The sequence below is a fragment of the Semicossyphus pulcher genome, unplaced genomic scaffold (genome assembly GCF_022749685.1).
Source record: "Semicossyphus pulcher isolate SPU_LCO1_2020_fin unplaced genomic scaffold, fSemPul1.0.p SCAF_20, whole genome shotgun sequence".
Classification (NCBI taxonomy): domain Eukaryota; kingdom Metazoa; phylum Chordata; class Actinopteri; order Labriformes; family Labridae; genus Semicossyphus; species Semicossyphus pulcher.
In genome coordinates this window covers 18,433,673-18,505,761 of record NW_027211694.1, presented here as the reverse complement: position 1 = coordinate 18,505,761, position 72,089 = coordinate 18,433,673, and the positions used below count along the sequence as shown (strand labels likewise).

At 41.2% G+C, this 72,089-nt stretch overlaps 1 protein-coding gene across 1 annotated transcript; it reads right to left on the bottom strand.

Moving 5' to 3' along the window:
- Window positions 1-11,805: 11,805 nt before the first annotated feature.
- ntf3 (neurotrophin 3) lies at window positions 11,806-50,412 on the bottom strand. Its single transcript, XM_069671287.1, has 2 exons — window positions 50,291-50,412; window positions 11,806-12,899 (listed from the first exon to the last, which is right to left on the bottom strand). Exons 1-2 carry the CDS (start codon window positions 50,306-50,308, stop codon window positions 12,033-12,035), a joined length of 885 nt encoding a protein of 294 aa, XP_069527388.1. The 5' UTR covers window positions 50,309-50,412; the 3' UTR covers window positions 11,806-12,032.
- Window positions 50,413-72,089: the final 21,677 nt, after the last annotated feature.

Below are 72,089 nucleotides of genomic sequence, written 5' to 3'. Positions count from 1 at the left end.
ATCTGAGATGAAAAGGGAGTCAGTGCTTTGGCTTTTATAGATACTATGAAAACAGGAGGGATAGCTCTTAAATTCCCATTTGCACCGTAAATAAGGGCTTTTATGTTGGTCTCCCTTGATGTATCAGCCTGTGTTTATCCTGCATTACTGCTGTCGGACAGTCCCCTACATAGTGTTACACACAGGCATTTCAAACTTTACTCATTTAGATATTAAGTTCCTTTAAAAACTCCTTTTTTACTACTCTGCAAACATGTAAGTATAATATCAGCCATGAGGAAGTTTTTAAATACAAAGTGCCATCACTCTCAGTCATGAGACTACAGATATGTTTTAGTTTATACTGACAACTAGCTGAAATTAAACTGACATTGAACAGTGACATTCTATACGTTGTACTGGTATTTTAATGTTCCCAAGAAGAATTGGCTCAACCTACAATTGTCAGCAAAATAATACTTACAAACAGCCGTAGAGCTATTTAGAAACGATGTGTTATTGACCAGGTGTCGTGTAAAAGAGATAACACATTCCTAGCTCTGTAGCGACACTAAGAATCTACAGCTATGGTGTTGTCTCGTGACTTTTCACCTGTGTTGTGACCAAGTCATCTTTGCTCAAGTCCCAAGTAAGTCTTGGTCCAAGTCTTGAGGAAGTCTCCAGTCATTTTTTGCTGGGCAAGTCAAGTCACAGGTTATGTCACTTTTCTTTCCGCTGACAAGTGAGCAGACAAAGTCAGCTAACATCAGCCCTCACACTTACCGTTTCAAATGAGTGCAAGTCCATGTCGAGTCTCAAGTAATTTATTTTTTGTCAAGTCGCAAGTCATCAAAACAGTGACTCGAGTCCACATCTCTGCTTTTCACCACTCTTAAATGTCTATAATGTGTGAACTCTGACTTGTTTTAATTTTATGTATTCTTTTATCCCTTCCTGCACTGATAAGCTTCACTTGGAGTTACTAAAGTTTAATTAACTTCAGTTATAAAAAAAAAAATGGCAAACAATTCTTAAAAGATGAAGTTCAACAAAAACAGAAAAGGGTCGGCTTTACTTAACAACAAACACACAGACAAACATCCTTAACTAAAATAGAAGTCTTTCACATTAATTATACTGTCAGGAAATCTAAAAGGCTCAGGGGGGGATGAGAGGGTTGACGAGGGGAATGCACAAAGACCCTTTTGATTGTTTTTTTACATTTGGCACATTAATCTGATTTTGGTGGCCTTAGCAACATGTTTGACTGGATGAAGCAGTAGACCTTCATTGTTTGCAGTCAGATTGGGTGGGTGTGACTGATTGCCTTTTTTTGGAACAAAACCGTGGTGGGTTAACTTTAAAGCTGCGGGGTGTAATGAAATGTTCATTAAAGATTTAGGAAGATTGTATTATAATCTTAGAGAACTACTGCTTTAATTTGGCATTTATTTGACTGAGAATTGAAAGTAGTTTGAAGAATACGTGTGTTTTCTTCAGTTGTGCTCAGACACAACATGTAGTAAATTATATAAGGAGCACAATTTAAAACTGCACTAAAACAGAAAGAAGTTCCTGTTGAGTTCTGAGGACAGCGGTATCGCAACTGTTAGAGAAACACACACTCTTTACATAGGATAGTTCGTGCATTGTAAGCTAGCTAGCTAACGTAAATTTGCACGAGCAATGCTCAGATAGTTAGCTTTATGTCTTGTTTTATGATGCGTTTCTTTGCTTTTGTTGTTCTGTGTAAAGCACTTTGAATTGTCTTGTTGCTGAAATGTGCTATATAAATAAACGTGCCTTGCTTTGCTTATGTTGAGTTCAAACTCATCTATAAGTATTGAATCTTCTTTGGTACATCAAAATCATTTTAATTTGTTGAAGTTCACCTGCTGAATTAGCTATAATTAGTAAGAAGTTGCATTAGCGAACATAGGTGCGTCATAAGTACCTCGATAGTGTTTTAACAACCTTCCATTTTTCCCCATATAATCTGCACAGCATGCAACAGCCTCCATCCGTTGACCTTATATGTAGATTTTTGCCATATAGGAAGAATAGATCTGAGAGAAAGGAACCTCTTTCCAAGTGCAGATAGAACAAATTGGCTCCATTTTCAGACTACACAAACTCGCTGTCGACAAAGCTCAAGCACTCCATTTACACACCATCCACATCCACCCATCTAAAACCATAGTTTAAAAGGATAGTTTGGTTTGTTTTAAGTGGAGTTGTATGAGATCCTTATCAATAGTAAGTGTATGACATAGAGTGGATGCCGGTCAGCACGGCCCTGGTTTTGAGAAACTGACCGGAGTGCCGGCACGGAAGCTAGGCTATATGCCGCTGCTGATGGGGTCAATTTCACACGTAATTTATCCTCCAGGGATCAGCTGATGGGACTCCACACAGCGGTTGCCGGTGAGAGACCTGAAATCCCCAAGGAGATGAGGAGGAAATACTGGGCGTATACTGGCGATGGCTAAGAAACTTTGTAGGCTCTGTGAACTGTCCGTTTGTGTAACCACAGTATTAACCAGCACTGGAACATGGTGCCGCTGTTAACGCGAATACACTCACTTAAAATCCACCTCGCGTAATGGAGCCTTGATCATCCCGCCAACATTATTTGTAACTTCAGCAGCTCTTGAACTTGAAATTTCAGCATAAAGGTGGATTTCATTAAAGAGGCATCAGGGGCTGCTTGCTTGTGTTTCCCTTTTGTCCAATAGGAAATCATTATAGAGGAACTGGCACTCCCTATCGACTGTTTGCGCTCAGCCTTACAAAGAGTAATGACTTTCCCCTTCTCTTTCTCACACACACATACATACGTAGACCCACTGGGTGGTCAATGCTGTGTCAAACTCCAGATGTTCACACTGAAGGCCAGCTCAGAGACGGCCTCGCAACTCTGAGTGTTTCACGTGTCAATCATCTCAGTTAAAAAGCACCTTCTCATTTCCTCCATTTCCTCTTTTCTTATCCCCGGATGAGTGCGTGTTTCCAACATAAGGGTGACAATGAGAGGCCTGTGTACACGGCAATTACATGCCGCCATGTGGGCTTCTCTCAACCGCTGCCAGTGTCAACACTGAATGTTCTGTTGCATAAAAATTCCTAAAGCGTTTGAACAATACGTTTTCGTTCTGATCAAGCATTTGGCAATGCGTCTGTTTTTCTTTAGCCTTCAAATGTCAAGGACCTCTGCACGCACTAACCCTGTGTGACATAGTGATGGAGACGTAGCATACTGGGTAATTATTGGATACACTCCAGCTTCAGAGACATGGTTCAAGTTTTTTGACCTGGTAAACAATCACGTGTAATAGCTTGAGGTTTCTGGCTGTGGGACAGCATGAGATATTGATCACAGGCTAATTTTAGTTTAAATAGGTCAAATGAATTCTCTAAAATACAGGAGAAAGTCAATCAGTGGCATTTTGTTTTGCTGCAGCTATAGCTTTGTAAATGTAATTTGATCATTTAATTGTTGACTCTAATAAATTATAATATGTTCTTGTCTTCAGCCTTCCAATGACCTTAATTCAAATTTAATAAACGCAGCATATCGGTTGACTTATCTGGCCATTAATATCCAATTGAAGATGGCTCAGCATACATAGATTTAAAGATTTACTCCAGCACATGCCTATTTTGGGTAATATTGTAAGTTGGCCTCCCTGAGGACCATATTAGGACTTCTGTCTTGAGTTTAAATACATGGCATTAGTAGATCCCTCAAAGCCGTTTTGTGGAATGTATGATGTTAAACGAAGCACTTGCTCTGGGTACGACCCAGGCCTCTAAAGCGCTGGCTAATCCTCGGAAAGTCAGAGTTTTGGCATGAGAGCAGAGCAAAATATATGTCTGACGGGGCTCCCACGCACTGAAAATCCTCAAATGTTTATAGGCTTCAGAACCACAAGTGTTTGGATATGAATGAATGATCTCTTTTATTATTTCACCCAAATTATTTAATCGTCTAAGCTGTCATGTCTGTCATGCTCGTGGCTGGTTTTACCCTGCAACAGAGCCTATGCAGGACCATTATGATGGTGTGCTTCAATGGGGAATATTCTCCATCAACAAGAGGCTGGGGAATGTGAAAGTAAAAGTACAATAAAGTTTTTCAAGAACAATAATAAAAGATTTCCATTGTGGGGGACCAGGGTATAAATAAAAGTTTGAGACTTTATTTTATGGATGCAGTAAAATGTGATGTTTAGCAGGAACTGCTAACCTTCTTCGATGACAAATTAACAAGCTTTTTTGGTCAGAACCTGATGATGGTTCTAGATTGAAATGTCAGGTGATAAAAAAAACTTTTACAGTTCATCCTCTGGGACCATAAACATCTGTGTCAAATTTCACAACAGCCCCATCCAATAGTTCTTGAAAGATTTCAATAAAGGACAACCTTATGGCACTAAAGGGAAGACTTGGGACATCAGTACGCTTCATTTGTAGGGAGACATGAATGTCAAATTTCATAGCAATCCATGGAGTTGTTGTCGAGACATTTAACTCTGAAAACAAAATATCAGCCTCATGGTGGGGTAACAGGAAATGTCAGGGGATCTTCAACCTGAGTAGGATCCATTCTCTCTGGAAAATGAATGTCAAGATATCCATCCAGTATTTGTTGAGTATTTTCAGTACTTACTGACTGTCAAGCAGACATTACCGTTCTTAAGCCACGGTTCTAGCATGGCTAAAAACTAGAGCGTCAAACAAGAACAAAAACTAAAATATAAGTTCAGTTGAAATAGCCCTCCATGGAAGTTTTCATTCATATCCAAATTCTGGAGAGGAAAACAGCTTAGCTCTTCCTTTTCTCCCTCATTGATCCATACGTTTTTGTGTCTCAAACTAATCAGACCGTAACCATATCTGTTTCAGACCCGAAAACTCTTACAACAGTGACTTTTAATGATTTTGGAAGGCATCTTAAAATTCAGTCAGATCAGAGAACAGAATGGAGGGCAGTTGCAAACCTTTTGGAAAGTTCGTGAGGCCAGTGCAAGAACAAGATGTTCAGTTGTTAATAAATGGCCATGCTCTGGTCAGAAATAAAACCTTGTCCACTCCTCTTATCCATGTTGTGATCCTGCCATCTGTAAACACCCCTGACCTGTGACCTTTGGGCTTTCAGCAGGCTCTAGGACTGTATGGAAACTCCCAAATAGCTTACCATGCCTTGGTTAAAGACAGGGATCTCACGCACTGCTCAGCACGAACAGCCCGGTCTAGGATACAGGAAACAATTCCCTGTAAATCCCTCTACAAGTATCAGCATCGGATTGAAAAGAAAAACCCCTTGAAGTTCAGCAAGCCCTTTTTACGCCTACGCTTGTCAAGTCACTGTTGTCCAACGCTAAAAGAATCCCGTCATAATCCTTGTCTTGCTTGTTAAGCATGCAACAGGGATATAAGTTAAAATCCTAACACAGGAGCCAAGCAGCTATGCTACCTGTAGATATATTTGTAATAGGTGGAGGATACGTACAAAAGCACAGAATTTACTTGCAATAGAGCTTTTCCTTTTGGAGGTCTGGTAACAGCTGGCAGGCATTGGAAAGGTAGGCCTCTAAATTCAAGAAAATGTTGACAGTTTATCTGTTTTCAGTTATAGAGCAGCATTTAGAAAGCTAGTCTGGGGTGTTCATTTGAACTTTTACCATTAAATGATCCACATTGTATCATAGAACTGTCCATCACATGTTACACTGAGGTTTGAGAGTGGTTATCTGTGGTTACAAGTGATATTCTTTCATAATCATCCTTTCTGCTCTTTTAATCACCTTTCTCATGCTCCCCTACTTCTACTGTCTAGAGCTATGCGTGGTAAGATGCCGGTTAGATTGGTTAGCCATGGCTGCACTTTTATCTCTAGCTGTAAGAGAAGGAAGGAAAGAGCCACCTAAATATTTGGTAGGTTCAAATCCTTTGGCAGCTACCCCACCCTCCGAAAGCATTGGACCACGTGGATGGTTTAAATTTTTTGCGAGGGTAACTATATTAGTACATCTTAATAATCTGTGTGCTACAGGACAACTTTTAGGATGCACAGACCTGATTACTGCTGCTCAGACCAACTCTGAGATCGCCAGGCTGCCTAAGGGTTAGATCTCTTTTATTCGCTGAAATTTGCCCTTTACAATCAGTTTTAAGCACTTAAAATATTAGCACACATTCAGTCAGCACATTGAAGGCGTTGCTGATCTGCTCTCCTCTGCAGCCTTGACAAGTGGTAAGCCCCTCTTAGAATGGGAGATTACCGCCTCAAATCCCAGCTCTGCATGTATGTACATCTCCTTAAGTCAGCTTTACCCCTCTGTAAAACCCCTGGGTCATTAGAGACAGCACATTCTGCTGCACCGTCATATTGCTTCCCTAACTTTAAAAAAAAAAATCAAACGCCCCTGTAGGTAGTGCACGAATAGGATTCAAAAGAGGTACGTGTCTGATCACACCTCTCTGTGGGAGGGCACAATGGAGTGAAACCATCGCTTCCCTGAGGCAACGAGGTTAACAGGAGGCAGAGATGACGGATGGATAATTGTGGGAGGTCTAATTGATGTTGTCACATTTGGTGACAAGCCTAAGGGAGAGATAATCAGCAGTGGATGACCTCAGGAGTTGAGCTGGGCTTGTTGCAAGGCTCCCCAACTTCACTGCCAAGCATTTTGCCTTTGATCATTGGAGTAAGTCTGTTGGCAACAAAACAGCAAAGTAAGATAGGAGATATTTTGTAAGAAATAAAACTGTTGCGCCATTTATCTTTTACAGAAACTGCTGAGGCCAATTTCAGCTTTCTGTGTTTATAGATATTAACTCATGCTACTTTTGCGGTTCACGTGGGATCACATTTTCTATTCTGGAGTATATTTTTCATCCGTACTTGTTGAGTTGTATGCAACACCTTTGGAAAACCGGTGGAAAAGGATACTGCTCCAGTTAAGTCGGGTCACAAATCTACTTTTGAGTTTATCAGCATTTAAAAGAAAGCTTCCCTTTTTTTCAGCACCCTAAAGACATCTGTAGTTTGAAACTAAGAAAATCCAGTTGCACTTTCCCTGCACACTTCGAAAAAGTCATATTATCCTCGATATTGAGAAAAAAAGTCCTACTTTCCACCATTTCAAAAGTTATTTGAAATGTTGCAGCACTTATCATGGTCTAGTTTTCTTAACTCGGCACCCAGTGCAATCAAAAGAAGACCTTAAAACTCTTATTCAGTGCTCCCAGTATGTTTTAATGGGTATATATGGAAAAAACAGTGCTTTCAGAATGACTGAAACCATTGCCTGAGTTTGGTTCACATCCAGCTGTAGCAGTTTGTCTCCTATGTATTCACACAGTTCAGTGTCACACTAACCAAATGCCCGGACCAGACACTTGTAGAACTTAATAATAGTTGCATAAGAGCTGTATACAGACTGTACAGCATCTGTAATTTATAGCACAGAAATTCACAGTCCAACTGGGTGTATGTGCCCTGAAGTAATGCAGTCAAAGGGGAAATCCACCATTAGATGTACAGTGTGTTGTGACTCTGTTAAGGGCTTCTTTGTCATTACTCTATTTTTTTATTTACTTGCATACGTACATGTTGTAGCTTATCGCTGAATAAAGCTTTGGTGGATCAGCAGATTGTTTTGCAGTAATGACTTTTTTTCCTTAAAAGCCAAAGATTCGTTGACAAGAATCAAAAGCATTCCAAGCAAATACTTAAGATAATTGTTTGCAGTATGCTCTCTTCAATCCATCGGCTGTGTTCTTTAAGGGATTGTTCCTTCCACAAAAACTGTAGTTGCAAGCTTTGTCCCTGAGAGTCGGGCCATTCTAAACAACACATGGGAATGTGTTCTTAGAAGTGTTGCGTTCACCGACACTGAAGATGACTCATACTTCATGGTAACCCAGGACAAGCGTTGCTGTCACGCAAGCAGTTATTTATCACTCCTAAACTGAAAGCCTTTACATACCTTTACACGTAACACATGCATCTCTGTGCTCTGAAGTGACCTCTGAGGAATTTGATAATGACTGATTCATATCTTTGTCAATCACACAGCTTCTGGTCTATCTCACTGCACATTAGGGGATTTGCTTAATTTGATTTTTCAGTATTTCTTTTCTGTCTCTGCTCTGCTGTCTGTCTCATTAAATCTATCATTCTGTCATTGTTGATATCTTGCTTTTCTCTCGCATGGTTGCACAATTTTATCACCCATTTGAAGACTTTTATGAAGCCTGCATGAATCACATTTGTTTCAAAGCACTGCAAAGTTTCCTGATGTTTTGAAACCAATTTTTTTTTTTAGGAAGAATGTGTTCTTTTTTGTGTCAAGCTTGATTGTGATCTATTAAACACTGGAACCAATATCAGATTGGCTAGTAAGAGTGCCATGGTGATAACCATCACTGGAGACTTCCTCCTGCATCTGTGTTGCACATAGTGGGAGCCATTGTAGAAGTTCCTTTAGAGGCTCACTGTAGATAATTGATTTTTTTCTCCATCTAGTTCTCTATTTTCTGCAGTGTTAGTGTAATAATGCGAGCCATCTGGGAGTTTGAGCTGCAGGACTTTTTGACTCTAAAAGATCATTGTTATAGGCCCTATTATCCCCTATTTACACAGATACTTCATCACTAGTTATTCATTATACTGTAGACCCCATGTCTTTTGACGACTGACCCCATTTGATAGAGATTTGGTGCCATGTTGTATCACTGTGTGCTGAAACTGGCAAGATAACTGAGCTGTAAATCATCTAATCAGATAGCTGAATAAATTACTATTGATCAGACTGTGATCAACCACTAACCATTAATGCTTCTCTCTCCGGCTGATCGGTGCCTGAATGCAACACAAGGACCGACCTGACAATATTTGGGGGAATTTTAGAATTTATTATTGTGCATTTAAGAAACTTTTAAAGCTGGTTATAGTCTTTATGCTTGTCATTATCGGGGTACGGGGACTAACTGTGACTAAGACCTTCTCACATTCTTTTTGGCCCTTTCTGTTGCACTCCCAAGCCCATTTGTTTCCACCGAAGTTTTTGAGAATGTATCACAAATACTTAAAGAGTATTTTTTGTATTTTTAAATCGGCGCTCCTGTAGATTGCTTCAGCTGGCAGCTGCAAGATGGGCTGTAGTGGCTGCAACATACAGCAGTCCTCCAGGGTAAATTAAACTGATCAAAGTAAGTCAACTAAAAGTGCTTTTTTGCCACTTCTATGCACAGATTGTTACTCTGAGTATCAACATTATAGGAAGGATCAATACAGACCTTGTTGGCCACTGTAAAATAGCTCTATAAAAAGCAAACATCCTCCATTGACAAATGCATAACATAACCCTACAGAACATGGGAGTTCCAGGACTACAGCAGCTCCCATTAGTTATCCGTGTTTTTGTTTTGGATCCAAGTACAACGTCAAAGAAACAAAAGTCACTACAATGAAAGCCAAGCAGTCGCGACAGTGGTACACCAGCGTCTCCATCTGAGTGGTTTAAAAACTGTTTTCATGTCTTTAATTTGGTGGCTTCGAAAAGAGCAATGTAACCGGTATTTAAAAATATATCTTACCTTATCATAAAAGGTCTATACCTGCAGCAATCCTTTTCATATTGTTGTAAGACACTTCAAATAACAACCTCAGCCTGTCATTTAAAGACTTTTAGTGGGTGTGATTTGATTGGGCATATTTACCTGAAATGATTACTAGGAAGTCAGGATGCACGATATTATCGGCACGTTATCGGTATCTGCCGATATTTGCATAAAAATGAACTATCGGATATCGGCCAACACGCCGATATCTGCCGATATAATTAACCGATAAAATATGCACTGCATCCTTGATTAAATGCCCGACCTCAGCGCAATTTCCCAGGCGCGAAGAAGACCTGCGCGGCGCAGCGTGAAGACGTCATGTGTGTCTACCTGCAGCATGAGAGAGTTAGAAGCCAAAATGTCCGTGGTGTGGAAGTTTTTCAAAGTGTCCGAAATAGATAGCAAAGCTGCTATTTGCAATGACTGCTCAGCTTCGGTGATGCGAGGAGGAGCCAAGGCAAAGTCTTTCAACACTACAAACTTGATAAACCATCTCAAGACCCGTCACCCCGACCGTTGTGACAAATGTGATAAGAGTATCACCATTATACTGTACGCTAATTCCAATACAGAAGAGAGTTGATGATCTCTGCAATTAGGTGTGCGGGAAAAAAATATCGGTATCGGTAATCGGCTAAATGACTTGTAAAATATCGGCATATCGGATATCGGCAAAAAATCTAATATCGTGCATCCCTACTAGGAAGCCATCACATACAGGCCATCTTGCGGCTGCCAACTGAAGCAATCTACTGGAGCAATCCCAAAACTTTGTGAACCCATTCAACATTTAGACACTAAAATCCTCCTTTTATATACTACAGCTGGACATTGTTATTTACAGGAGTAAATAGTGCATTTTTTAGGGTCAATCTTCAGCTGCAGTATGGTTAAATATTTACTGGTGATGCATGTGGTATCAACTCAATAAACTACAGTCCCCATAGTAATGAGATCAAAGTAACACATCATGCAGTTCCGTAGTGCAGCTTGGGAATCTGTTGTGAATAGTTGTTTTTGTTTTGTTTTGGAGCTCTTTGGCACAGATACGATATATCAGGCTGCACACACGACACTATAAGTAAAATCAATTCATTGTTTGATTCAGTCTTTTCTTTGGACTCCTTGAGAATAAGAATAATTTGTATATAACCGGACTTTAACTGAACTTTACCTTAACTATTAATCTAACTTAGCTGATGACATAGGGAAATCCCACAGCTTAACTGAGTTTAAACTTCAGTAATGGGGGGTTCAGTCTTTGTTTTTGTAAAAGTTCAAACGCTCCAGTGTACATAGCAAATGCACAAAGCCTTGTTTACATTCTGTACTCCATCTTGGAATTGATAACCACCAATGCAAAGACAGCAGCAGCTGTTTTTTATGGAAGACTGTGCTTCTGAAAAACATTGGTTAATGAAATGTGTCCAACTTTAAGAAATATAAGTTTTTATTGATAGGAAGAAACCATAACAGCTCATGATAACAGTTGAGAGTAAAACCTGGTCCGAGGAAACCAAACAGTTTGATTTTCTTGAGTCTCTGTCAGTCAGTGCGAGCAGATTCTACAAGAATTATTTGTATTATCATTTTGTAAAACGTGTCTCCCAGAGGAATGAATGAGTTTTTTGGTGTATTAAAACACAACAGTATGGAAACACAGTGTAAAGTATATATTTGGTCATGAATCACAAATGTGTGTTTTGGTCATAAGATGCCTTATACCTTTTGTCTCATTGAGGGGTAATGCTAGCAATTTGGACCACATGTTGGTCCATGGGACAGGACAGGTCCCTGCAACTTTGTCACTCTCTCGGTTCAATAGATTCACCCCCTCAAACATTTGCGGCAACTGCTGCGTGTGAGTTACCAAGTCCTATGTCTCTGCTCTGCAGCCACATCGGTCAAGGCACATGTAAAGTCTTACTGTGAAGCACCTTTGCAGCCCAGCTCTGTATTATAGTCTCAAAACGAGTCCATAGATTGTTTCATTCCTTTTTTATAGACATTTTTTCCTTTAGAAGAAGACTTCTTTCAATAAATAACACAAATATATTCATACGTCATATATAGATAGATAAACATGTATAAACTACATGCATTTCATATAATTTAAATAATTTATATGTACAGTCCCCCCCCCCACACACTCACTCACTCCCTCCCCCCCCAACCCCTCAACAAGTTCTTCCATTAACAGCAGCGCTGCACCGGCCTGTAGATTTGCAGCACATAAATGTGAAATATGATTTTAATGGACCCATGATTTCTTCAGTAGAAGTATCATTTTATAGCAGAATGTTGATCTTAGCCACCATGACACATAATCCTTTGGTGGGAGCACTGTCAACAGGAAATAAATCCTAAACAGGAAATAGAATCCAAACAGGTAGTCCTCAGCAGGGCATGTATTGTTTTGTTTACGTCCTATGACGTTTTCTTGACAAAGCACAGACACAAGAAGTGTCTATGCGTATCCACCTCCAGCCCACTGAATTTCGAACCTGCGTTAGCGCTCGAACGAATGTTTGTGTTGTCTTGCACTGCGAGTTCCAGTTCTTGTCGTCAATGCCCCTGCAGCCTCCTTTGAAAGGCCTTGGGGTCCGACAACGTGTCTCATAAAAGTACTGTTTGATGTCCTGTGTGGCACTGGTTTTAATTTTGGCCAGAACAGTGACAGGGTCCCCCCTTGTGTCCACTGCTTGGGTTTTGTCTGTCACCCACTGGCTCTCGCTGTCGCACACCGAATATTCCCCCCGGTAGCTCTTGTGCTCAGCATATCGCTTCTTTCGTGTCTTGTTTCCCACGGCCCCGCCGTCCACGAAATCGTCCGCGAGGTACAGCGGTGGGGGCTGCAGAGGCAGCCGGTCGCTAAGCAGCACCCGAGGTGAGTTGTACCGCTTGTGCTGCCTGAGAAGGTCCGAGTTCAACAACATCCCCTGCTGGTCCACCAAACCTTCACTGCTCCCGCCACTGCGAACCCCCGCCCCCCATTGATCCACATCACCCTGCTCCTCTAAAGGAAAGTTCTCACTGAGGAGAGGAGGCAGCATGTCCTGGGGCTCAGCGTGCTGGTTCTTCCCCTGTTGGCTCTGGTTCCCCCCAGTCCTCCCCCTCGTCAGGTCGGCCTGAAGCAGCTGGATGATCAGGGAGTTTAAGGGGTCAGGACTCGGCTGCTGCTGTTGCCCCTGGTGACTGCTGTCCATGGTGGTTGCCTGGATACCATAGAGGTACACGAGGACCATCACATACAGCAGGATGGACATCACTAGATTCACCTGTAAGATCTGGAGAGACAGAAAAGAGAAACTTTTAAGACGTGTGCTTAACCGAGGTTGTTCTTTCTTACAGACATCAGAATGTATTTTCTTTTGTCATAACAATTGGGACAAACAAGTTACATAAACACCATGACATCACCCATTGGTTTTTCAGGCACCCGTTTTGAATCCCCAAGGTCCCCATTTTGGCTGTCGCTCTCCACTTCCCCAAGTGGCTTGAGTTGTTGTGTCCTATCCTGGTTGAGAGGCCACCGTGGTAGCAACTTGTAAAAAAAAACCGGTAGCCACGGCCTAAAGCATGCCCTGCTTTATCGTCTAGTTTACAATTTGTTGCACCATAATTTAAGAAAATTAATATCATACTGTTTAGAATTAAACTTTAAACGTGATAGACATAATCATTGGAAGAATTTTTCCTGAGGTAATAATTCAACTGGGAATTTGGGCCCTCTTTCTATCTGGTGTCGTATAATCTGTTCTCTTTGGCAATCAGTGGAGTCGCCCCCTGCTGTCCATTAGAAAGAATGCAGGCTTTGGGCACATCCGCACCGGCTTAACTTTTGAAACCAGTCCACTTCATATACAGTCTATACTGTAATGTGCGACTCTCCAAGAATGTAAGCAATTGGAGCTACAGCAGTGGCAATAACACACAGCTCATAAGGTACTTTTAAAGCATTAGTGCCCAATTGGTGCAAATTTGCACCAAAAATCACACACCTCCACAATGTCATAACTCAGTGAAATCTGAACAGACATGATAAACATATTTCTCAAATATATGTCTATAAATCCACTTGAAAATCAAAGGAAAAATGTGCTCCTTACAGCTTCTGAACTTCCCTGAGGGGGATTTATTAAATTTTCTCTTGGGAAAGGAGTGTGTAAGTCTTTGAGGCTTTATGGGAACCTCTGCCTTGACCTCTGCAACCACACTGTAAATAACAGCAGCAGCATTTTGTGTGTGCCTGTGTGTGTGCGTATGTGTATGTGTGGCTTGGTAGGAATCAACAGTGATGGGAACTAACGTGCTGCTGCATGTACATCATACCATGTGAACCATAAAACACTTGGAGTAATACGTGGAAACGCTTGGCATTCACATTTAAAATATGCAGAATGAAACCTGGCTCGAACCCACAAATAAGGTATGTGTGTTTGTGATGCTATTAGAATCTCTTTTGAACAGCTTTAGTTACGTTGAGGTGTAAACACAAACTAGTAAACTATTAATTAACTATTATTAATTAAATTAATTTTAGAAAAATATGTAGTTTACTTGTTTTTGTTATGGGAAGGTTACAAGAGGTAACGCCCTGCTTCTTTCTGAACAAGGCATAACAACTTCTCAAACCAGGCCCTTCCAGAAGCGTCCGTCATGCTACGGTTTACTTTTTGGCTTGGTTTATGTTGGGAGCTTCTGTGCTGTCGCTAGTAACATTTACTGTCACATATTAAAACACGCCCAATAATCTGCTCAAGCCTGACATTTTTTCTGTTTGTTTTGCTGCGCATGTTCACTTCCAGAAAAACCCTGCGGTGATCAGTAGGAGTAGCGTCAAGTCGTTTTCTAATGTTGATGTGTGTGATTAGCAGATGTTTCAGAGCCACATGCTCATTCCCAATCAGCACGGGTCTGGATGTGCGGGTGGTGTAAGCCTCAAGGAAGTATTATAACCGTGGAGTAGTTCTCAGAAACAAAGACCGTCTTCCTTTTTTTCTTTTTTTAAACTTTCTTTCCTCCAGAAAAGCTAAACGGCTAAGTCTCATTTACAAAGTTCCACATATTAGCAGCCTCTTTCTGCAGCCTCAGTCTTCAAATGTTGGCTATGACCAGTCTAATTCAATAAGCTTTGTTGGCATGAATGTAACTGTTACAATATTGCCAAAGCATCATGTAATTATACAAATATTGTTTGAATATATAGATATAGAAATAATGATAATTTAACTAATGTTGTGAGAGAGGATTGTTTTTCATTTATTCCCTTTAAACGGCTTTTCACATTCAGTTTGGGGCTTCCTCCCACCTGTAATTAATGGTATATCAGCCACTAGGGGGCAGCAGACTTACTGTAAACACTGACATATTATCAACTTTACATACATGACAGACGTGTTGGATAGTTTTCGTATTTGCACAACCAGCAGACACAGAGCAACATTTGGAATAGTTTTTCCGGCCTCCTCACTCCTCACATGAGAAGTATCTTTCTCTTGAGCTGCTAAATGTGACTCTATATTCACAAGCTTGGTGCTAACTTTGTTTACTGTTTGGTTATGCAATTAGTGTACAGTAAAAGTTTCTTGAAAAACGGATGCAAATCATTACCTAACGTCTTGGCACTAACAGTATTTTCTTTAATAATGGATGACAAAGTCAAAGAACAAACTTTCCTCCAGTGCCACCCAGGGTAATCATAGTATTTGCACAGATAAGCAGGTGGTGATGTGCATTTGAAGTTTCAGGCAAGCTGTTATTGAAGTTGCAATCCAACGCACACACACACGTTCTCTGGACGTCTTTCAGTGAGAAGAGGGAAATTAAAGGTGATGGATAATGGACAAACAGATGGCTGCGGACAAAAACAGGTGAGTTCCCATCAGCGATGTTACAGCTGGATGATTACTGTCAGATGAAGGGACGGGGGGGGACGCCGGAGCAATGTCACCTTACAATCGATGGCTCAGGAAACCAACAAACACACATGCACACACAGTTTGTTTTATTTCCCTAAAAAAGGCACAAACACACACACACTTTAAAACTTGCAAGGACTGTCAGTTTTACAGTCCTGCTCTTGCAGAATTATCACAGTAAGGGCAACTGGCAGCAAACATCAGCCCATGATCACATCCGCTAAAACTCTAATTGGTAATCATGAAGATCCATCCTTACTTATTGTTATTATCAGAGAAGAGTACTTAACCTCTGTCAAACCCTTAATTGACATGCAATTTCATGTATTATTACCTGAAACCGCTGGCAGGGGTCGGTGTCAGACAAAAGCGATTTACTGCACGCTGCCTTTGTTTACATTTTTTAAGGCAGAAATTAAAAGTGAGTGATGCATATGACTGTTAAAGAAAGCAGGATGAGATGACTTGTTAAAAATCACCACTTAAGCATGTACAGGACAAAATCAGCAAAGAGATAAGAGATATGTCCCCACAGGGGGCGCAAAAATGTAACCAAACAAATGCAGGATCTTCCCTTTTTATCACATCTGGTTCATTCGGTTTAAAATATCTTAAACACATCACTTAAACACAGCTCGTTATGAAACCATCTCAGTTTAATACTGATGCCTCTATATTGTATGACTGACAGAAACAAACCACAAAAACAGCAAGACTCTTTTTCCCCGTCACCACTGTTATATTCCAACTTAACGATTTATGGCAAAATTGCCTTTTTTGACGTCTACAAAGGTCCAAAGTGAGAAGTATTTTAGACAGGACTCCTTCGGCTTCCTTTTAAAAGGAAGCCTCACTTGGACTCCTTATTAAAGGAAGCCTCAGGAGGTTTTTCTTCAAAGGAAACCGCATGTACAAGACTGGATCAGCTCAGTCTCAAAAAGCAGATAATTAACTGAAGAACTGGAAAGAGAAAGCGTCGTCATATTACAGTTAATAATCTCACATAGCCACAAATAAATACATTACCTACTCGCTATGCATCCTGCAAACAGCTGTTTTAAAAAGAAAAATGGTATGAAAAAGAAGTTGCTTCTGCCTTTCACTCCCTTCCAAAATACATGCATGGGCGGGTCAGATCAGAACCTTTATGACACCATGCAATCTGCTTTTGTCCACAGGGGGCGCTGACACAAAATAAAAGAGACCTCACAGCTGTTAACAAATGTGATTTGTCCTCCTTCATGCAATTTATCCCTTTGTTCCAACCTCTTATCCATTTTGTCCGACAGTGCTTCAGAATTCCATTCGGAAACATTTTGTTCACCAAAATGCTGGGTGCCGTGTTGTGACGGGGACTATGCTGGTCCTCCTTCTAAATGGGCAGGACTGTGCGAGAAAAACCTGAATCATGACACTCTGGGATTGTATCACCAACATACATGTTTTAACCCAACTTTCTTTGTCTTTGTCATCTTTGAATCAGGCACCCGGCCTGTGAAACTTCTAGCATCTAGTCAGACAAATTAATTTTCCCTCCCGCTGCCATAATCATTGCCATAAAGGCCTCACTGTAGTTTATGATGCTGATAAATGAAGCACAGCAGGTGAGCCATAACTTTCTCAGTGGGGAGCCTGATAATGAGACTGCGTGTGTGTGCCCTGCATGCTGTCCGATGTTTCTATATTTACTATAGGAGCAAACGTACACTGAGGACACTAATGTCCTCACGTCAGCAAGAAGTTACATTGGGACATGGACTTGAGTTCCGGGTCAGCTCTTGATTAGATGTTGGTTAGGGAATAAATTAAGTCTTTGAAAGTTGCAGTGTGTGTGTGAGAGAGATGAAGGGGGAAAGAACTAACCTGACAGATGTTTACACTCTCGAAAGATAAAATGCAATAAATGATAAAGATTGGCAGCCACAGATTGTCAGGATATTATCAAAGGCATGAGGGTGAATTCATTCATAGACTCAGTCTGTACTTTAATCTGTCAGAATGTGAACACAGAGCTGATAGTAAATGATAAACTGTCCATTTGCTTGTTTCTACATCTATCAGTCTGCCCAGGTTGGCACGATCCACAAAGCAGCTGAAAATGTCCCTTTTTTTTTTTCGTAAAATGAAATATGAAACAGCCTGAACGGTCAGCATGAGAGAAACACATGAGCGCGGCACTGATATTAACAGACTGAAAATAAGATGGCAAAAGTAACAGCAAGTTAGACTAAATATTAATTCCTTCCTCACTACTGTTTGAAAGCAATTGAGTATAAAGAGGTCAACTCTGGGTAGCACCTCTTCTGTGGGCCTGTCTGACTCCATTAAGACAAGCAAATCACACCAGCTCACATCAAAGCAGAAGTAAGAACAGAATACAATAAAAAAGAGACGACGGAGTGTTAAGCATTATATTAACTGAGATAGGTAAGAACAGTATGTTGGATTGGACATGTTTGGTGCAGTAAAACAGCTTTTTTAGGAACTATTTTAATAACTGGTCTGACAGTCTACTTCATGGGCCCAACAAGTCTCAGGAGCAGATATTTTAAAAAGCATGTCCTACAGACATAGGTCCATTAGGGTTTGGGTCAATCATGTCAGATTTTCAAGGCCTCAATGTCTTTTCTTAAAGTGATAGAATAACTTTTCTTCATAACATACATTTTTCATGTTAGGTATCACAGGCTGCATCTGAAAATATTGGTAACATTCCAAAACTGTCAGCCTGACAAGTATTAAATGACTTTAATTAAATTTGTCCTTGAACCCATTTTCAGGTCATCTGTGTTGGTCATGCGCTGTGATCTCGACACATTGTAGACGGAATGAAAAGACAATTTTTTTTGTCAGATTCTGACGAGCTGCTCCTCCTCCCAAGACGTAGTCTCCGCCCCCTGTGATAACAGCAGATAAAGTTACACTTTTGCTTGAGACATGAAGAAACAATTTAAACAATAAAGCTGCTAGTGTTAAACTGACAATCTCAAAGATTTCAGTTTTTTTCTTGTGGGCATGTTTTTGAAAGACTAAGCAAAAGTGTGCGCTGTTATTCCCATTTGCTTGATTCAACATGTCTTTCTTAATGATGGTAGGCCTTTCAAAAGAGGTAGAACACTTGATGTTTGTGTTTGAGCCACCTGCTGTATTAACTAGTTCAATCAAGCATACCCCAACTCTTACTCTGTGCAATTGTTGACCCTGTTGTCAGATAAAACTGGTATTGCAAGAGGCTACAACTTACAAATGTCCAATTTTCTAGACATAATAAAAGCTGTTTTTTTCTGGCTTACGGTCAAAGTAAGTTCAAGATCTTCTTGTGGATTTTAAATGCTCTTTTAGCCTCTATTCTATTTTTCAATTCACATAGGACTGTGTATACTTTTAGCTGGATACTTCCACTGAATCTGATTCAAAGCGTGTTTATTGCCCTGCAGCGTAAACGCTCTATGTACATACTGTGAAAGAGTAAAGGAGCAGGTTTGGGCAAGAAGGAACATCTGATGCCTCTGGGAACTGTCTGATGACCTGTAGTTGAATGTGAGGAATCTACTCAGATTCTGTGAAGTTGTGTTGGTGACACGACCAGCCTGTGTGTTTGAGGGTTAGGTTACTACCAGCATCTCTTCAGGAAGTGTACATACATTTTTCCTTATCTAACTTCTTCCCTCAAAGAGAACCAGATTCCACACAGCAGTGAGAGTCTTAAGAAAGTTACCCCCGGCCTCTGACTTAAACGGATAATTGCTCCAGAAAAATAGGTTTTTCATGTGACATTCAGATGGTACTGAAGCCTGAAAATAGGCACATAACTGGATGAAGCTGGAATGCAGGTTTTGGGGCTTAGTTGCCAAGCACCACCACAATGTCCCATGTGAGTTCCTTTATTTTACCACCAATAAATACTTCCCTGCCTGTTTCCTGGCATTTTCCATTGACATTTTCCACATCTGCAGTAAAAGTCTTGTCATATTTTTGCAGTCCATGCCTCCTAGCACAGAAGTTCCCTGCCCAAGGATGTGAGGCTTTCTGAATAAGTAACATCTTTAAAATCACTTTAAAGCCTTTTATTATACCATCCCCTCGTGCTATTGCCAACAGGTCTGTTATTATCAGGCATTTTCTGGTGGGAACATGTTGAAAGGTTAATTTCCTTTATTTATTTGCTGCAATCTTGAATTATTTGTTTTTGATTTTGATCACTAACATTATTTTTAAAAGAGGCCCCGTGCCTAAAATGCTAAAAGAATTATAATTATCCTGTGGCAGACTGCAACAAACACGTGGCAGCTCCACTTTGTATGATTTGGCACCATTCTACAGAAATCTATTAATAAGGCTGGTTTGTGAAGTATTTCAATAATCTCCTAACAGACTTTTAATACACCTCAACAAAAGGTAAAACAACCAAAAAAATAGTATTCCTACACACATTTCAGCCACACTTTAATAGACACCATCACTTAAAGAGGGGGACATTTTTAGACGGATACATAATGTTACAATGTTGGATGTCCAGACTAAACGTGGGTGAAGTTTCAAAACTGTAGGTAAAATATGTTGGAGTAATCCCCAGGCTTCTCAGCTCAGTCTGCAGGCTACTGTGAACGCCAGGTTTCACACAGTGTTTTCTACACGCTGCACTTTGTGAAGTCACAAAGTGCAGCCTCAGCAGACTTTAAGACTTTAAGACAGACTTAGACCCCCCTTTAAGTCTAATGGAACATGCAGTCCACATGTACAGTATGTTCAGCTTCGAGTCCTTCCACACACGTATACGCATATAATATATACAAATCAAGTACGTTTATTACCAGAGCCACTGACAATGTTTTATTTTCCAACCTGCTCTCTGGGCAGTTTGTGAAATAGTCAAGAAATGATAAGATATGGGATAGTGAACATAGTGAACATAGTGAACATAGTGAACACGAAATTCAAACAAATATAATTCAACTGGAAGTATATTCTGGCTTGCAACATAAGAGCCTAAGACTGTCAGCTTACATAGTATTTGAAGCCAAAAAGCCAACTAAAAAAACAAAAGTCAAAACTGCACATTGTGGGTTATTAACGGGTGCTGACACTTGCAGAGACGGCCATGCAGCCAGGCAGCAAGATGAGTAGAAGACAGACGAGGAGGAGCGATGAGGAAATAGGAATATGAGCTAACCAAACAAGTTCACAAATGTTTGTGGAAACGCACAAGAACATGGAGGTATTCAAACTGTTCAGTGAAAAACTAAAGGAGAACGCAATAGATCAAACTGTGGAACAATGTCGATTAAAAGTAAAAAAAAAAAACAAGACAACAAAACATTAAAGTCCGTGATCGTGTTTAGTGTGATTGAGGAGTGTGCTCTCCTTCTTTGTTTACTTCAGGGAGTTTTCCCACGTGCAAATTCTGACCAATCAGAGAGCAGTTTCCTCACGAATTAAAACTTTCGGCTGCCGTGTGAACACAAACCAAACTCCAGGCAAAATGCAACATTGTAACATTTAATTCAGATCAAACAAACGGACTTTAGGTGTGAACCCGGCCTTAACTTCCTGTTCTTACAGAGTCACAGGTGTAATGTGTTTTTGACTGGAACGAGCATATATCTTTGTTAAACCTTACCAAGTGAGTATGGCGCCTGAACCTAACCAAACTGTGACCATTTTTTTAGATTTACACAACAAAACTTCTCTGATGTGTTATTTAGGCCCAAACCATGATCTTATCCCATAGCCTACAGTGTTGACTCTGTTTTTGGAACAGCAGAGCCGTGAAGGCTGCCAGGCAGATCAAGGCTGTAATGTTGAGGGCACTGAATCAATTTCAATCCAATGTTTTCAAATTTGTGCCAATGAACACAAAAAAAAGGGAAGGGATTCATGCGTCTATGTACATTTTTCTTACTTTTAGATATTTGTTACTATTTCAGGAACTGTCATGAGACTGGGTTTCTTTTTCACTATTGTTTCTCTTTGCATCACATGTCCATCTTAAAATCTGCATGACAAGTTGACTGCCGATAAGTGAGCCTGACAGACCAAACAGAATGTTTAAAAAGCCGACGGCTCCATGGCAGGAAAAAGCAACTTCAAAGACATCAAAGAGTAAAACACAACATACAGAACAAGAACATCTTAAATGTCTCCACTTGCTTATATTCGACAACAGATACGGTTTTATTTTTTACTCTGAGCGAGGTTACTTCAAACAATATCGACAGATATAATTATCGTGATGATGTATCTCATTCGTCCACTACCCAGAGCTCCTGACCATAGATGTGTTTGAACGTACGCTGACTGCTGAATTCAAAGATTAGCCGTAAGACTCTGCTTGGTCTCCAACATTACAGTCCAGATAAGGCTGCATAACAACAATCCACTTTACCGTCACTCAAACGCTGGGTAATCCTTTACTTGGAGAATCACACTCGGAACTGTTGAACATGATCTTAAAAATTACTCAACAAAAAGCAGAGACGCAGACCTGAGGAAGTGTTCACTTATATTTATGCAATGACAGCACATGAACCACCAAATGACTAAGGAGGAAGTGTTTGATCCACCTAAATGAACTGTCATCGACACACAGCACAGAGATTTGAGGACAGGTCTGGGCCTGATGAGGCGAGACGAATTTATCTAAAAAAAAACCCGACCAACTTTCCTTTAATCAGATGAGAGTTTTTAATGTGAAAGTCTCCCGCAAGCACATGAGGCTACTGGTACAGGAGATCATTAGGGCCAAAAGAAAAGATTATGAGAGGAGGAAAAATACAGATTTTTAGATTTTTATACAATTCCAGTTAATTATTGAGGGAAAAAAAGCCTTTTTTCTGTTTTACATAAATTCTGACATTTTAACTTTACTCTCCACATTTTAACCTTATAGTGAAACTGAAAATAAATAGAACTTCTCTCGTCTCTCCACTCTTCTTTCTAAGGCTTGGCCCTAATACACTTCTCTAGTTTTGTACATCAGAAGTTTTTGCTTTTGAACACTTTCACCTGTAATTTGAGCACACGGCTACAACAAATTACAACAAATGATCACATGTGATGAACATTAAGTGTTATTTATTTAAGGTATAATAAGTAGGATTTTCCTACAAAAATAAAACATTACAAATATAATATAAATCATCACTTACGGGCCTCTATACATGTGTGTTGGTGAGTGGGTGCAGACCCTTGTGAGACCCTTCCTGTTATTGTTCCCAGAGCCAATCACAGTGTAAAGGCGAGTGTGGGTGTGGTTCAAATAAGCAACTGGGCCCCATTTAGACCGGCAAACATGGCGAAAGAGCGATGCAGAGTTGGCCTTCTGTCTGTTGGACAGATTGGTGCCTCAAACTGGACAGGACAAGTTAACCGGTGGTTAGCATTCTAGCGCAAAGGTAACCATGATGCTGTCAGTGTTCGCTCGGCAGGGTGGGCGTGTTCTCGCATAAGAGAGTGAGAGTGAGCTTCTGGTTATGAAGAGCCCAGGAGGAGGGGCCCAGTTTGAATGTGTTGTTGACAAAATGCAGGGAAAAATCCTTCTTATTATACCTTTTTAATTTCTCACTCATTCCAACAGGTCCATTAGGTGACTGTACTGTTCTTTACTCGGTCTGAAAGGGTTTAGATGAATGCTTTATTGCCAGTCTCAGCATTCTACAGTCTGTACATCTACAGTGCGTACAATAAATAAAAAAATATATGATAACCATGTGAAACATGGCAGTTTTGGAATGGGAACTAACAGATACACATTAACAAAATAAAGCCCTGCTTTATGACAGGCCTTTTCCACTTAATGGAAATAGTATTTAATGCCATTACAAAGATCTGATTTACTTCTCTCAATTATAGGATGAGATCTTACTTGGAAAAAAGAAGCCAAAGTTAAACCCCTGCTGTCAGGTGTTACTTCAAGCTCAAACATTATCCTGAAAAAGAACTAAAACTGCCGTAAAAACCAGTACATGTCCAAAACGTTAGTGAAGCCAGGGCAGAGAGTTTTCTGACTGAACTTTACATGTTTGTAGATAAAACATGAGTGAAGTCAGTTTCACTTAGATATAAGGGTACTTATTCCAAAGCTGCAAGCAGGGTGATAGTTAGCTTTTACACACAACTGACTTATGAGGGAAGCAACAGGGATAAACGGCCATTACTCGGTGTCATTTCAGCACTGACCTGCACCATAAACAGAGAGGAGAAAACTGCACCCTTCCTTTCATCACAAGACCAAATGCTTTCCAGGTCAAATGGAAATTGTCACACACAGCATTATGAAAACAAAGCCTTGTTGCCAAAACAGAAGCAAATATGTTCATGCAGAAAATTCAATTATACTTTTACAATATCAAAAGAGTCAGCAACGTTTGCCTCACCCACTTTGCTCCCTCCAGTTCTTCAGCTTTGGAGGCTCAAGAGCCATTAGATCAGTGTCCAGCCTTCATCCTCTCATCATCTCACACTCCTATCTGCTCATATTTATCCTCACTACTCTCTCTCTTGCCGCTTGTGCCGTCATACTTCTCTTAAGCCCTGGTAGAGGATTATGTAATTCATAAACTAGTCCAACAACCTCCTAACTTCATAGAATTTGTTAAATCTTCTGTCTATGATATGCAACTTTTCTTTACATTCAAAATAGAATTCTGCAGAAGTGAAACACAATCTCCAATTTTTACACAAATCATTTATTGTCCTAAAATAGCATTTCAAATTCAAACAGAGCTTACACAGTGTGTGAGTTCCTCCTCCATCAATTTGTCCCTCTTCATGTCCCGAATACTCCTGCTAACCATTGCCAAGATCCTCGTCTCACATCCGCTTCACGCTCACTGAAGCTGTTAATCTGCACCAAGCTCGTGTTGAAACGTAGAGCTGCTGCATATGGAAACATGTAAAAGTACAACATGTAGGCACAAATGTCAACATAAGGCAGATCTGTTAGAAGGAAGAGCTACCCTGAGGTTACAGATAAGTGTCTATTGCGTTCAGTCTGTTGGAGCCGCAGGTAGAAGCCGCGGGATTGATGCAGATAATCAGGGATTGATGCGGATAATCAGTCTGCCCGTGGAGGCATCTTAGCTAGAGCAGACCGAGTCCTCCCTGCACCAACGCATTGGACAGCTGCTCTGACTGTTCTATGATAGATGGCTAAAGGACTTACTCACATATGTGACGTTTGTTTTTTTGTATGCACACGATAGTCACTGCACCACAATATGACATTGTGTCGTGGAGATCTATTCACAACTAGGTAACTAGGGTGTATGCCCCCAAGCACCTGCATTTAAACTAGCAAAGTCAATCAGACTTCATGGTGAGTTAAATCAATTCAAGCCTTGCTTCCAAATTTGAATGTGCTGCAGCAACAGTGCACAAACAGCAGCTTGAACTTACTTTGATTCTCTTTTGATGCTTGAATATGAAACGTTTCCCTCTTTTTAATGTCAGAAAACTAATTTTGAACGACTTTTTTAAATGGAAGAATTTCTCAAAGATGTTATGTGTTAAGCCTGATATATACTTGTGCATTTAATGTGCGCCCACGGACCACACGCCCTAGCCTATGCCAAAGCCTGACACAAATTTTCCCCGAAATGTCAAATTCCTTCCTAAATTAAATGCAGCAGCTGTAATTGATCTGCTTGGTCGATTCGCACCAAAACTCTGGAGAAAAAAAGTGCTAGTTTGCGGCAAACTACAGCCTGTTGGTTTCCCTATGACGCTGTCATTTGAATGGTGATTGAAATTCTTTATATGTGTGTGCATATTTCCTGCTTTGCATTTATACTGGAATATTGAACTAGAAGTAGACGGTAGACCACTTGAGTTCCATGAGAATCGTAAAATATAATATTTTATAATAAAATTTAATATTTTTTTAACGTATCACGTTTTCCTTAACTTATGTAGTTTTGTATGCCTAGAACAGACAAAACAGATCGCGTCAAGTTAACTCTAAAATCAAGAAAGTCATTGTTATTGGTGCATGTGACTGAGAAGCAAAAGGGATGCGACAAAGCCTCATTAATTTACGACCTGGGATGAGAACTCCTTTGCACCGCTTTGCGTGACAATGGCAAAAATGATGTACCCAGCATCCCTCAAGACTTTCTGCTTGAAAATCTTTGTCTCTCGGCCTGGAGACATCACAATCATTTTGTCACACTTACCAAATAGATCATAGTATTGTTAATTCACAATGCAGCACAAGCAAAAGAAAAAGTGCGTGTTGGTGCATGTGCTCCTGTGTTCACCTGTGCAAATGTCAGTGGAGCCTGTGGCAATGTAAGTCAGATCATGTTGGAGTTTGTTCCGTCTGTGTTTGAGTGTGTCTCACAAGGAATGTTAACCTAAAGAGGGGCCTCAGACATGCTTTCTTTTGTCACAGAGAAAACATGCATGTGTTGGTCATGCATGTCTTTGTGACCAAGTGCATCCCTCTAAATCTAAGTCAGGTGTTTATCAGAGCAGCAGGTGTGTGTGCACACTTCTCAATGAGCCTCAAAAAACTCCTGTCTGGGTGTGTATCTTGCTCAATAAGTGCCAAGACTTTGAGTGTCTTCTTTTGTTTGTGAGCGTGTCAGTGATTGTTCATTTCTGTGTGCCTGGTGGATCATTATGAACACAGACGTCAAAGAACTGCAGCGTGTTCAACACCAACCTAAATGCCTCATGGCAAACAGACATTTCATATTTCTACAATCAGATCATCACGTAACTAATTAACTGACATGGAAATACCAGCAACATCATGCACCAGAACTCCAAGGTTTATATTAGTAAGGAGGTGTGATGAATCCTACTTTATAAACTTAAAATATTCAAATATAAGAATTGTGGTACTCTTCTACTCTTCAAAGTAGTACATGTTTTTATTTTTGTTTTAGTGATTAATCACACTGGCCTGGCTCCGAACACAACTATGGCACATGGGAAAAACAGCTTTGTGCAGCCCTCATAATGATGTTTGAGGTGTCCGAGTCAGAAGCCATGCCAACCGGAAACATTATTCTTAAATGATCACCACATGGTGAGTTCCAAAATGCTTCGCTATTCATACATCATAATTAGCCGTTAGCATGCACACGTAACATTTTATTTAATTCATAGCTATAAATAAGCTAATGTTATAATGGAGATAAACTCAACACCTGCTGCCTGAAATATATAACTCTACACTTTTTCATCTGAAAACAGTCAACTGCAGTCAACATTCAACACCCGTGGTTTTGAAGAATCCCTCTTGACGAAGCTAACGCTGTAAACTGTTTGCTGCGTAAACAGCTAAATAACAGCCATGTGGCTTTTTCCTATGATTGGTTCTTGGAAGTTATTGCGTAATTTTGATAATGAATAGCCGAGCACAACTACGCCCAATACAAAGTCAAGATCCGAGTCAACTTTACAGAAAAATAAAGGAATACTAACATAATGATTTATTCTTACAGATGCTGACTGATATGTGATTTGAGTTTCCAGTATCTTAAAAAAAGAAGCAATTATCTCAGCCTTGATCCTGTGTATGTCTGCTGCATGAAAGAGATTACAGTACAGATGTAATGTAACCACACTGGGGTGTGGTGGTGATAACATGCCCACAATTGACTTAATTATTGAAAACACACCCCTCCACTCCATTATGGTGAATTTCACGAATAGGAAGATCGCTGTTTACCGGCAGCAGAGTTGCGTGTTAGAGCAGGACAGACACCAGCCCGTCCGTATGATTAACATGAAGTAATGGTAGAAACAGCTTGGTCGATGTCTGGCAGCAAGGGAGCAGAAAGGAAGCCAACAAGTCAAGATATGCCAACATGCGGAAAAGAAGGGAAAGGAAAAATTTATAGCAGCATTTAAACCCCTTTTAGTTAATTGTTTGGTTTTACAGTCTACAAACTCATCAACTTCAGGCAGACGTTTCAGCAGAAAAGCTCTTACAAACCTGCTCTACACTACGTGCTCAGCACCAAACAGCAGACAGATACAGTAGATGACTACACACACACACACACACTAAACTTTTTCATCCCTCAGATCAATAGTGATGATGCATTTATAAAATAAGTATATAAACCCGAAGTTTCCACTCTAAAATCATCAGGGCAATATGTAAAATATTAATAGCCTTGTTACACTTAAAAGAGCCAACTCTTGCATTCGGCCAGCTTATGTTAGCTTGCAAGTTAGCTAACTCTGACTCACAAATCAGTTTGGTATTTTCACCAAAGTACTTAGTACCAGTTTAAAGTTTCATTTACATCAGCCACAAACAGGTTCATTTATCACGGACTTTTGCCCCACGTCATAATGCAGTTAATGGCATGATTCTAACAATTTTAAACATCAAAGTCACTCAGCAACAACTTATTGTTGGTTAAAAAATGGGTAATATACTCTAATATTACCTATTTCTGTCCGTTGTCTTCAAGTGGAGACCAAATCAAGACTTAAAAAGGAGTATTGTATTAAAATTAGAATCAAGATTTTAGTGCTATGTCTCAAAAGATACAAACAACATGTCTATGCAGACAAATACAACTCATTTCCAATGGGTTTTAAAACTATTCAAATCTGAATTTGCCAATGAACCCAGGACAGTTGAACAAAGAAGGTAAGAAGGTAAAAAAAGAGGCTAAGGGCGGAATAAAAGTGGCAGAAGATTTAGTTTGTTTAAGAAGTTGGGATGAAAATGATGTTGACCAGCAAATCACTGTCTAACCTCTAAACTGATCGTAAGTGGGACGCCAGCCTAGTAATCTACTGGCAGTAATGCTTAATAAGGCGAGCCAACTGCTGTCAAACGCAGCCGCTGGTAAGGAAAAAGCTGTTTCTGCTTGCTTGGAATTTAGATTGTTGTCTAACAGACTAAAATACTGTCTCACATGTGAATAAAAAAGCAGCATAACGGTAGAAATTATGAACAGTGGAACCTACGTTGTTTATCCTGGCACCAAATTAGTATCACGTGATATAATCATCCTCAGACAAACAGACCTGACATTTACTTAATCTCCTAAACAGCAGTGTTTCAACAAGCAAACAATTGTGACTTTAAACAATAGCTGCACCTTGGAAATGTGATTTAGGAGTAGGGATGTATCTAATTGAACCTTGCCTTCCATGTGCAATGATACTTGGGACAACAAATGGATCCTTCAGTAGCTTCTGATATATGTGTTCTGACTATGCAAGAACACATCAGGTCTTGTTCTGATCCTTGGTCTAAGGCCAAGTGATTAAAGCCCTTTTTGGCTGCCGTGCTAAAAATGTAAGGACACCTGCTCTAACCTAATTAGAGATTCACCGTTGCATGTTGCGCAGGAGGAAAGCAGTTCTGTCGTGCCAAACCACCAGCCAACAAAAATCTCTATTGGTTGAGTCATCTCTACCTCACAGTAGTCAGTGTAAGAGCAGAGCAGCAGAACGTACAACGTAATGCTGCAGCTAATGGCGCAAAGATCTCCTTAATCCCTGCAGTGAAAACAAACATTGAATGCTACTTGAATTGAACCAGCACAACTCGAGTCTTAAGTTGACAACAAGCTTGTTGTTACTGAATGGTTGCAGGTGGATGCCATTGGCACTCAGCTGTGCTACTGACTCAGTTACACAACAGACGCTTTTAGCAATCTGATTAGTCAAACTAGTTCCCATTAAAGGACGGCTATATGTGTTTCACGGTGGGTCTGCCAAATCCTGGGTTAACTTTTAGAAAGTACTGTGTGCGTTTTGTTCTGTGCACGCTGTCCCGACGTGACATGTCCCTACATGACCCAACATCTTCTATGTATCAAATTTTACAACTTACACAAAAAAGAAAACGTAAGTTACAAACATAAAACTTTTAATACTACATCCTCAGTGGAGTAAAATACGAAAAAAATTTAATTGGTTTTTCATGAAATAATGCTGACAGCCTTAATGTTTAAGGATGTAGAGGTGGTGTACATTGCTAGTGTGTTACATGTGTGTAAAAAATGCACAAATCAAATGAAACTTCACTGACCCATGTCAGATTTGCCACGCAAAACATTTTTTAAAAATGCTTCTGACTGCCTTAGTGCCCGATCGGACAGAACGCGTTTTAGTAGCTGGGGGCGGCTTTTTTGTCACTGTTTTCAATGAGAGGGACGCTTTTTGCGCCTCGCGTTGTTCCACTCTATGCGCCTCATGTTTTTGAGGAAGCGCTCAAGTGCCTCGAGTTGAAAAAACTTCAACTCAAAGCAGAAAAGCGCCCGATGTCATGGGCGTTTTTTCTGATTGTCTAATCGGATGAAAGGTGAGGTGTAGGCTTCAACAAAAATGCAGTGCCTTTTTTTTTTTTTTTTTTTGCTTTGTCCGATAGGACCGTTACTGTGATTTTTTTTCTTCCACAAATCTGCTGCAAAATTGAAACTGTAAAAACACTTTCCATTTGCACCCAAACACTTTCTTTGTTAAATGTGTTTCACAGATTTCAAACTGCCTTAAACATCTTTTTAATTCCTGCCCTTTAGTTTTTTTGCGTCAATGATACACAGGCCTACACAAATTAACCAACTGCCATACATCACTTTGTAAATATACTGAGCAAGTAATCATTTGAGGTGTCTGAGCAGCAAAAATGGCTGAGAATGAAAAAAGGAAAGTACCATAACCAGAATCACACTTGACGTTTGATAAAACTCTGTTTAGGTTAATTACATTGCATTAAAAAGTTTATTTACAATTTAATGTAAAATGTATATTTTTAAACAATTGTAAAAATAACACAGAGGACACAGACATGGAAGCAGAAACAGGTGTTACCAGTAGTAACATAGAAAAGGAGTTTCATGGTGCCCTGAACACAACTGGACCAAAAAAAAAGTCTGGACCACCCGCTGTGTCCGGCCAGTTGCCCTGAAACACTGTAATCTAGTGTAGTCCAAAGTCAGGGAAGCTTTTGGTGCAAAAATTAAGTGTGACAAGAGTGATAACTAAATATTGGTCTTTGATATTATTGAATTAAGTGCTGTAAGCCAAACCATAATTTATGATCCACCAGCTAAACTCAAAATCAACATCAGATTGTGATGATCTAAAATAAAAAAATACACCACTGAGCCCATTAACAAGTCCTTTTTTCTCCTTGTGGCTCCGAGCAGAAACCTGCTGGCTCAGGAAACCACAACAACATCAATTTGAGACGGTGGCAATGGATGTCTGCGTTGCAGTTACTGTGGAGACCCCAGTGATGATGCAGTCAGGGCGCTTAGCGATGGGCTTAGCGTGCAGTGTGCCAAACAGGCAAATCCTCCACAGGGATTTTCACTCTGCAATGTCTGAGCCCTAATACTGTCCAATTGAATCCAGATGTTACAGCGCAGAGAGAAAATGACAGAGATCCAGACTGTGGCTTAGATTCCACCCATGTATTTGTACTGCAAATTATAATTCAATAGCACAAAATACTGAACAAAATTATCAAAACTTAAGAAAGAGATTAGGTAGCCCTCACACATAAAATAAACAGAACTTGATCCAAACTGAATATGCTTGGAATAAATGCTAAATGGCTCCATACACAACCATTTACAAGTGGCGTCTGTGGTCCTGAAAAGTGCAAACTGGTAGAAGGCCAAAGTGTGTTAATGCAGCTTAGGAAAGCCAAACTGATGAAATGAAAAAGGAAAAATGTGCAAGTGCTCTTCATGCAAAAACCCACTAACATTAAATTATTGAGAGGTTCATTAAAACATTCCTAATTCTTAGCGTGGCTACGACAAAAGGAAGTTGATTGAAACTGATCTATCTAGATTTTTTAAATCCTAAACTCCCGACCATCTGGTCTGTTTCGGGAGGGGGAGTGAGGAGCATCAGGAGAACTTTCATTCCATTTTAAAACATATGGAAATTAATCATCAGAAAGCACATACAATTTTGAGATTTAGTTTTAATTTGTGGGAGTGCTTTGATGTGGAAAAAAAGAGTAGGAAGGTCATTGTAGGATCCTGGGAATAGAAATGAGTGGAATTTATTTGATATGACGGTTAAACGTAAAACAGTCATTTTGGAAAACATATCATCCTACAGCAGGGAAATTAAGGGAACACTTAAATCAATCATCAGATCTTGATGAACGTCTAATTCAAGTGGAAAATCTTTACTGATGTACATTGTACAATTTGTTGAGAATAAAATGATGCAACAACAGTCTGGTAAAAAAAATGAAATCACAGGCTGATTCAACTTGCATGAATGTCATCATGGCAACTCATGATGTGACTCAGTAGTGTCTATGGCCCCCACGTGCCCGTATGCACTCCCGACAACGTCTGGGCATGCTCCTGATGAGTCGGCGGATGGTGTCCTGGGGGATCTCCTCCCAGACCTGGATCAGGGCATCAGTGAGCTCCTGGAGAGTCTGTGGCGGTACTTGGCGGCGTCTCATGCACCAATACATAATGTCCCATAGGTGCTCAATTGGATTTAGGTCAGGGGAATGAGAGGGCCAGTCAATGTCATCAATGCCTTCATCATCCAGGAATTTCCTACACACTCTGGCCACATGAGGCCGGGCATTGTTCTGTACCAGGAGGAACCCAGGGCCCACTGCACCACCATAAGGTCTAACAATTGCTTGGAGGATTTCATCCCGGTACCTAACAGCAGTCAGGGTACCATTGGCTATGACATGGAGGTCTGTGTGGCCCTCCAAGGAAATGCTTCCCCAGACCATCACTGACCCACCGCCAAGTCGGTCATGTTGGATAATATTACAGGCAGCATAACGCTCACCACGGCATCTCCAGACTCTTTTACGTCTGTCATGTGCTCAGTGTGAACCTGCTCTCATCTGTGAAGAGAACGGGGCGCCAGTGGCGGACCTGCCAATTCTGGTGTTCTCTGGCGAAGGCTAATCGAGCTGCATGGTGCTGGGCTGTGAGCACAGGTCCCATGAGAGGACGTCGGGCCCTCATGCCACCCTCATGGAGTCTGTTTCTGACAGTTTGGTCGGAAAAACATGCCAGCCAGTAGCCTGCTGGAGGTCATTTTGTAGGGCTCTGGCAGTGCTCCTCCTGTTCCTCCTCGCACAAAGTGGCAAATATCGCTCCTGCTGCTGGGTTGATGCCCTTCTACGGCGCTGTCCAGCTCTCCTTGTGTAACAACAGGTCTCCTGGTACCTCCAACATGCTCTTGAGACTGTGCTGGGAGACGCAGCAAACCGTCTTGCGACCGCACGTATGGATGTGCCATCCTGGAGGAGCTGGACTACCTGTGCAAACTGATTGGGCTGCAGGTACCGCTTCATGCTACCAGTAGTGACAAGGACACTAACAGAACACAAAACTAAAGAAGAATCAGTCAGGAAGTATCAGGAGAGAGCAACTGTCTGTGGCCACCACATGCAAAACCATTCCCTTTTTGGGGGTTGTCTTGCTTTTGCCTCTCCATTGCACCTGTTGTCTCTTTAATTTGCACCACAGCAGGTGAAATTGATTCACAATCACTTGTGCTTCCTAAATGGACAGATTAATATCTCTGAAGTTTAACTGACTTGGTGTTATACTGTTACGATTAAGTGTTCTCTTAATTTTTTTGAGCAGTGTAGTTAAACGTTGAACACTCCTATCGAGAGTTGAATTAGGAGGTTTATACAACTTTCATGTCTGTGATGTTAACAAGAAGTTATCCACAGGAGCTAATTAGCGTAGCTTAATATTTTTGTTTGATTTGCATTCAAAATGTCTCAAATAATTTTACAAAGGGTTGTGTGCCTTGTGTGCTTTTCTTTTTCAAAGCACAGTCACTTCCAGGTTCCTCTGCTAATTGGCGGGCGACCTCACCGAGGTTACAAGACTGTAGCTAGACATTATTGCTCCCAGCTAAGAAAAATCTCTTGTAAAAACACAACACAACAATTAAACACTTGTTTAACATTTTAACCAAACAGGTTATGACATTTATTGAACATTAGAGGTGGTGGTTCTGTTAAACTGGCAGGGCAATATTTCCCTCTGCTTTCAGTCTTTTGCTAAGCTAGCTAACAAGCTGCCGTCATTAGCTTTAAATTTAGCATAAAGATGTTAAAGAGGTTTTGATCATCTTATCTGACTGAGCAAGAAAGCAAAAAAATGTTTTTTTGTCCAATTCTCTATGTGGGATATTTTAAGCCATTTCACTTTTACATTTTCCAAATTAGTACAACGTTCCACTTCCTTTGGGCATTGAAGTGACAACATATTTAACACTTTCATTTCAGCTAAGAAAATAAATTAGAGCTGCATTTTGTGATTAAGGCTGTTAGCAGGTAGCTTATCCTCTGTGTTTTCCTCACCTCCCACCTCAATCTCTTTTCACCCCCGGGGTGTTAAGGTAAGTAAAGGGAAGGGCAGAATTCCAATCATAACAGTGAATTATCTTCTGAGTGTCTCCTGCCAGGTGAGTCATCTGCTTTGACTGTGATTATCCCTTGAGAAAGCTAATTTGTGCCAGAGTGTGGTTCCACAAGAAAGCATCTTTGGTGTGGCATGTGTTTGTGTGTGCGTTTAAAAGACTAAAAGAATAAAGATGTTAAAAGTGCTTGTTCTCTTTGTGAATGAACCTGGTAAAGAAAAAGAAAGGTTAGCAAGCATGTAAAGGTCAAAGTGTTGTGTTTGGCTGGTATGTCGGTACATGTACATACCTATGTACCTACATATGTACATACCTTCAGGTATGCATTCCTTCACCTGACAGAGAAAAACAAATGAGAACACACACCTCGCAGCGAGTCTGACTCCATAGACCAGGGAGAGGAGAAAAAGATAATAACATTTTGATCACTATTCCCAGTGCAGACATCTAATTACACAGCCATAAATCCATAATACTGCAAAGGCAACCAGTGAGAGCCAAAGTGATTGGTCATAGTGAGGCACAACTTTTTCGAATTAGTGTCTGTACTTGTGCCTACAAGAAATGTTTCAGTCATTAGTATGACCATGTGTCATTTCCGAATTTAAGTTTGAGTAATAGTAAAATTCCTATTTGTCTTGCAAGCCAAAGGTCCTACCCAGGCAACGGACTTCAGAGCTGGTTACTATCTGTCAGGTCTATCTATCAGCTAAAACACACAATAAAGCATGACCACCAAGCACAGATTGTTTCCAAAATATTACAGACAAGTATTAAGCCAACTTGATTCGTCATGCATGAAAGACCACCCAGCAAATCACTCTTTAATCTGTGACCTTATCAACCCGTGTAAAAAGATGTGGCTCTAAATGGCAATGATTTGTAACTGAGAAATTTAACCCTTTACACTTGAACCTTAACATCAGTAAAGTGCACACCTGCTGGTCAGCGAAGGGGGATAATAGCTTCAGTCCACCATAGAGGTTACTTAGACGCTCTTTGTGGAGTTTAAGCTCAGGTACTGCTATGGAGCAATGTTTTTTTCAAGTGTGTCAATTATTTTCTTGTTTATGCTTTGGAAATGTTAAATGAGCAAGGAAACCTATCCAACGTGTTTTTATTGCCTGAAGGATACACACAGAGTGTTTTGGTGAGTATTACGGGATGTAATCACAAAACTCCACAGGGCACCATTAATGCTGTTTAGAGGACTTTGGAATCCGCTCTTGTGAAACCAATTGGCTCTTTCTTTGAAAAGAAGAGTAACCATAACACACCCAAGAAATCCGAGCCAAGTGGAGATATGATTGTCTTTGCTGCAGGTTGACAGATGCAATTTTACATTTAAAGTGACAGACCGATTTTAAACTATAATGATCTACATTGATAATAAATGTAGCCATATGCCAAAAGCTGCAGTTCCTCAAACAACAACTTGAGGCTTGCAAAAGCGAATCAACCCCCACTGACTAATACCTAGTTTTGTTTCGTTGGTGCGTTTCCCCATTCATGACACTTTATGGGGCAGGAAAGTGAGCATGTTGTGTGATGTGGGTGTTGTTAGCTGCCTGCTAGGTGTTACCTCAGCTGGTTGTTGGTGCCTTTAGGAGGATGTTTGTGCAAGACAAATCCGAATGCTTGCTATGTGTTTGATTGTATTAACAGAGTGTAAAGGAAGACTGCTCTTTTTTTTGATGAGTTGAATTCCACCATCATCTTGTCTGTGCATACCATACGTGGCTTTTTAGCCAACTTGTTAACTATCCGATTAGCCAGCTAATGAATTAGCTTTTGGCTTAACTTTCTAACTACACCATGTCACCGAAATGTGGTCCCTGCTGGCTCAAAGAAACCAAGGTGGTTGACGGTCAAAATGCCAAACTCGAGGCTTCAAAATGGCAAGCCACAAATTGACAGATGACGTCACAGTGACCACTTCTTCTTTTTTAGACAATTGATGGTATGCTTCAAGCACTCAAAACCAGATCCTACATTGCCCATAATGCACCTCATTAGTGACCCCTGCTTGGACCGTCTCAGCCATTCATATTCATGCCGCTTAAAATTTTTGTTTCAGACTTGGAAATGTTTAGCAACAGCCCCTGAAGACATGACACAAGTGTTTTTATTGTTTAATTAGTTCCGTATGACGATTAGGTCATTCATAATGTAGTTAAGTCTGAATTTAATATCCTTAAAAGGGGCAGTATTGATGCACAAGTGTGTTGCCACATTCCACTGAGTGGCCTAAGAATGCAGGAAACATCATACTGAGTGCGGTGCCACTGAAACATGTTTGTTTATATGTGTCCTGACACTTCACACAGAGAAATGGTCCGATAAGCGAAACCAGCTGCTGTGGTGTTTGGGTGGCAAAGCGAACTCAACTCCCAACCCTCAGTGGCACATGTTTGTCCCTCCCCCTGTCCACTGAATAAACAAATGCAGTAGCGCGGTAGTCCTCGTGTGAAAGAGAGAGGAAGAATGAGAACAAGAAAGCCTCCTTCTTACACAACAGGCAAGACGGAACCAAGAGGACCAGCTGCTGTGTTACGTTTATTCAAGGAGTAGAATGTAGTATTACAGTGTTTTCATATTGTATCTTACTAGGTCCACTCTGACTGGGCTTCCACACTCATACTGAGCTGAAGTTTTGCCCTCTTAAAATCAGGTTTTCTCCGCCACTTGTTTTATCTCAAGCACTTTGAAGCTTGTTTGTTCAAAGCACTCATTTTTGTACTACTTTGTATTATCACTTAATCCACAACTTTTCCACAGGTTGGACACGGAGCCTCAGAAGAAGAATGCAGGGAACAAAACAGAACACATTAGAATGATGTGTTATCAGCCCAGGTGGTGTTAGAGAGACAGAGCAGTATAGGTTTCTAATAACCAACCCAAATCAGCCACAGAGATCAAGGAAGCTAATCCTGCGTCAACCCTAATAGAATCACAGACAAGAATAGACTGCGGTACTCACCAGTGGCTTTGACCTTACATCATTGTGCGAGCAACTACCCTGCAGCCCCAGAACTCCAAGAGCTCTAAAAAGTTCCTGACAAACCTTGTACTGTTATATTTTATGTTTCAGCATATTACAGAGAAGAGTAGGCTGGAGCATGTATAGTAGGAGAATTCACAGATCGGCAAAGCGCAAAATCATTTAATACAGAAAGTCTATAAAGAGTGTCTAAGCACCTATGCACCTAACACATTTTCGCTGAACTGGCCCTTTATGGCTGAAGCAGGAGTGTTTCTCAGACCAAAATAAAACATTATAGGCCTTATTCAAGAGTGAATGGGATTGTTAAGCCATTGGTTCTGATTTGTATCAGGTGAATGGGCCTTGGTGGACCTTCTTGTAAGATTTGTTTAATTTAAGGTTCTGAGCTTGGTTCTCATTTATTACTGGATCTGGAAGTCCTTTCTTTCCCAATATAGAGATTAAATACATTATGTTTCATACACCGAAGGAGCAATTTTAGGTCCAGTCTTGCCCAAGGACACTACGACACATAGACTGTAGCAGTAGGGGATCGAACCGCAAATCTTCTGATTGAGAGACGACCAACTCTACCATTGAGACGCATTTTACTCATTCCCTTTAAACTTTTGACACCGTCATTCGTTTTTACACGCCAAGTAGGAGATCCTGTAACTAACATTAAATCACCCTCAGGATATTTAACATTAGATTTGGATCAAATGAGTTGTCAACACAATGTGTCACATGCCGTGCTCGTGATTAACCTTCCCCAGACTGATACAAGAATGAACTGCACCAAATTTCTACGAGCGTGACGACGACATTCAATCGTTGAGCTTCCAGAAAAAAATCATTACGAACGTAATAAATCTCATAATGAAATCTGTTTTATTCTCTCGGGCAAAATGTGTCATCTGACTGAGGTCTTAATTAAATATTTTTCTTGTCTGTGTTTCTCATGGTTAAAGACAGAAGGCCACAAATATCCAGACCGGTGAGCGGATAACTGGTTTTTCTAAGTGTGTGCCAAAAAAATGTGTTGAGGCTCGAAGCTGGCTAACTTGACCTGAAGCTTAAGGTGGCTATGGTTGGCTAACGTGAGCAGACTTAAGATACTACATAAGAGATGTGACAGAATCAGACTTTTTCTAAACTTAAAGCCATGTGTCATATTTTAACCATTCGGTTTTACCCTGTAATTTTCACTTGGGTCCACATGGCCACTGTTAACCTAAAGTTAGGCTTCCTTAAAGAAAACCAGAAGTTCTCAACAATACATACTTTTTGTTCTACTGCTTAGGCTGCTTGTTCTAAAAACACTTTACTCTCTAACTCTGGCACTTAGGATACAAGCATCCTTAATCCAACTTATATGTTACAAGTCTGTGCACATGTACAGTATGTGTCTCTATATTGGGACAAAGTTTGTATAGTTGGCCATAACTTTACTAGTAGCACCTATTTCATACAGTACAGAACACAATGTGTGCGCAAATGTTGAGCCTTGACACCTGCTATAAATCAGATTAATTCCTGTTTGCCCGGAATAGACTTCGCTGTTGTTTTTGGCTCTTGTTAAAAAAAGCTTCTCTACACAGAAGGTGCAGCAGCAAGTAAGCACTTTATCTTTAGATACCTGGCTATCATACCTTTAATCTCTAAATCCGGGAGACAAATCCTGACCTGAAACATATCCTACAATCAATCAATACCTGAGAGGGTGCATAACTCTTTAAAGACTGACATGTTTCGATTCTGTGCTGGTGATTATTGACACAGAATACATTGCTTTTGCCAAGCAACAGATATCTGCCTCCTGAGAGAAACTCTCTGGCTGTTTGATCTCTGACAGCAGTGAGCATCAAATGCTGGATGATTAATAACCTCCTTTCTGCTGTTTGGCTCAAGTTTGGTCGGCTACTTTTGGTTTGGCAAAAACTTTATAGGGAAATTCAAACCACCGATCAGAAAGATCTCTAGAATTTCATGGTTTCTCCTCTCGTCATCTCTTAACCTGTGACTGGTAACACATTAAGGTAAATGCAGGTGCAATTTGAGACCTTTGTGAATCTCAAGGTCCGATTCACAACACAAATTGCACAAATGATATTCAGATGCAAACACAACCATCAAGTTTTGAGATCCGTGCAGTTTGCTCTTGTTTTGTGTCTGATTGTGAAGAAGAGCTGTCTGCATCTCCACTCTCTGCTGCGCGGAGGTGTTTACTAGTTTCACTGTCTGCAACTGTCTGAACTCTGAGCTCAAGACTGTCTCCACATGTGGACAAAGTGTGCCTGTGTGTCTGGGTTGAGCCTCACCCAGCCCCGGACTGATTGTTCTCCCGATTTATAATAACAAATTAACAGAATGAATTTACAGACACACTTGTTGGTCACACAAAATGTGGCATTGTCGTCATGATCACTGGAAACTGAGTGTGACAGCCATTATCATACTGCGCCACAGTGACCACCAGCTCTCTCTAACTGCGCGGTGCTGTTAGTGCTGAAGTTTGTGAATTAGCCAAATTTGCCACAAGTGTTTGCATAATGACTCATTTGAGTACGTGCCAACAGCACCCGAGCACAGAGTTGACTTTGGCCTTAACTCTTTTATTCCTGCTCATATTTTAAAAAGATGATGTTTCAAGATGTGCTGTAGTTTTCCGAAAATTACCAATGCAAAAAGTTACTACCTGACAGTGTAGTTGGTATGTTAAAACACACCATTGAAGTGTCTCATAATAATTTTGTCACGTATAAAACATGGCAACATTCTCCATCTAAACCATCACTTGGGCACTTTTAGAATAAAATATAAACATGGTACGACTTGGAAGAATAATTGCATCATTAGGTTAAAGAAATCTGCCCTATTGTAACAGCAGCACTTCTTATAATACATTACAACACAACCATTCAGGCCTGAGTGAGGACATATCCAACAAGTTATTGTCTTATAATTTGTTCCTCTTGCCTCTCTTCTGCGCCAACTCTGCTCATCCAAGCTGCCAAACGACAAATGAACAGTGTAACAAATCTGCTCAGTTGACTTTAGATTGTCTTAGTTGATTTATTTTTAAATGAATGGTTCAGTTACACGAAGCCATTGTGCCGTGACTTGGATAGAAGCGCAGCTCTCAGTCACATGCAGGCCACTGTAAACAGTCGAGGAGAGCTGCCTGCACCAACTAGGTTGTTTCATCATGCTTTTTGGCACGGCTCTTAGAACGGTTATCCGAGGTTCATTACTTTTGCCTAGAGACACAGGTCAGGAGGGGATGCGTACCGAGTTGCTGCTAACATCAGCACAGATTGTTTCTCTAAATGACTAAAGACCAACACTCGCTGACTGAAATCCTTCATCCAGTTAAAAGATATAAACCAGTTAAAAACAACCTAGATCTAAAAAGTGATGGTGATGTAACTAAACAGAAGGACGACATTGAGTTCACATTGATTGTCTCTATTGTGTGTCTCTATAGTTTGCAGTTGGAAATGGGCACAAACATTGATGTTCAAGCCAAGAACGACCATGAACTCTGTTCTAACAAATGTTGTAACATTTATTTCAGCGGTGTGATCGGCTACTAGATCTGTCTCTCAAGAGGAAAAGTTCAGTTTATCTTTATAATCTTAATAATCAGTATTATGATTCTGTATGGAGATCCTTAATTCTTCATTCACGTTCAAATGCACGCTCTGTGCGAGTGAGAGGAAATCACAACCGGAAAGGAAGGAAGACGGTGAGGATCTCTTGTTGTGGATACACAAATCCTTCTAAAAACAGACAGATGTTACTTTTCGTCACGCAAGTAATTTACAACATGTGAGTAACGTAAAATATTCCAATGATTGTAGCACACGTGACATTCGTACGTAACTTTCCTGGCATTAGCACTCAACCCAAACCACCATCTTTCTTCCCAATGTAACCAATTGGTTTTGCTGCCTTAACCTAATCAAACTGCGAGCGTTTCACAATCGTTAACATGTGTATGAAGGCTTTCTTCTCCATCCAGGCACACGTTGCTTGGGTATTATTTTTGCTGTGCCAACACAAGATTTTAACACATTAAACATGCAACCACCATGAAATGCCGCCTCACGAGGTTGTGGTCATTTCACTGTTATGGTGAGATCAGGCTGACCAAAAAACACTTCCAGGTGCAGACAAAATAAATCGATTCTCAGCAGCCATGTTTGGGAATGGATTACCAAATAATATACACTCAGAATTAAGTAATCCCATTGAATGCATTTGTTATGTTCACATGCCACAGACAATGTTAAAATGCCTTTACTCTCTCTACTGTGTCCTGCGATCACATTATTTATCACATTAAATACAAAGTGCACGTACTTGTCAGAAAAAGTCCTTACAGGTGCGATCATGGTAAGAAAAATATTGGTAAGATTGCACCTGGCAACTCTTGCATTGCTTGGAATATTATCAGACCATCTTTCATGTAAAGTGGGACGAACTTACCCCGATTATGATCCTGTTAAAAGTTGTCTTGGCATGTAAAGTCCTGCACAACGTCTCTGGTTTCTCTTTAATTGAGGCAACAGCAGTGCTATAATTTATGTTTAACGTATCAGGCATGGAAAAGCACTGACACGCATTGAAAAAAGCTGTACTACTCCGGCTGTCACGTTACAGTCTTTGTTTATAATTGACCTTGCGTGGCAAGTCACTGCTGTTTACCGTATTCATACATTTGAATGAATGCAGCTATTTGAATTTGCCGTTCGGGCTTCATTTGCTTTTGCATGATGTTAATGGCTCTGTTTACTGTTCCATCTGCGTGTCATGCAATGTACTTCGAGTACATTATAAATAATCAGTCCCATCTTATCTCATGCTTATTACATGTAAACGAACTAAGCACCACTGTGCTCCCACTCGCACTGGCATGAAGTCGTGCTATTTAAGACTGAAACAGTTTATGTTTTTCCATCTTATATTTCCTTCCATATGACTCTTTTCAGTCAAGGGCTGAAATGAGAGAAATCAATAATTAAGCTAACTGTACTTTAAAAATCGCCTCCATTTTTGCATCTTTACTCAGTTCATCCTGCACTTAGGCTTTAGGCAAAGCATGCCTTAATGGTAGACAATACCAACAAAAAAGTGTGGAAAAAATCAGGTTTCAGGCTTATATTGTGCTTCCAAAAAAATACATCTTTTTAACAAAGATAAAGGAGCTTATAAAATCACCTCCAGGCCATTTTCTACGGCACAGAGGAAAGGACAAAATTAAGACTATTGAGAGGCCAAAGGAGGCTCGATCCTTACCGAAGCCAGCTACTCATCTGGCCGATGATAAGCTAGCACTGGCCTCCTTCGGCCTCAATAGTCTTAATCTTGTCCTTCTCCCTGCGCCATAATTTTCAGAGGAAAGGACATTATCTGTAAGACTAACTTCTCTATTTTGGCTCATTTACAGATTAGGCGTTCTATCAGCCATCATTTCCAAACCAGAACATCAAGACTCCAAACTCCCAATGTCTTTTTTTTTTTTTTTTTTTTGTTACATCCCACTGCCAACATTTATTAAAAAAATCTCATTTTCTACAATTAAGATTTAACTGCAGGGAAAAAAACTCCAGTACACTACATAACAACACCTATCCACCTCGCTGACCTCGAAACTACGGCTGCCCCCTGGAAGTCGATGATTGGAATCATCAGTCAAGTAACAACGCGAATCCCTGGATCTTTGCTCTTTAAGCTGCAGAATTGTGGGAAACACAGGAGCAACAACATGGCAGGCTGAAAACTTGTCTTGAAATGACCCTTCGGTGTTCATCCACAGCTACCTCATTCTCTCAAAATTACAATTAGCCAAAATTCAAATGTTGAGACTTTTTTAAGTTAAAAAAATCTGCATCTTGGGGCGCTGGTTACGCTCAGTCGGTAGAGCATGCGCCCCATATGCAAAGGCACCCACCTATCGGCCCTTTTCTGCACGTCATTCCCCAATCCCCATATTGCCTGTCTCTCTTCAGCTGCCCTATCTGATAAGGGCAAAATCTCTCCTTTGCTATCCTGCAGGTTCTTGGGAACTGCAAGCTGACGGTAACTTTAGCTCAGCCTCTTTCTGCGTTCTTTGGTTTTTGCAGCATGAGGAAGAAGATGCCTGGAAATGTGTTCATGTCTAGTCAGTCATGGTTTTTTTTCAGAGGTAAAAATGTAACTCACACAAGCTGATGTTGGAAACTTATAGTATACTTATACTACAAAATTCTTATTCAGTCACAGTCCTGCTCATAGTAGAGCTAAACTTTAGAGATGGGTACCACATGGGGAGAAGAACTAATATTTATTTCCATATGTTTATTTGATTTTGAACGTGGACCCGAGAAATACTTCGCTATGATGCACAACACTCCTGTCAAGAATTCTTGTGCATCAAAAAACACAAATTTACAGAACATGAATTAAGTAGAAGCAGCAGCCACCGCACTGGAGAGAAACAATGAAAGTATTTAGAGTATGAAATCAGTTCAATGGAAAATATGGACGCAATGTGCCCTCACAATAAGAAGCAGGCTTCGTGGTGTTTCAGGGATTCATACATAAAATCACTGAGATACCCATCCTTCATCCCCCAGCATGCTCTGCGCTTTGGTTTTCAGATCCACCAACCGCCACACAGACGCACTGCAGAGCACACGTTTGACATCAGTCCTGGCTCTCATATCTGTGACGGATCACACATTACACGTTACAAATGCATGCAGTGCTTCAGTGTGCCTGATTATAAACACTGATAAATTTGAGTTTGATAACTTGTCTTGAGCAGATTTCAGGCTCTACAACGTGACAATCACACTCTGTGTGCCAAAGCAGCCAAACTGAAGCATCAAGTGTTCCTACATAGTTTGAGAAACTTCTCACACTTAACCAAAACAAATCATAAATAACCAATTGGTTATCTGAAAAGGGCATTTTCACAAAATGTTTTTCCTTAGCTTGTGAAAAGTTGACATCATTTTCCTAGGATGGCCACAATGATTTTAGGGGACAGTTTTCAACCACTACCCTCACTTCCTCAAGGGTCTATAGAGTAGGCTATAGCGATTTTGGCCTAAGGGAAGAGATTAAAGTCCGGATTAGTCTCATGTCAGGGTTAGAGTTTAACCAAAAGAGGGGACAAGTAGGGATTGGGTTCGTGTGCGGTTAGTGGTTCAGACTGAGCGGCAGGTTTCACCCTCAGGCCGTCTGAACATCTGCGGGCTCAGATATCAAAGGTGGACACATCGGTCCACACAGGTGTCACCCATAGGGAGCTATTCTTTAAGGAGAAAATGAAGATGGCCACAGGTAGTTTCAGCTGAACCATACTGAGACACACCGGAGCTGTAGCTTTCATTTCAGGAAACTACTACAAGCTGACTGTTACCTAATATGAATCCATCACTGTAAACATTCCTGCTGTACATTCTGTTCCTGTATCGACGATATCAAAACATGTGCTTTAAATTTATAGCCCCTATCACTGCTGTGAAGTCCATTTACAAAAAGCCTGTTTTTTCAAGCTTTTTCTTTAAGTTATGTAAGAGCAGTGAAAGATGTCTGGCCAAAGCATTGTCTACATACCATGTATCAGAAAGAGCCACAATGGCCTTTTAGTTTGGGAAGCATTGCAGATTCAGTGCACAAGTTTTATCCTTTACAGACTTAGAAATAATAAACTTTATAGCCCCTCTTAAGCGAGACATAAAGTGAATAATAAAGATGAAAATAGAAAATACACACTGAATAATAATTCTGACAAACAAAAGTTACGTATAAAATGACACAGAATGCAACAAAACCTCAAAAGAAGAGCAGCAGAGTGTAAATGCCAAGTCACGTACAAAAGGCCTTAGAACTTAATCCGACATAATCAATGACTATAATCTGGAAGCACATTTGAAGAGACCGACTCACCCACCACATCTAATGAATATATGCAGTAATTTGATGCTTAATTCAAAAGGCAGCTGGACTTGGTTGAGTTCTTCAGGCCTTTCGGATGAGAGGCGAAACGTCATCAAGAACTTCAACCAAGTCCAGTTGCCGTTTGAATTAAGCTTCGAGTTACCGTGACCTGGATGGCTGGGTACACCCATCTCACAGTCGGACTAACCAACAGGAGTACGTGAGGAACTCATTCGGTAAATAACATTTCAGCAGTAAGCTCAGTACTGTAAATATTGAACAATAAGCACAAACATTAAAACAGGAAGTAGTGATTCTGATGAGTGAACTGGTTCCAATAAATTACTCCTTTGTGCATTCTGCATGCAATTTACTGTTAAATACAACCAACAACTGCAGATCTAGACACTAGAAGTAAATCAATATGTTTAAAAGTGGTCCAAAAGTGCACACCGAACATTTCCTTTAAATCCATAGAGACTTTAGGAGAGTGAGAGATAGGATTGTACGGGAATTGATCCCAGACGCTATCAGTGGTCGGCTGTATTACGTTTGGGATGTTATCAGGAGGTCACCGAGTCTATGTGGAAACGGAGAGAGTGGAAATAAAAGCAGGCTGCCAGGGAGAGTGTGAGATAGCGAGAGGGGGATGTACAGAGACGGACGAACAAATGAGGGACGTAAAGATCCAGATGGTGAATGTGAGGGAGATAAAGAAAATCGTTGAGACGGGGAGGCAGATTACCGGGTCAGAACAGACAGAAAGAGGAGGCCTGAGCTGTCATATGACTGAACTGCTGGGAAGGACCAGCGTCACCTTGAAGCCGTATGATCTCTATCTGCTGTCTGGACGAGTTGTGGGAAAGACAAAGGAGGAACTTTTACTTTTTGGATTGATCTACACTCGGATTTCAGCTTAGATTAAAGAGTGTTTGTACGAAGGTTTGCAGTTTAGGTTACAGGTTAAAGGAATGAATTATCTAAATGAGAGTCCTGACATGTATATGTGTTTCTGCACACTAGCACGAGCTGTCTAACTCAAATCCATCCACTATGTTTTGCTCTAACTAGCTATAAGAATGTGCAGCGCATAAACAGTCGGCTAAATGTGTAAACCATGTCTGAGCAGGCCGGGCCGTGAACCTGAAACGGTTAAGAATGTGTGGAACAGCTTGATCTGCAGAGGAGAGCTAAGGGGGTCTGGAAAACCTTGTTTTGCCTCTCTGATAGTGAAGCATCAGTCCTGCATCACTTTATAGAATCTCTCTGAGTTCGAAATCATGTAAAGTCTCTTAATGCAAATGTTGAAGGCCCTCTGTGCTTGGAAATCTGAACTTGTGTTCACCAGCCTGCTAAAAAAGGTCCTGAAACCCCTCTAAGTGCTTGACCCCCGGTAGTCTTTAAATCACCACATTTGTCACAAATCTATTAAGATACCTACTTGAGCTCCACTTGACTTTTACTACAAAAACCCTTCAGTGTCTTGAAACGCAGAAACAACTTCCGCGAACCATGTGTTAAGTGCTTTAGAGTGGCAGAGGAGTGACGGGTGGAGATGGATGGACGACAAGGATTGCTTAACTTACAGTTTGGAGGTGAACAACTACTCTCACGGTAAACAACCTCTTTGAAGTGTGTTAGAGAACCTACTGTGGATCTAAAAAAAGGATAAAAGGTAAGCAATAGAATCAGTGTTTGATTTGTCCGCTGTGGGCTTCTGTAGAAAAAGGGCAATGCAACACGGTGGCCATTGATAAAGAGCACCAACTCCCCCTGTAGATGAAAAGACCTCATTCTAAGGTAATGAAAACCTGATTCATTCTTTGTGCTGACTGTGCAGTAATGGAAACAAACTTAAGAATATCGTATCCAACATTTCTGCCATTAATGCTGCATTCACATGGATTACCGTTACCATTGCCGGCAATCTCTGCCGGCTTCACCACATTTTACCGTCCTGCTCTCGTCCACTTAAATGATATCTGGTTTGCCGTCTACCGTCTGCCTGAATCCATGTGAACGCAGCATAAGTCCAATAGATCTACCCATCTTACACACTGAACCTTTGACAGACGGTATATTCATGCAGGCTTGTGTGAAGTGATTTAAAACAGACCTCACATAATGAATACTGACTTCTAAGTTCCAGCAACAGACAACCAGCTCATGTCAGGGTAGGAACTGTCAATGGGCTCTTGGATAAGGTTTGCTATAGGGCAATCTTTGCCTCACCCTCTGCCCGCTGTGGAAGAACAACTGACTGTTTAAGAGAAGAGGATGTTCAATAACTTCAGGCCATGCAGAAGTGCCCCTAACATGCATCTTTCTAAAGACAAGCAGGAGACCAGGCTGCTGGTTGCAAAAGTCCAACTGTATGAAAATGACTCTCTTATTCCCCCAGTGAACGTTTCACACTCTCAGTCAAACGTGGTCACTTTTGATTCCAAACATCCAAAATGGCGATAGCTAGACTTCTGAAAACCAATGCGAGGTTTCGCAGTGGCAATGTCAACTTCTTACAGTTTGTGGTATGGACCCTGCCTACTTCAAGTTTGCATGAAGCACTAACACTAACACAGGACTATGCACCATATGAGCACAAAATGAAAATTCTGTCCTCAATATAAGACATCCGCCTTTTGAATCATAATAGGGAAAGTTTTCTTAGTAGTAAAATACTAGAATAAAACATTCAGAATGTGGAAATATAATTACACACAATGACACAGCTCAAGGGGAGGTGAAGAAATGTAAAACATCACATGATGAAAGAACACATTTCCAGAACATAGTGGTCCAAGGACACTACAGCTTCCAGTCAGTCCCTCTGGAGGTGTCATGAACCCCGAATGAATGAAACATCTGTGATGGGACGACACAGATGATCTGGCCAGGCAGCCTTTGCTCTTTGAGTGTCTGACTGATGCTCTCATGCAGGGAAAATTCATCAGTGACCAACATTACGAGTCAAACAGTACAATGTGAAGGCAGCTCACATCATTGCATTTGTTTGTTCATTTAAACGTCCACGCAGAAAGGAAACTGAATCCCTCTTTCACACATTTTCCAGCCTTAGAAAGTGAAACTTCATGGGATGATGAGGTGCAGTGAGCATCATTTAAGAAACATTTCATTCTTGATCTTTGACCTTAGTGCTGTTGGCAGGCCGCAGTCGTCCTATCTCAGTAGCAAGACAGTAGTTAATCTTTCCCCTTGTCTGGGAATATAAAGTTCCCTTTAAACAGCTAGCAGAGTGTTATTTTATCTGCATATTTATGTTTCCTCTAAAAACAGATCCGTCAATCCAAAGGCTCAGCAAGCACTGAATACTAACCTGCTTGCAAGCTTGTAGGTCCTGCACCCTGTTGGCTAACTCACAGATTGTATAGTCATTTGCCAGGGACATAGAAGTTCGTGTTTTCCAGGAAATTACCCCGTATGATAAGTATTTTAAATGATACTATAGGATACAAATACAAGAATATAGGTAATAAATGAAAGAGAAATGTGATTGAAAAAAGAATAAGCAACCTTGAATCCAAACTACTTTGTAAATGTTGATCGACAAGTGAAACAGGTCCAGGACTGGAAATGGAAAGCAGATAGTGGTGTGGAATTCATTACAAAAGGTATGCCGAGCCAAAGGCAACATCAGGAACTCTCCAACGTTTATGAAGCCACCCATTATCTACTTATTGTTATTCCCATTAGCCCAGCCCGTAACCTGTTCACACACCTCTCTCCTAACTTTCTCTTTTCTCCTGCAGTTAAACTAAAAATGAGTGCAGTTAAACTGAGACACACAGAGCTCTAACATGAACACAACAGCCCACAGCTGTAGAAGAAAGCTTATCTCGGGATGCCTGGGAGGCCATTTTTTTCACTAAGTACCCATAAAGGGAGTTACAGAATGGAACAGGCCCCTCTCTCGCCTACTTCTTTGCTTCCTAATTTCCTCGTCCTGCTGTGTGCCGGCATGCCAGGAGGGGCTGTGCAACAAATCCCCCGCTTCAACAGCTGCTTCGGCAACCTCGTGCACACACTTCCAGCACATGCACGCACACACATAAGTGGACTCCCACAGCAGCAGAAAAGCATCCACCAAAGGCTCGAGACGCCCACTGATGCGCGCCAAAGCTGCACAGAGCACATGTTTGATCAGAGATAGCCAACTGCACAAAAGACCATTACACAGAATTGCCTCCATGTAATGTTGTGTTATCAGACTGGACACACACACACAGGCACGCACGCAGCATGAGCATTTTTGGGTTACTGGGCTATTTGGCTCTAATCCCATCAACAGCTCCAAACATTCAATTTTGAACTGAGGGAACATTCACCCCTGCACCGTTGGGTTAAATCCAGACATTCACACACATAAGTCCAAAACACACATTCATGCAAACTGCAGGGAAAAGTTCAAAAAGTGAAGCAAACATTTGTGATCTTTAAAAATGTGTTTGTCCTGAAGTAAAATCTTTCACTGCACTGTTTTCAATGCACACAATATTGTGTGAATGTTACTGAAACATGCAACAAAACCATACTCCAAAAATAATTCAGAATTTAGTTGCTTTAATCAAAAAAGACGAATTTATGAAACTTAAGCACCGCACCAGTCGGTGCCTCGGTCTCTGTCTGCGCGCTCAGAGAGCTCTCCCTCTCTCCACCTCATGCGCACACAGACTATAGTTTGCATGCATACACCAACACCTATGCACGCGCATGGAGATAGAACATTCAATGCATCGTCCGCCTTTGTGTTGGGAGTCAACCGTGTAATATCAGCTTTCACTCGCACTAACAGCGAGGCACAATTAGCGCGTCAGTAATCCAAAGGTACAAGCTGAACCACATCTGAAGCGTTCCCGTGCGCACTCAGCCAGTTCCGCTCCCTCCAACACGCCGCACACGCCTTTGAAACGAGCAAGACTCCTGAGAAAACAGCAGGACTTTAATGTTTGTGTGCGTAAGCGAGCTTTGGAGAGACCCAACCCTTTTTTTTTCTACCTGTGCACACACCGAGAGACGGATAGAAGGAGTGAGTTTGTCCTCTCCTGTTTGCCTTCAGGCAGCGCGCGGCGTCTCACATTCTACCTTGTTTTACCTGCCAGAGCTTTGTAGACGAAGTAAGCCCGTGAACATATCATGCTGCTCCTCTGTTACACAAAGAGAAAATAGTTAATCTGGATCCACCAAATCCAATTTAGAAACCTCCGTGGCGCAAAATCCAGTTTCCAAAACTTTTTAAAGCTATTCGTGCAAACTGCAACTCCAGCAGCTTCAGAGCCGTTCATCATAAGATTTAATGTATTTTAAGTACGACTTAGTGAGTTTAAATCATCTTGGAAAGTCTGTTGTACATATTTAATACCTTTGGTGAGTCCTTTCGTGTCAGATCCCCCAAAATCAAAGAGTTATTCAGCGACCAAAATGCTCCATGAAGCGCCATAACAAATAAATAAAAGCAGGTTCCTACCGTAATAAAGGTAACCATAGCATCGGCGGGTTAGTATCCAACAGAGTCGACATGAAGGTGATTAAGTTTGAGACAGAATCCTTCGGCGAAAACTTCCCACTTTCTGAGGGCTGCCGCTGGTCTGTGTGCCACACTGGTTCTGTGTGGAGAGGATCAGGGTGTGCGTAATGCTCTCTCTCTCTCTCTCTCTCTCCTGCTCTCTCTCTCGCTCTCTCTCTCTCTCTCTCTACAACATAATCTACACCGCTCTTTCTGTTGCAGGACAGATGGCTCTTGGCGCATGTTGCAGCAAAGACCTGCATGCATGCTGCCACTGTCTGTCAGCGGGGCTGGCCTGCTGACATGAATTAGGACACCGAATTAGGAACTTGTATCCGTGTCTGTGCGTGCATGCGTGTGCGTGTGCGCGACTAATGCAAGCTTTATGTCTGTATGTGGTCCTGGCTGACTTTTGGCAGGTTTCCCCCAATCTGAAAGTTTCATGTTAAACACTGTAGTGGTTTTTTTTAAGAATTTCAAAATTCTATATTTGCCTCCTTATGAAAATAATAGTTTTATAGTAAAATTGATGCAAATGAGTTTTTACCGACTACTGATAAACCTAAATTCTCTTTATATTAAGTATAATTGGCAGAAACAATATGAACCAGTAAAATCAGTAACACGGTATAAATAATGGACGAGTTACTGTGAGTTTTTGAAGCCTCAAGTTCGTCAATTTAGCTGTCGCCATCTTTGTTGTTTTAGAGCAACACAGCCGTATAGACTCAAAAGCAAACTTAAGAGCTCTTATGGAATGTAACGGACTCTCAGCAAGCTCACCCACATCTCCAATGGGAGAGCAAGCGGCGGGTGAACGACATGAACAAAATGATTTATAAGAATGGGTCTATTCATCACCACGGCCCACTATCTTCCATGTGGGGAAAAGCCAACGAAATCCTGACACCCATGACGGGGCCCGCAATCCATCAATGTTTGTAGGAGAAACTCTGAACCTAACAAGCTAGGTGTGATGAGCGCAGACGTAGATACATGCTAATTAATGCTAACAGCTAAATACCATCATAGTAGATTTTCACTCACTAAAAAAAACAGCACAGACTTCTTCAACGTTCTGTTACTACAATAAACAACACATTGAGCCACATTATTTGTCAGACGTTTGCATGAAAAAATCTGCCAAAAGGCACCAACAACAAAAAAACTGAAGTTAACTGATTTAGCTGAGTTGACACATAGCAGACAGCTAGCAGCACCCACCTGTCATTCAAAGCCACCATGCCCCTAATTATGCACAACTAGTTTTTCAGAGGCTGTCAAAAGAAAGTAACATACAGTATATAAAAGACATGACACTAAAATAGAGTCCTTTGTGTCATCATAGACTGAACACAAAAAACGATCCTTGTTCTCAATTTTACCTGGCTCACAGAACAAACAAAGTGCACCTTCCTCTTAAAGTATCGTTGTTATTGTACAATGTGTTTCCCTTCCAACATATGCAAACACTTTTTAATGTGTCTCAAAGAGCGTGCTACAAAAAATTTGAGTTGTGTGGAATTATTTTACACAACTTCACAAGAAAACAGACTAACGTTTCATTTTTTAAGTGGACAAAGGCTTAGCCATCAGCTGTGTCGTCTCTCAATCGGAAGTTTGGTGGTTCGATCGCTGACTGCTACAGTCACCTGTCGAAGTGTCCTTGAGCAAGACACTGAACCCTAAATTACTCCCTAAGGCATAGCCATCGGGTATGAATGGGCATAGAACTGATTGGCGAAGGCACTTAGGCCTTTTCCCATCAGTGTGTGAATATGAGAAAAGCATGCTATAAGTTCAGTCCGTTGACAATTTAAAAGCTCTACTATAGCAGTGGGAGGTTCAATGCCTTGCTTACAGGACATTCTGTATAAATCTATTTCTAGTCACACTTGTCCATGTCCATAGGACAACCAGGGACTGTATCACATCCTCTGGCGGCTATATAGGACGTCCAGGGCTCCCCTCAGGGGAACACAAAAAACATCTGTAATGTTCCCAACTGGGATCTGATTATTTCAGCAGTTACAGGCAAACTTTGACAAGGAGGATCTGAGCTTATCATATTAAACCAACAGACAATGCTTGTTTATTTAACCTCAACAAGTCATTTTAGTGGTTTAACCTTCACCAAAGCTCAGCTAAAGAGCTGAGAGATAAGAGCATACTTTTAAGAGCCATATTGGAAGGCAACTAAAAACGCTGGTTTTGTCTTATTGAGAAGGAGTTGTTGGGCATGTTATCCCCCCGACAGCTGCACCAGATTAGAAAGCACTTCTGTGGGTTATTTTGGAGAGCGCTGACAAATGACCTGTGAGGACTGAATGCAGGAACACCTCCTACTGCATTTGTGATCAAACATGTCAGAATCAGCTCACCTGGGGTTACCGTGTTAATGTGAAGACAGCGGATTCTCCAGTAGACCTCCATGATGGTGTTGGCGGTTTAATTCAATAAGTTTGGAATTTTAATGGATAAATGCTTCTTTTTGTCAGCTTATTTCTCAAGACAGAACTAAACAGACTTGGCAGATAGATGGCCGCTCTGCTTGCTGCACATCTGGTCTCCCCCCCCCCTCCATCTCTTGTCAATCTCAGCAGCACATCTGGTAAAGCTATGAAGGATCTCTCATTGGCCAGCAAAACCAGGCCAAGACCTGACCTGACCTGACTAGCCTAATAATTGGACAATTGAGTGGTGGATGAACTGACATTGATACACTTTTTTAAAAACAGCAGTACCTTAGATTGCTGGAGGGCACAGTCTCATGGCAGGAACCAAAAACACTACAAATCAAATAGCTGTGGTTAGATTCAGACTGGAGATTAAGTTTGGTATCATTATGGTGTTTAAGCCTGCCAAACCACAGCCATAAAGGCAGATTCTTACAGTCTGGCAGAGGCTCTAAGTGTTAGGCTGAAATTGTAAACTCTTAAATATTGAGTGTGGTGAAGCATGTCTACACACACACTCTCGTGTCTCTGCAGTTTACACAGACACCGTTTCTACCTCCGAAGCCGGCTCAGAGGCAGAAACAACTTCGCCCCACCATTCCGTCACCGCGCGTTCTACACCGAAGACGTAATGTAACAGCGTCAGTAATAATAATCCCACCTTGAACTGGCAGGGTAAAAAGGGCTATGGACTATATTGGTCTTTCTACCTGTAGCATGTAGACTAGTGCAGTTGCTCTGAGCATTGAATGCTGCTGCAGATGGGTCCAATTTCACTTCCAAAATAATGTGGGTTGTACATGCTTTACAGTGCTTTACTTTTCATAGTAATAGGTAAAAGCACTGACTTAGAACAAGCTGTCCGGCTCATAGTTGTCCCACTGGTTGTCCCACAGTTGACTACTTTTAAACCTCCTCTTCCATGCAGCGAGTCTCTCACTGAATGGGCTCTCACGTGCTTTTCTGGACTGACTGAGTTCAGTGATCAGAGGAAAGCAGGATAATGTGATTCATGATCTGCAAGACAGAATGTGCAAACCAGACGACTAGGGTTCAGTACTTGTATAACTCAATGCCCTCTGGTAAGAGGAGGTTCTCCAATTGATGCTATATGGCAAAGCTTCAGAAGCAGGACCACACCTCAACCGCACCTCTTCCAACATTCCTATAAATTCAAACCTACCCCTCTCCTCCTTCTTTGCTCTCACATTCAGCACCCCACCCTCCCAACCCCCGCTCTTTCTCTGTTTCTTTCTGTCGGGCCCTGATGAGAGGGTTCGCCGGGCCCGGGTGCTACTGCGGATCCCTAGTGAAGCTTCCCCAAAACACTGACCGCAAGAAGACCTCTCAACGTCCAAGCATCATTATCATCAATCTCATTAATGACTAAATTGTTAAATCATATCCTGTTGATGGAGCAGCCCTTGCTAGTGAAGGTTACCTTGAGTCTTGCAAATGCAGCTGGGTCAGGTATGGTAAGTTTCTAACCTCTACCCGGCCTCGCTACCTGGTCCCCTTTGCAAGAGTGCCGATGGATGCCCTGGAGATGCTTGAGGCTGCTGAGGTGGGGCAGTGGCCTTCCTGGACCATAGTGAGGGAACAAAACGAGGCCATTGGGGGTTTGAATGATAAGGAGGTGCTCGTTGTCCTGCGGGATGCAGATAGGGGTAAATGGGCAGAAAATATAGCCTTGCATTTGCATTGCTGTGGGGCATTTGGTAACCTTCAACTGCTGCACCAAAGAGCCAAGAAGGTCTATCACCGTGTTCCAGACTCTGCTCTTTTGGAGGAGCGCAGTTATGCAGTCTAACATCAGAGATATCCTTCTGATGAGCCATTTGTGGTGGTATGTAGCTAGTAGGAGGAGCAGTAGTAGAGTAGTTGGGCATCCCATTCTGATGTGATGATGGCGACTGCCCCAGTGGATTAGGGTGGGGGGTTGCTACAAACGGGTTTGGGCTATAATCCTCTGCCACTATGCGTGTCGGCTAAAGGATGGGATAAAATCTTCAAGCTGCTTCAGGCGCATTTGGAGCCCAAAATTCTGTGTCTGTAGTTCCTCTCCGGGTGAGATGCTGAAGTAGATAGTGGGTCGGAGATATCCTTCCAGTTGCGCCCTCACAGCTTCCCTCTTCGGGGAAGTTTGCCTGCTGCGCTGTGTGTCGGAGGAGGTTAAAATAGCGCTGTGCGGTTAAATGTCACACTATGGGCAGACGCATGGTGGCACCCGTGTTTCTCTTATTGTTCAGTAGAGTCCATCCTGAGAACGAAGAACGCACCATGATCTGACTCATTGGACCGCAATAGAAAGTAGGATATTAAGCAATTTAAAAGATGCCCTTCAGCCCTGGGTGTCAATCAAAACACAGGAATCACTTGTAATCATTTGCTCTGTGGTATAGGAAACAGTTTATCAGATAACTATCAGAAACTTGTAACTATGTAAAGGCACTAGAATGAGTATCAAAATGATATAACTGACCAAAAAAAGCAAGCTTAGTGCCATTGCACAGGTCAGTTCTTTGTCTTATTGTGGTACGTTTAATAACCAGTGAAACTTAGAGAACAACCTGATCAAGGTTGTGGCGAAGCAGAAACTACCGCTTCGGCCATATTTGTCCTGAAATCTTACGTTGCGCACTTTCAAACACTTTGGCACCACTAGATTAAAAGAGGAATGTGTGACACACTCCGTCAAGTTACCTGAGGTCATGTTTTTATATTTTTATTTTGTCATTTCCTGTTTAATTTTGAAACCTATGCGTGTCTCCTAGATTCTTGCTTCCTGTGTTTTCCCGCCACCTGTATCAGCCTTACCTGTGTCTCTTCTTCCCCTGATTTCCAGTTCATTCCTTCCTGTCGCCTCGTTCCAGCCTTTTTTCCTTGTGCTTGTGGGGGTTTTAGAGTTTTGACCATTGCCTGTTTTTTTTATTCTGCCTTTTGCCTGCCCGTTTACATGTGTACGAGATGTGCGAGAACACACCCACCTGCCGAGCTAACACCTACAGCATCATGGTTAGCTTTGCGCTAGCATGCATACCGCCGGTTAGCCTTGAGTTAGCATGCTAGCCACCGGTTACCTTTGCGCTTGCGTGCTAACTGCCGGTTAACTTGTCCTACCCGGTTTGAGGCACCTACCTGTCCAACAGAAAGAAGGCCAACTCTGCATCACTCTCGTCTCGCCATGTTCGCCCCAGTTGCTAATTTGAACCACTCCAACACTCACCTGTACGCTGTGATTGGCTCAGGGAACCACAACAGCGCCCCTTCTGAAAACATCCCGTGCAAAGCAAAGCAACAGAATAGATGCAGAGGGAAGAGTCTCACAAGGGTCTGCGCACACACTCACCAACACACGTATAGACGCCCATAAGTGATGATTTATATTACATATTTCAAAAGTCTATATTTTATTTTTCTGGGAAAATCCTACTTATTATTCCTTTAAGCAACAATATATCACTGCATGTCATGCTTATCTCTGTATGTTGCCAAGTGAGATATATGCTGTATGTAATTTCTTCCCTTCTATGACTAAGCATTCGTCATACATCATGCGAGGCCCCTTAATACCAGCCCTTCGTTCAGCGTCATCACTGTAAAGGATGTGTTAAATTTTTAACAAGCACAATGGCAACGCACTTCTCCAGCAGGTCCCCCGGGCTCGACACGTGACATGACAACTGTGTAATAATTATCCTGGACCGCAGTGAAATCATCAAATATGAAAGGAGAGAGGGAAAGGGGGGAAGTTTTAAAGGAGATGGGGGGGTGAGGAGGCAGAGGACAAGTCAGAGAGAAGGAGGGTAGGGTGCCAGGAGGATGAGATGCAGGAAGGATGGAGAGAAGGAGGAGGAGAGAGGTGAACAAAGAGTAGATAAGAGAGTGCAGAGGATGAAAGAAAGTGAAAGGAGGAGAGATTGGAGAGATGAAACAACACAGAAATTCAAAAGAGCGAAAAAGTCCACTTTAGGTTAGCGGTTCAATCCCCAGCTCCTGCAGTCTGCATGTCGAAGTGTCCTTGGGCAAGACACTGAAATTGCCCAAATTGCTCCCGAAGGAGAATGGTTAGCTAAATCCTGATTAGTGATTGGCCCTTTACATAGCAGCCTCTGCCATCAGTATATAAATGTGTATGTGAATTGGTGAATGTGACATGTGGTGTAAAAGCGCTTTGAGTGGTGGGCAGACTACAAAAGCACTATGTAAGTGCAGTCCATTTAAAGCAGTTAATTTATATATAGAGCCTGTGTAGACCGCTTCGCTGACACTAATAGAAGTGTATCTGACAATAAAAATGTTTAAACACTTTTAGTAGGCAAGTCTTTAGGCAACAGAATCACTTGTTTAAGGTCGGGAATGTGGTAACATCGGGACAGCTCTGGCTCAGTGGTAGAGTCGGTTGTCATTCAGTCGGAAGGTTGGTGGTTTGATCCCCAGCTCCCTTACCCTCAAATTTCAGGGCGTTCCGTGTGCGCGGCTACATCCGGAGGTGATCGCGCCCATTCCAGTCAATGATCGTGATTCAAAAGCATGCGCGGCGGCCCATCTCTGGCACGTCCCACAAGAATCTCTCCGCTCTGCTCCACTAAAGATACGCGCCATGTCTGTTTTTGACGGAGGCCACTTTAAGCACTCGTCAAGCTCAACAGAGCAGATCGCACAGAGCACCCGGGCATTTCAAAATAAAACACCATGTACAGACCGTTTTTTCCGTTTTCATTACAACAACACACTGAAATCTTGAAAAAGGAACACTTTTAATTAAGTACACTACTTAATTAAAAGTGTTCCTTTTCCTCAGCCATGGTAGAAGCACAAAAATCACAGAATGATCTCCAAATGAGCAGATAATCAAGCTCAGAGGTGCAAACTGAGCTGTTGTTTGTGTATTGTGATCTTGTGATCTTGTGATCTCGCGAATCCAGCTGCTTGTGCCAACGCTCCGCTGTGCTGCGGATCAGACACATGTCCTGTGGGCGAGGGCCCGCGCCATCTGATGGACCAGAACCGCGGCGCAGACAGAACGTGACGGACACGAGTCTTAAGTCGATTATTTGTAGTCGGTGATAGGGAGCAACTCAGCTCTGAAGTCCTTGGCTTGGCTTTCCTGAAGGGGATAAACGGTTGATGATATGTTCGCATTTGATCGTAACAAGGGCTGTTTGGTAACAAGTAAAAACAAGTTTTTGTTTATGTGCCCAAATTTCACTTCTTTTCCTTAAATCCACTCCCCTTGTCTCGCTCCAGTTGGTGGCAGTAATGAACCTCTTAGCTGGTTTGCTAAGCGCAGATAAAGATTAAAGAATAAAATCCACTCTCCTTTGTTTTAGTTTAGAGTGAACCCAGGAAGGCACGACTTAAGCAAAGGCTGAAAAAAGCAAAACTCTGCGTCTCTAATGCACAAAAAAAAAAGGCAACAGAGTCATAAAATGTGGCTTTCTACAAAGAGCCCTGATTCCCATTACGAAGACAAATAGCTTCCCGTGGGAGTTATGAGACGACCCTGCTTTTTATGCTTTCATTTTTCTGGCCCTTTCGTTTTTGTTTGGTCTGTTCTTCTGTTTGTTAAAATCTCCTCATAAATAAATATGACTTGTATTAACCTGACTGGATTCCAGATTTCAATGTGGCGTTGGTCCACAGAGCTTGTAACATGATGCCATGTTGGGATACCCTCAATAACCATAAACAAAACGAGACTTAGTCTTTGCTGACAGACTAAATCACAAGCAACATCCTCAATTAGACGAACTGGATTCGCTTTGTTTGCACTGCAAATTCCGTGTTCTTTATGCTGAGATCCAAACATGCCCATTCAGCAGCACAGCGCGCGCATTTCTGTTTGCACTGTGATAGGACGCGGCGAACAATCCCAACCACCAACAGCAAACACGGTTCCTGTTGAAGATATCAACAGAGAGTAATAGATAGGGTAATGTTTTTGTCACGGCATCCTGCGTATCATGCGACTCTCTGTTCCATGGAAAATTAAACAGCAGTGTTGACCGACTCACGCATATTAAAAAGAGATGAATGCAGCACACGCATGCTTATTCAAACTCCGATAGGAAGGCAAACAAACACGCGTTTGCTCATAATTAATAGAGATGTGTGCCGACGCACAAAACAAACACACCTGAGAGGGAGATGACTAAGGGAGGATGAGGAGGTGAGAGGAAGGGGGATGAAAAGGAGGAAGACCAAAGGCACTACGGAAAGCAGTTAGGAAGGAAAAATGAGAGAAGCTGAAGAGGGCTCCGTCGCTCTGCTCTGCTGCCTCTCAGACATTTAGACAAATAAACAGAGGAAGAACACGGGTCACACACAGAATGTGTGTCTGTGTGTTAATGATCACGCAACCTGTGGCTTTGACGGAGTGGAAGCCTTCTAACATGCTGGTGTACATCAGAACACACAGACCTCACAGGGAGAGTGTGTGTGTGTTGACACAGGCACCAGGTCGGTACTGATTATACCGCTGCCGAAGGACTCGTGTGAAAAGTGAGTGTTGATTATATAAGATGGTAACTGTGTGCATGTGTGTAACAATGTTTAATTATTTTACCTCGGCAGAATGTCTGCATGTGTTTAGTAAGTGTGTGTGGTAGTGTGTGTGTGTGCGTTCCTGCCAAACCCTAACTTCATCAGGATCAAGGGCCCAAAATGCGAGGCGCACCGCACTGCCTTTTTTGTTGAAGCCTACAGTTAAAAGAAGAACAGCTCGTTGCGCCTCTTCTTTCTACTGTTGTTAAAGCAACCACCAAATCATTAGCTGTCATTAACCTAACCTAAGGCCCGCCTCTCCTCTCATCCGATTGGACCATTTAAAAAAAGTTTTTTTGAAACTCGAGGTGCTCAGAGCATTTCCTTAAAAACGCAAGACGCACAGAGCGGAAAAACGCAAGGCGCTCTGTAACGCAAAAGCAGCACAAAAAGCGTCAGTCAAGTTCAGTAGTTCAGAAGTCGGTGGGAAAATTAATCTTTTTGAGCATAAAAAACACATTTGTCTGACAATTTGCGTCAGTATTTCCATACATTTATCATTTTCGAAGTCACAGTTAATACACAAAAACGTTGCTTATCGTACAGGAAACAACTGACATGAGCAGAACTTGACCCAGGTGCAGACTTGATGATTTGTTAAATAAAACAAAAGACAAAAAGGGAAACCAAAAGGCAGAGCAAAAAAATCCAGTTCACAGATAACCCAAGGGGAAAAAATACAATAGTAACACGAGGAGCCACGAGGAAACTATGAGCAGGCGTCATGAGGGTAGATGTGCGTGGGTGTCACAGACAAAGACAAATGGACTTGCAAACAGACATGGGAAGACAAAGGCTGTGTGCAAAATGCCGTACTATACATACAAACTACATACTATATACTACGTGCTGTATACTGCATACTGCATGGGCGGTAGTATGTAGTATAGAGGAGCTTTTCAAATTCATTTTGCAGTATGCTACGGCAGAACAATAACCGCCGCTTCTTCTGCTGGAATGCTGCTGCTGTCCATCATTTCAACTGGCGCTGTGACATTCCAGTGCTTTGCATTGTGGGATACAGTAGGTGAGGCAGACTGGTCCGATGCATTCTGCAGATTTTCTCCGAATCAGTACGACATCCGGGTATTTTTGGCATACTGCACATTTTGCTTTTGTTCGCATACTACGTACTACATTTTGTATACCAAATCTGTACGTACTGCTAGTATAGTATGGCATTTCAAACACAGCATATGACTAAATACACTGGGGAGGTGAAGTTAAAAAGGCACAGGTGAGACAATCAAGGGAACAGGTGAAAACAATAAGGCCAGGGCACATAATCAAGCAGGCAGGAAACACACAAAGGCAGGAAGTCGATCAACACGGGAGACATGGGCCCAATCCCAATCTCCACCCTAAAGCCTAAGCACTGAACACTCACAGACTTTAGCGGTGTCAGGCGTGCAGTGAGTGAGTGCGTGAGGGTTTGAGAACTGCATAAAAATGAGGAATGGGACACACTGTCATGGCATCACGTTGCCTGGAAACCAGACGGGCCATTAAATCTACGAAGATAAGATCAGCTTTATTTAACAAACTATCAAAAGTCAGAAAGGCATTAATGTTAATCATTTGCAAATATTTAATTGTTGTCTCTTACAGATAAACGTATTTGTGGTTCCCGTCACCGTCCACGCTTGCATTGTTTACATTTATTATTAGTTTTGAGTCAAACTTTATTGAATACTACTTCAATGTACGAACATTTGTTTACATTTAGTGGGGGGCTGGACAATCACGTTCGTATACGTCACCAAGTTCGCTATGAACCCTGGGTAAATCCCACAGGAAAGTCTGCAGATATGCTGACTCACAGAAAGTCTGTAATTTGGCGTTGTAAAGTCCGCATCAGAGCCCTCACACACTTGCTGATCTGACAGTGGGACAGCACTAAGCACTCACGCACTTACAGATTGGGATTGGGCCAAGGTGACAAAATGAAACAGGAAATACCTAAACAACGAAATACAAATCAAAAACAGAACTAAACTAGAATAACTCATGACAATGGTATTAACACATAATCCTGTAGAGCAGATTCCCATGAAAACAAAATAAAATACAGAACATAAAATTAGAGTACAAGTCCAAACGAATTGAATCTTGCACCTGCACACGTCTCTGGCTGGTTCAGTCTTGTGTTTTGGCTTCATTTTGGCACATCTGTCTGTGAGATGTCTGCCTCCACCCTCGTACAAATGAGGGTAAGTGGAATTTAGTTTGAGTTGTTACAGCTGAAACATGACATTTAAAAAATTTAACAGCCATGTGGCTTTCCAGAAATAAGAGGAGCCAGAAAATTGAGGCACACACACCATGGTTTGGCATCTTACCACATGCACGTACGACACAAAACCTCAAATTAAGGAGTCCTTTTATCATTTTAAATGAATAATCCCAACTCACCTGCGTTCACCTTTACATCATTAAGGCCGCTACAGTGTCTTTCCTTTGGCGAACTTTAAACTCACCCCTTCTCTATAAGGACTTTACAATCTGTACAACATGAGACACCTTCAATTTAGATAGAGAAAAGTTTAATGACAATATTTCAAGATCATTTGACTCGTGTAATTGTACTTGTCACAAGTCATTTTTTAAGACAAGCAGGCCCAAAGAAAGAAACGTTATACTAAGCGAATATAAGAGGAGAAATCAGAGGAAAGACCAATGATGATTATCAGAGCAGAACACTGCATTATTCATGCTGCTCTCTGGGGAGACAGACAGGAGCAGGAGTGATGGAGTGAGAGAAGGTAAAAAAGTAGGTGACGGAGGAAAAGAGGAGAAATGAGCAGAGAGCACGAAGAGAGGAGAGAGCACGGAAAGGAGGAGGGAGAAGTGGAAAGAGTTTTTAAGTGTGACGGAAGGTGGGACAGGGGGAAATAGTGAAAGGAGGGTACTAGAGGACAGAGGAGGAAGGACAAAGTTTAGGAGGTAAATGGGGAGAGAGAGGAGGCAGAGATGGGAGGAGAAAGTGCTGGCTTCATTTAAAGACACAGTAAACCATGACATCACTATTTTTCTATCCTTAATCAAGTGTAGTTTTTGAGCTAACTGCTCATATTCAAGCAAGAAAACTGTCTTTTAAGGGACTCACAGACACTTTAAACATGGTAATACATACAAAACAAAACAAAGGCGGAAAGGAGGACTATCCATCAAATGCGGGTGAGGATGTGTTGTGTGCTGTCAGGGCTTGTTGGGGTTGAGAACCTTGGAAAGCTGAGTTTGGAACCCAGAACAAGACTATATTGCAATGGTTGAGACAGAATGTGACTAAAGTGTGGACAAGGGTCTCTGCAAAAGAATGAGTCTGGACCCCACAGGATCCGTGTCCGCCACGTTCCGTGTGCGCCGCTGGTGCGTCAGAAGGCGCACGCCCTACCCCACAGGAGGTGTTTCTGGACCGCAGCACAGCGGAGCATTGGCCCAAGCAGCTGGATTCATGAGATCACAAGATCGCGGGAGAACTACATTATTGCTCGGGAATTGCAAAATCATGTGAGTACACTACTTAATTAGAAACTACTCAAAAACTGGAGTCTGTACATGTCTGTTATTTTAAAATGACTGGGTGTCTGACTTCCTGTGTGTAATGATCTGTTCTGTTCAGCTTGATGCTGACTTGAAGCAGCCTCCGTCAAAAATAGAATATATTTAGCGTGAGCAGAGCAGAGAGACGCTGTCGGAGACGGAACGCAGCTCATGCTATGGAAACAGGAGCATTGACTAGAGTGGGCGCGATCCAGTCACGAGGTCATGTCACACGCGGAATGCGGCGGACACGGATCCTGTGGGGTAGAGAAGTTAGAGAGTGATGGCCAGAGTCTGGAGATATTTTTGAGGTGGTAGAAATTGGATTTGGGGATGGATTCCATGTGTGGCTGGAATGAGAGGGTGGAGTCAAGAATGACACCCAGGTGGTGGACTTCTGACAAGGGTAGATGGAGCATCCATGTACGCCAGGTAGGAGCTCTTCAACGTTGAGCCAGCCAGCAACCTGAGCAGCGCCTTGGAAGCCACAGCCATTAGCTCTGTTTTGTTGCTATTAAGCTTAAGTAGGTTAGTTGGCATCCAATCTTATGTTGTTCTTGTAATTAAAAAGGGAGTGTGCAGGGAGCTGAGATGGTTTGTTGCTGCGATAGAGTTGTGTATCATCAGCATAGCAGTTAAAGCTTAGGCCGTGGCTGCATATGATCTGACCAATGAGGAGCATGTTGATGAAAAAGTTGAGGGGTCCAACCATAGAGCCTTGAGGTACACCCTGGTTGACTTGGGTGAACTGGATCCACTGAAAAACTACTACCTGTTGAAAAAATGTCTGGAACCAGGGGAGAGCTGGACCAGTGAGGCAAAGTGCTCTCTGAGCTTCTCTGCGTTTTCTCTCAACAGTGCTATTAACATCCCGGTGGCATTTTGTACCACGGTGTTCAATAACTCATTTAATGGGGAAGATGATGTTCTCTGGCCTCATAAACTGGGCTTGTGAGATCATTAGCTTGCTAAGCCACTAACAGGCAAGTACTTTCACAAAGCTCCTTTATAGAAGTGAATGATGCAACACAACTAATAAAATAATGGTTTGCTTCAGGTCAGCACTGTCAAGACAAAATAACTGTCGAAATGTAGTGTGCCTTGGTGAGCAAGTCCACTCATTGTTGCAATTCAATTTCAACACATATTTTCAAGTTACTTTAAATGCTGATGTTCAAACTACTCTGTGCCTTATCACTGAACTTGCACTGAAATAGCAGATTTGGGGCCCTCTTGTGACATGTGACTATAACATCCAAAGTTTGTCTGTCTTTTTTACATCAAATAAAAATAAAAAATTAAGAATAAAGGGATTTTTTTTCAAAGTGGACGACTTAAAAGCAGATAAGTTGCAACAATGTGGCTACATTATGTTCTCTCTGGAAAAGAAAACACAAGTGTTTGACTGTCGATCATTCTACAGGTCATTCTTTTTTCTCAGAGCAAAGTCTTCATGAAGGTTCTTTCAAAGAATTTTGAAAGAGTCTGGGACTGAACTTTTGTACCGTACAAGTTGGTACAGGAATAATTAGGGGTGTGATGGGTATGACAGTTGTTGTATGATAAAGTAGTGTTTGAATGACATTGGAGGAAAAGCAGTGTGATGATTGACTGATGGTTACTGCCTTTTAGGTACAGTTCAGGGATGATCAAAGTTTATTCTCCTTTTTCAAACTGTTTTTGTTTTAAACCACTTAAAATGTTTTGTTCATAATTACATTACATTTTTACATTGTGTTTTTTAGGTTCTCTGCTGAAAAATAAGAAAATGTAGTGAATGAAATGAAAAGTAGTAATTTGAAACAGAAAAAATACAATGGTATGTTGATGTGTAATTTTTCCTTTGTATTTCATCATATTTGCAATTTGAAGATTGTTTTCAAAGAGCATCTTTGAGTGAAGTTCCCTAAAGATGAATATTGGTTGGTTACACAACAGGAATTTTAGTGTCCAGAGGCAGAGATAGTGCAACAGGTTAAAACAAATGTGTTTTACTTATTTGAAAGCCTCATTATCTGATCAAGATTGAACAGACACCAAACAGTTTGAGACATCTTACTAACCACTCACCTCACCGCCTCAGGCATACATTGTATTTATAACTTTGGCAGAACTGTTAAAATACATCCATAAGACATTTTTGCACATTTTACCCATTAATTAAACAATTTAATCATTAAAGATCTTGAAGAAATAATCTCGAAGTTCTCAGTTTCGTTCTATTTGGCGGCACCTTATGGCAATAAAAGGCAATTACGGGCACATTTGTCCCAGATAACAAGACGTCTACGGTTGGCTCGCTTTGTTATGGTTGTAACTCTTGATTTTCCTGGCTGATTGGTTTGTTTACAGAGGGAAAAAAGATGAAAACAACAGAAACCAATAATGGTTAAAGATACAATCTTGAAGATTTCAATTTTTGTGCTCTTGAAAAAACTCCCACTGACGATAATCTGTAATTTTGAGAGCACTCTTCCCAGTTTAACCAGACGTCTACAGCTGGCTCCCTTTGTCGTGGTTATAACTCTCGAGTTTCTTCACTTTACTTTTTAGACTGTTTGCCTTATTCTGAGCGACAAATTTGTTTCTTTTTCTTTGGATTTTTACTTATTTTTGAAGTTGTATCTGTAGTCATCCATCTTTTCTTTGTATGTTCAGCCATAGTAGATTACTGTTTACTCGCAACACTTGCAGAGACCGGAAAAGCAGCTGCTTAGCTCCGCCTACCCTCTCTAGCAGACCCTGTTAAGTTGATAAGCTGAGAATCCCAAGCTAAATAAATCCTGTGAGTTCAGAAGAATTGGTGCTATCTAAATGTTTGTGTGTAGCTTGGTGATGTATGATCTGAGCTCTAATTAAAATCCGAGTTTTACCTCACGTCTCCTGTAGTGATGCTACGGTCATGACCTGGCTGTGCAGCTGCAGATACTCGTATCTCAACTCAGGACTTTTCTTCAGCACCTCTCTGCAACAGACTCACAGTTGTTACACCTGTCGTTATAAAGATGTTTCAGTACAAGTTTGTCCATCGTTAAGCCAGTTAACCAATATCATATTGGTTCCTGGTTTATAGTTGCACATAGCTACAAAGGTGACCCATCCTTTGTCCTTTATACTTCTTTCAATAAGCCAGGAAGTAAATCTGTTGCTAGAGCCTGGTGAAAATAGGTAGGTGAACATTTTAGATAAGTTTTAGTGAGACAAAATCTTACTAGCATCAAACAAGTTAAGGAAGAACTCTTAATATTCTGAAGGAATATGTCTGACCAAATACTATGACTCGAGTATCAGTTTTTAAAAGTTTTGGGCCATCAAACATTTTAAATAACTGAGGCATGCCAGTAAATGATGTAAAATGCTGGAGTTACTCAATTGGAGGGGAACATAAAGTCGTATGTCGTTTGCATAACAGTGTAGCGAAACGTTTAGGTTCTGGATGAAATTCCTAAGAGGAAGCATCTATATTCAGAATAAAAGAGGACCAAGAATGGACCCCTGAGGGACACCACAGTTAAAATCAGCAACAGGGAAACAAGCTTATAGGTTAAAGGTTCTACTAGAGATGTATGAATGTACGGTTTATATACAATGTATTCATCCCTTTGAAAGTTTTCTATTTTTATTGTTTTACAACCTAAATTTGAGTGAACTTTATCTGTTCATGTTAATGTCTCATTAACAGAAAATGCTGCTTTTATATCAAACTGAAAAAAAAATTCTACACATTGGTTTGAGTTTTTGCTAATCAGGTAATCATGCAAGAGCAAGCATATAGATATTATACAGTAATATGGCAAAGAATAAATAAATAGTTAGCTTTCAGGAAAAATGCATCACAGTTAGTGTTCAAAGGCTTCCACAGTCAGTTTATTAGTAATATTTAATGAATATGGATACATTCTTAGCAGCATGTTATGTGCCGTAGTGCTTTGTGTGTGTTGGGTGTTTTCTCTCTGTCCTGCTAGCTCCTCAGGTGCTGCTCTCCCTTGACTGCAGTTGATTAAGCTCGCCTGTGTCTCATTCAGCAATCAGGGAGAGAGTATAAAGAGCAGGAGAGACGAGGCAGCCTGTGCCAGTGGGCCATTCGGCTGCGTGTGTTTTTGACGTCAACTAGTTACTCGCCAGTTTTACTCCTGTTGTGGAAGGAGTGTGTGTTTGAGGCCTTAGCGTTTGTGAGTTGCAGTATTTGGTTTGGTCTTTTGACTTGTATACCAGGTTCTCTTTTGTTTGTTTGTGGACAGAAGCTCGCTTTGTGTTTAGTTTGTTAATAAATTCCTTTTAAATTTGCTTATACTTTGTTCCCCCCTTCTTTTACCTGGGTTTTAAGTTATTGTTTCTCCCCTCATCCCCTAACCATCCTTGGGGAAAGTAAGGGTAGCATCTGTTGTTAGTTTGGGGTGGGACTTTTATGTTAATTTATTTCAGTTTTGTTTATGTTTTTCTTTAACAAAACTTAGCAAAGAAGGTTTAAGAAAGTACTTGCTAGCAACATTGATAAGTGCACAACATGTCGCATTCAACGTTTCAGAAACGGCAATTTAAGAAGTCAAAATCTCAGTTAGATTTTTTGCTGAAATCATAATATTATCTTGTAAACACAATAGTTTGAACAGACAGGCTAGGGTAATCCTCACTCTGAGGTAGGAAGTTAAAGACCTGCTTCTGTCAGAAACATTGTCAAGACTATGCTTACGAAGCTTCGGCTCTGCAGCCACTGGGGCAGATTTGCATACAAGGACGGCCTGTCTGTCCTGCTTGAGTCACAGAGAAGGAATGTATGTATGTAGTGACTTAAAGAGCAGAGGAGTAACGGTCTGACTACTGATTATAAATAGTGCTTTTTGTACATCTCTAGTGTTTATCTTTTAATTTTTCCAAAGATCTGTTTCTTCTATCCAAAAGATTTTCAGCTGATGAAGTCACTTAAGTGTTACTCAATAAAAAAATGTATGTGGCTCGTAAACATCAAGCAAAATTCTTAAGGACATGCAGAACCCAAACAAGGTTTATGTGAAGAACACTTAGCCAGGGATATTTATATCTTTTGAATTCTATAAAAGTGAAGCGCCTTCAAAGCATTACAAACCACCCCTTCACTTTTTCAGGATGAAAGAGCTACTGTGTCTACTTTCTCCTCAGATTTCATAACAGCATTATTTGGTTTCTCCCATTAACCTAACTGCGATTGCACAACCACACAAACATCCACTTTTTAATGCATGCTTACTGAGCTATTCCTAACTGGTACGTTTCCATTAAACCTCTTATGTGTAAAGTTTTAAAGCTTGCTTCTAAAATTCTACAGTGAAGTCTACAGAGGTCAATAAAAAGAAGTAAACTCAAACAAAGCTTTTACTTTGAGTTCAACTATGTCAACTTTGACCAACAGATTTGTTCCAATGTTGCCTCACAGCCTCACCTCTGAGTCTCAGTGACTGGTCTCCCCCTCTTTGGCCTCCTGTGTGTATGTTATGTCTCTGGTGGAGTGGGTGGTTTTGAGGCTCAGGTCCCACCTGTTAGGGCAGCATATGGAAATTGTTAAACATCCTCCCAAAACTAAATATTTAATATTTCCTTGAACTGGTAAATTTATTTAATCATTTTATCGCATGTCTGAGATATCCCTGATTTCGCTGTATGTTTCACACTCAGCTTCAAGTCTATAAGGCACACCTTGGTAAAATACCACAGTCCAATACAACAGCCCTGGAATAAATCCCATGTTCATGAAGGTTACAATATACTGTTTATGTTGACCCTTTTTATGGAGGTGTTGATTCAGCTGATCTTTTTGGAGGGTAAGGTCTGAAGTGCTGTTGAACTCAATTTATATTAGTTTAGTTTTTATAATTTAAATTGCCAAGAAGAGGAGCCAGCATACTACAACAAGTAGTAGTAATACAGTAGTGAACAGGACTTCACAATCTAGCCCTGTGAATAGTCATGTCATTAACAAGCTTTTAAAACCATATATGGCAAATGTTGGGTAAATAAATTTGCTTGACTCCTTCCTGACATGACCAGGCCTTTAGTCACCCGAGAAAGTTTCATGACCGGCTTTTAAAGAGACTTTTGTCTGCTTTATAGTTTATTCAAGTAAAGCATCACTGTGTGACGCACAGGAAAGTACTGGGTACGGCTTTTACAAGCAAAAACACTCCCAGCCAAGAATATCTTACATAACAGTGTTTAATAACAGTCATCCCTTCACTTGTACTGTCCAGTTGTGGTTCCCATGAGCAAGGCACTACAGCTCCTACTGCTTTGAAGAGCAACTTGCAGGTTAAATTAATATTAATTTTAATAATAAAAATAAAAATAATAATTTTTTATTAATACTCGATCTTGTCTGAAAATGGCTGTGGAAAAGGTTAATCCTTGATTTCATATTGTTTACAAGACATAAGGGCGCACATTTAGAGGAAAAATTTCAGTAAAGCTGCTAATAACTGCTTTGTTTTTACAACATCGTGTCACGTAACAAGAAGGACTCGCGGTGTGCAGAAGTAGGTGGTAGTGATCCTGAGCGGTTGTATAGTATTGTGTAGATATTTTTAGTCTAACATTGCATTTCACCTGTTCTTAGGATGGTTAATTTTTGCGTTTGTGCCAGTTGCACAAATTCTAGCTTGACGGGAGATTGAGCCCACCGTTCTCCTGACAGTAAGAGGAGCGGAGCTAGCTTTAGTGCCTGGGTGCGTTTTATGCAGGCGGGACACAAAGCACCTATCAAACAAAGTATCAGTAACCTGTCATCGCTCTCTCTCCCTCTCTCCCTCTCTCACCACTGTGGCATCGTAAAACTTACGGTTTTACCATTATAGAAGGCAAAAAGAAATTCAACTGATACAAGCTGACACTCGCCCATTAGTAACTGTAATGGGTAAGTATTAATGATACCACTTGCTACTACTCATGATGTGATATGAGCACAGCGTTAGATATCGCTAGCTAACGCCGGTCACTCATCACAACACCTGCCCAGTTCTTCACAGGTTCTCGTCTCACTACAGCTCATTGTCTCTACTGTGGCCGTTATTTCACCTCCTCCTGGCCTGCTCCTGGTCTCTTTGACGCCTAACAGGCTCATAACTATAAGCCTGTGGTGCGTTGGATGCATATGAACTAAGAATTTCTTCATCTCAATGACAAGATCGGCATTTAGACTTATATTTATTGATGTTAAACCCGTCATTAATTGGGGGGACTCCCTTCTGTTACGTCACATCCGGTTGTCTGTTTTGGTGCGTAAATAAAAGAAAACGTACAAAAAATGACTCCAGAAGACGCTGTAGTGTATTAATTCATATATTTTGTTTAAAATATAATTACTAAATATTCCGACACCTTGATGGGCTCCCCAACCTGCAAGTCGCTCTTAAAAAAAAGCAGCTCCATTGCATCAGAGAGTAGGTAAACTGTGTATGTCTGAGTGGGAAGTAGCACATTGTTAAAGGAGCGTTGGTAAAGGAGCCAACCTTAAATAACAATGGTGGTAAATAATGGTTATTTAATGTAATATAGACAAACACACACACTGTTCACAAAGGGTGAACCAGCTGTCAATCGAAAGAGGTTGCCTTTATAAACATGATATTGTTTATCCTAAAAAAGCTGATGTTATAGAAATGATGTAAAAATCCAATATTTTGGATGATTTGTTTTCCAAGCTTCCATAAAGGCAAAAGCTGAGTGCCGCCAACTTTCACCAAACTAGACGATTACTTTTTCCTGTAAATGACCCCATTACATAGTATGGTTCCTACTCTGTAAGTGTCATTTTACAGTAGCTTTTATTTTCCTCAAGTGCAATATTTTGAGAGGAGCCAGGACTTGTTATTTTTCTTCCTGCTACAGTATTGACATACCTTCCCTTCTGTGCTGTGTTTGGCTAGTTCTGCTATGCTGTGATTGACAACTAAGTGCCTTGAAATTTGCCTTCAGGCCTTTCTGCAAAGATGTTTTTTCACTCTGGAGAACAAGAGAACCTTTTTCATGTCCCGCGTTAAAGTCCACGTCGACTCATTGTTTGACCCAAACCATAATCTTTTACCAAACTTGCCGACATGTAACCAAAGTGGGGCCGTTTCACAGCACTTACCTTGACTTGGTTCGGTGATGACACCAAAAGTAATTGTTTAGGTCAAGGAAACAAGAATTGTTTTGGTCAAAATATTTAGTCAAGGTTGATTTTTTTTAATGTTTTTTTCAGCCTTCAATGCCTTCATCGTAGAGAGTGAGAGGACAGTAGATTGTGTCGGAAACGGGAGGAGAGAGTGGGGACGAGACACAGCAGGGGGCCGTGGGTGGGAGTTGAACCCGCAGCCAAGGACTGTAGCCTCTGCATATGGGGCGTGTGATTTAACCACTGAGCTAAACGGGCGCCCAGTTATTAATTTTTTTTCTTTATTTGGTAGGACAGTGAAGATGCACAGGTAATGTGGGGAGAAGAAAGTGGGGTTAGACATGTACCAGGGGGCCACAAGTTGAAGTTGACCCTGCGGCCGATGCGTCTCGTGGGGTGCCTGCTCTACCAACTGAGCTAAACCGGCACAACTATTAACTCAATGTTGATGTCCGGTTTCCCACGGGACATGAACAGTGGTGGTCCGGATGGAAGTCCTGTGTTCGACCTGTTGGCTTTCAAAGCCAATCACAGCACAGTAGGCGGGATGAGGCAGTACAAGAAAAGCACCTCAGAAACATGTGATTATGGATGATTGATGATAAAAGGGTTAAAATAACACAGATCTCTCTGAAATAAATTATTAATAACGTATAATGAGAGGAGTTTAACTGGAGTTTAGTTCCTGTAGGAAGTGCTAACAAGGTAAGCTAGCTTAATGTGTTGTTGTGGGTACTTTAGCTATAGTTTATTAATCTTATTAGGGTCCAACAGTTTTGTACTATTTTCTTGTCTTCTGTTTATTTATCGGCAATTCTTCATATTAGCTTGACAGGTGACAGGAAAACAGTTAAACAGCTTCAGGCCATCAGTTGCCTGTGACTTTCGCTCATTTTACTGTGACGCTAACATCTGTAGCTCTGCACGTCAACAAAATCTGAACAGAAAGTGAAATGGGCTTCCCTCCTGCTCCACCTCTCTATTTGTCCAGTCAGACAAGTTTGTTTAAAACAACAAGCAGCAGCCTGGGAGAAAATAACTTTGCTTTAAAGAACAGGCAGGAATCCAGTTAGCTCTGTGGTGTGGTTTT